Here is a 72,089-nt window from a genome sequence, read left to right as displayed (position 1 = left end):
CTAACTCCGTACAGCCAGCACCTGTAGTCAGGATGGAATCCATGACTCTGGCGCTGTGAGGCAGCAACTCTACCCGCTGTGCACTGTCACACAGCACAGAAACAGGCCCTTCGGCCCAACTCGTCCTTGCCGACCAAGATGCTCCATCTAAGATAATCACATCTGTCTGCATCTGGCCCACATCCCTCTGAACTCTTGCTGATCTGTGTAGCTGTGCAAATGTCTTTTAAAGACTGTTGTAGTTCAGTTCAGATTGGTTTAGTTTATTAATGCCACGTGTACCAAGGTACCGTGAAAGGCTTTTCTTTGCGTGCTATCCTGTTCTTTTTTTAAATTTATTTTTATTAGAAGTACGGTAAATTACAATCCTACACAACACATATATCTTAATACATTTTTTGTACCGCTTCATTTGTTTTGAGCTTTAAGAAAAAGGTAGAAGTAAGGAAAGTAAAGAAAGTGCGCGAGAGTCGTGAAGTGCAAGAGTGTTGGGAAAAGAAAGCCCCTTAGGAAAGAAGTTAGAGAAGGAAGTAAAGTGAGAAAATAGACCCTAGAAAAGAAAGAAAGAGAAAATAGAAACAATCGCTCTATTATAACATTAAACTCCGCAGAAAGGGGACTACCAACCAAGTCTGTTTTTGTTGTTTTACCTCCCGTTACCAGGTCCTGATACCACTTATTTATATATTTGTTTTTTTTTTAATTACTATTGCACCTCATACTTGTAATAGGTCCAGAAACATAGACCACGTCTTTTGGAATTGGTCTGCTTTACCTGCTAGGAGGAAGCGTGCTATCCTGTTCAAGATCAGCTTCTTCCCAGCAACCATCAGGCTCTTGAACACCGCACACCAACCTCAACCTTGAACTTCTACGGACTGCCTGAGGTCAGAGTTCACAAATTATAGGAGCAGAATTAGGCCATTTGGCCCATCAAGTCTACTTTCCGCCATTCAATCATGGCTAATCTCTGCCTCCTAATCCCATTTTCCTGCCTTCTCCTCAAAACTCTTGACCCGTTCTAATCAAGAATTTGTCTATCTCTGCTTAAAAATATATCCACTGATGGCTTCCACAGCCCTCTATGGCAATGAGTTCCACAGATTAACTACCCTCTAACTAAAGAAGTTCCTCCTCATTTCCTTTCTAAAAGAGCGCCCTTTAATTCTGAGGCTATGACCTCTGGTCCTAGACTCTCCCACCAGTGGAAACATCCTTTTCCACATCCACTCCATTTATGCCTTTCATTATTCTGTAAGTTTCAATGAGGTCCCCCCTCAACCTTCTAAACTCCAGCGAGTACAGGCCCAGTGCCGTCAAACACTCATCATATGATAACCCACTCATTCCTGGAATCATTCTTGTAAACATGAGTGATACAGCATGGAAACAGGCCCTTCAGCCCAACCTGCCAATGCCGACCAATGTGCCCATCTACACTAGTCCCACCCACGTTTAGCCCATACCCATCTAAACATTTCCTATATATGTACCTGTCCAAATGTCATTTAAATGTTGTTCTTGGTTCTGCCGCATCACCCTGCTGCAGCAGCTCGTTCCATCCACCCACCAATCTCCGTGGTTGCACTATAGACTTTGGAGGTTTATTTGCATGAGTACCGAGATTATTATTATATTAAATTTCTGCTTATTATTTATATTATCTCGGACTATTGTGTTTATGCGCCTGTTGCAAGTAAGAATTCCATTGTCGGTACATAGGACAATTAAACACTATCTCTCCCTCATGGCAGCTGAGAGTGTTTGCTGCATAAACTCTACAAAGGGCGGCATGGTGGTGCAGCGGTAGAGTTGCTGCCTCACAGCGCCAGAGACCCGGGTTCGATCCCGACTACGGGTGCTGTCTGTACGCAGTTTGTACGTTCTCCCCGTGACCTGCGTGGGTTTTCTCCTGGTGCTCTGGTTTCCATCCACACTCAAAAGTCATGCAGGTTTGTAGGTTAATCGGGTTTGGTAAAATTATAAATTGTTCCCTGTGTGTGTAGGATAGTGTTTGTGTGTGGGGTGATGGCTGTTCGGTGGGCTGAAGGGCCTGTTTCTGCGCTGTATCTCTAAACTAAACTAAAGGCTGTGTGAGGCTGCAATGATCACAGACATCAACCTCGCTGAAGCAGCGGCTGGTTCAGTCCGCCATCCCTTTCCACAGCTCCCTCCTGTACTCCTCGCCCTGCATGTTCATCCAGTTTCCCAGGGGTGTAACTGTCTGCCTCAGTCACAACCTGTTATTCAGCATTGCGTCACTCTCTCGCTAGTGATCTCAACACAACAACATCCGAACAATCCTGTGCTCAATTAGCTCAGAGCAAAGAGGCATGTGAATGTGTGGCCATGCTTAGTGCATGTTGCATCTGTACCTGTAAGTGTGTACACGTGTGTGCATGTACTCGTGTAGATGATGTGTATTCACAGAGTGTGTGTGTGTATGTGTACTTGTGTTTGGTTCTCTGTGTATTTTTGTGTGTGGAGCACTGTGTGTCTTTTTGTCCATGTGTGTGTGTCCGTGTGTGTGTGCGTGCGTGTGTGTGTGTAGCATTCTGTGATGTGTGTGGGTCAGCACAGTGACGCAGCGTTGCTGTCTTACAACACCAGAGGCCCGGGTTCGATCCTGACTACGGGTGCTGTCTGTACAGAGTTTGCACGTTCTCCCTGTGAGCGCGTGGGTTTTCTCTGGGAGCTCCGGTTCCCCCCACACTCCAAAGATGTGCAGGTTTCTAGGTTAATCAGCTTCTGTAAATTGCCCCCTAGTTTGTAGGATGAACTAGTGTGAACGGGTGATTGAAGGTCGGGCACAGACTTTCCATGCTGTATCTCTGAACTAAACATGGTGTTGGTGTGTATGTGTGTGTGAGTGTGAGGCATTGTGTGTATGTGTGTATGTGAGAGTTTTTATTTGTGGGTGAGTGTGTGCTAACCAGTTGTCACATAACCAATTGTCACGGAAGATCATAGAATTATTTTTTACAGAAGGTGGCCATTCAGCCCATCACGTGTCCTCCCCGTGACCGCGTGGGTTTCCCCCGGGTGCTCCGGTTTCCTCCCACATCCCAAAGACTTGCGGGGTGGGTGGGTGGGTAAATGGGCGAGTAGATAGAATCTGGGGCGAGTTGATGGGAGAGAGAGATGGGGTCAGTGACAATGGCTGGTTGGTCATAGAGAGATGCAGCGTGGAAACATGCCCTTCAGCCCAACTTGCCCACACTCGGTGGGCTAATTTCCTGCAGTTTTGGACAAAGTTACCATAACTGATAGGATGCTGTCTGCGCCGGTGAATAAGAGTCGTTGCGACGCGTTGACTTTCCATCCGTGGAAGGATTGGTGTTATTGTGCTTTCGTGGCCATAGCATTAATACGGTTGGACCACCCTGGCCACCCTCTCATCTCGCTGCTACCATCGGGAAGAAGGTACAGGAGCCTGAAAACCGTGACCTCCAGGTTCAAGAACTGCTTCTTCCCAACAACCACCAGGCTCTTGAACCACCCTGGACAACCCGAACCGTGATCTTAGAACATAGAATTGCAGAGCAGGAGATCCAGATCCTTCGGCCCATAATGTCTGTGCTGAACATGATGCCATCGAGCCTTCTATAGACCGACCGTGTTGAACTATGGTTTGCATTATTATGGCCATTATTTATGGTATTATTGATTATTTTATCTGTGTTGCGTTAACGGGCCTGTTGAGCTGCAACAAGTAAGATTGTCATTATTCCGTTGCTAGTACTTAGCATAATTCTGTGATTATTGAGGAAGGAGTGCCAGGTTGGTGTGGGACGAGTGGTTCATTTATATTAAACCGCTGGGCAAATACCTTGTGTAGGAAGGAACTGCAGATACAGGTTTAAACCGATGATAGGCGGGAGTAAACGCAAGAGTAGTTCGGCGGGATAGGCAGCATCTCTGGAGCAAAGGAATAGGTGACATCTCGTGTCGAGACCCTTCTTCAGACCCATTCCTTCTCTCCAGGGATGCTGCCTGTCCCGCTGAGTTACTCCAGCATTTTGTGCCTATCTTGGTTTAAATAAGCACCTGCAGTTCCTTCCTGCACACTCTTGATTGTCGACTGGACATGTGGATAGCCACCTTGTCACGGAGATTGTCCCAAATGACACCCTCTAACCCTCCACCCCTGCCCGCCACCTTGCCCAGACTGTGTCGGCACTCACCACAATCTAGGCTCGTTAATTCTACAATTATGGGGTCTGGCCCACTCCTGCCGTGGAGAGTAAAGAAGCTGCCGTTTGTCCCGTGTCGCTATAGCAACGTTTCATTGTAAATCGGGTTTGACTGAAGCTGGAAATCCAGGCTACTTCTCACCGGCAACAATAGTCAGCAGCCTGGCTATTGGCTGTCACTGATTACCAGAGGAGGTGGAGTCGGTTAGCAAAGGACAAGTCAGGGCAAAGTGAGGAGCATCGACTTGAAGTTAGACAAAAATGCTGGAGAAACACAGCGGGTGAGGCAGAATCTATGGAGCGAAAGAATACGTGACGTTTCGGGTCGAGACCCTTCTTCAGACAACAACTTGAAATGTGTTTATAGTTGCTGTCTGTGATTCGGAGTGTGCAGCCTGAGATTAGTTTTAGTTTTAGGTAGACAAAAATGCTGGAGAAATTCAGCGGGTAAGGCAGCATCTATGGAGCGAAGGAAATAGGCAACGTTTCGGGTCGAAACCAATTCTTTTAGTTTAGTTTAGTTTAGAGATACAGCGCGAAAACAGGCCCTTCGGCCCATCCAAGGCCGCACTGACCCACGATTCCCCGCACATTAACACTATCCCACACTGGGGACATTTTTTACATTTATACCAAGTCAATTAACCTATTATAAACCTGTACATCTTGGGAGTATGGTAGAAAATGGATCTTGGAGAATATCCACGCAGTCACGGGGAGAATGTACAAACTCTGTACAGACAAGCACCCCTAGCCAGAATCGATCCTGGGTCTCTGGCGCGGTAAGCAGGTCTACCACGGCCCAAACCTACATCACAATTGTAAAAGACATAAAGTCCTGGAGTAACCCAACCTTAGACACAGAATAGAATAGAATGCCTTTTATTGTCATTCAAACAACTTGGTTTGAACAAAATTGCATTTTCTACAGATTTTACATTACAAAAAAACCCAAAGACTCACACTTAACACAGTTTACATAAACATCCATCACAGTGAGTCTCCAACACCTCCTCACTGTGATGGAAGGCAAATAGGAGCAGAATTAGGCCATTCAGCGCATCGAGCCTGCACCTCCATTCAATAATGGGTGATCAATACTCCCACCCTATTCTCCTTCCTCTTCCCCTTCATCTGTGACTTCCGTCTGTGCCCTTAATGTTTATGATTTAGTTTTATTAGTTTAGTTTAGTTCAGTTTATTATTGCCACGTGTTCTGAGGTACAGTGGAAAGCTTTTTTGTTGCGTGCTATCCAGTCAGCGGGAAGACAATACATGATTTAGCAATGTTACAAAATTTTGAGATTTAAAAAATCAAGTCTTTAATTTATCCCATCAGATAAAGCATAAAAAGATGTTTAATTTGACACCTAAACGTTATTCCCTTTATCATGTAAGTCCAGTATAGTCCAATTAAAGATAGTCCAAGGGTCTCCAATGAGGTAGATGGGAGGTCAGGACCGCTCTCTAGTTGGTGAGAGTCTGTGCCTCTTGCCCGCTGGGAGAGGGGAGAAGAGGGAGTGACCGGGGTGAGACTGGTCCTTGGTTATGCTGCTGGCCTTGCCGAAGCAGCTTGAGGTATAGAAGTGACCAAAGATCCTAGCTGTGGAAAAGGTAAGGTGGACTTTACAAAAAAAGAAATAGAATCTGAACTGGATGCCGGAACTGAGACAAATCAGTGCTTCAGTGCTTCTACGCAGCGGCGGTGGAAAGCATCTTGTCCGGGAACATTACCATCTGTTTTGGGAATTGCTCTGCCAAGGACAAGAAGGCTCTGCAGAGAGTAGTGCATTTGGCCGAACGCACTATGGGAACTTCACTTGCCCCCCTGCAGGAACTATACATCAGGAGGTGTAATTCCAGAGCCAACAATGTCATGAGAGACCCCTTCCACCCCTGCAACGGTCAGGCAAACGCCTCCGTTGCCATGCGGTGAGAACGGAGAGGTTGAGAAGGAGTTTCTTCCCAGAGGCCATTCGGACTGTAAACGCCTATCTCACCAGGGACTAACTCTACTGAACGTTTTTCCTTCCATTATTTATTATGTAAAAGAATATGTGTGTTATGATTGTGTTTATAGTTTGTTTGGTTGTTTGTCTTTTTGCACAAAAGTCCGCGAGCATTGCCACTTTCATTTCACTGCACATCTTGTATGTGTATGTGACAAATAAACTTGACTTGACTTGAAATGAAATGTGAGACAAATGAAATTGAGGACAAGTTAGCAGCGGGCTTTGATGACTGTAATATCCATCTTGATTGATATTGAACTGTGACTCCTCCAAAACGGTGAGCAATCTGGAAGTTGAGTTAGTTGGCCGAGCAGCATAAAATATAAATGGTATCAATGGAAGGTTGGTTTGTGTGATGGTCTGGGCTGCGTTCACAATTCTCTGTAATTTCTTGTGGTCTCGGATGGAGCTGTTCCCAAACCATGTTGTGATGCATCCCGATAAAATGTTTTTTAAGGCGCATCTGTATGGACCTTTGTATCTGCTCTGCCATTCGATGGAGGCTGATCTAGTTTTCCCTCTCAACCCCCTGACCTTCGACACCATCCATCCACGGCGCCCTAAATGATTGAGTTTTATTGCAGGCAAAAGTTGAAATTATGGCCAAATGTCAAGTTGATGTAACTGGCCGATTATCTTAGAGTAGATGGTTCCTGAGGCCAGCAGCATCATACCCATAGGACAGTGGGTGGTGGGTGTATGTAATGAGCTGCGGAGCAGGTAGTTGAGGCTGGGACTATCCCAATGTTTAAGAAGCAGTTAGACAGGTACATGGATCGGATAGGTTGGAGGGATATGGGCCAAACGCTGGCAGGTGGGACTAGTGTAGCTGGGACATGTTGGTCGGTGTGGGCAAGTTGGGCCAAAGGGCCTGTTTCCACACTGTATCCTTCCGTAACACAGATGGGCAGTGGGTAAGGAGGGGGAGAGGCAATAGGGGTCGGGTCTATGGGGAAGGGGCTTGTCTATGGGAAAGGAGCGGGGCTGTGGGACAAGTGGGGGGGGGGGGGGGGGGGGGGGGTTGAGGAGTCCATAAGGTCATAAGTGTTGTTGGAAGTTACTGCATATGCTGGTTTAAACCAAAGATAGACACGAATTGGTGGAGTAACTCAGCAGGTCAAGCCGCATCTCTGAAAAGAAGGAATAGGTGACGTTCGAGTCAAAGCCCCTCTTCAGATGAGATCATGTGATAGAAGCAGAATTAGTCCATTCAGCCCATCATGTCTACTGCACCATTTGATCAGGGCTGATCTATCTTTCCCTCACAACCCTATTCTCCTGCCTTCTCCCCGTAACCCCTGACCAAGCAGAAAATAATAGAAACAAGGAACTGCAGATGTTGGCTTACACAAAAGGACACAGTGCTGGAGTAACTCAGCGGGTCAGGCAGCATCTCTGGAGAACATGGACATGAAGGGTCTTGACCTGAAACACCACCTATCCATGTTCTCCTGAGATGCTGCCCGACCCGCTGAGTTACTACAGCACTTGGGCCCTTCCAGTAGAAAATAGCCCTGGTTTTCTTTCAGTTATTTTTGCCACTTCTAATGGATGTTTTATTTGATTTGAAATACATTTAGTATTTTCCCTAATTCTAAAAAGAAGCAAGTGTTTCATAAGACCATATGTGTAGGAAAGAACTGCAGATGCTGATTTACACCAAAAATAGTCGGTGGACATTTTTAAGGTAGAGATAGACAAATTCTTGATTAGAACGGGTGTCAAGGGTTATAAGTAGAGGGCAGGAAATGGAATTAGGAGGCAGAGATTAGCCACAGAGGAACGGCGGGGTGGACTCGATGGGCTGAATGGCCTAATTCTACTCCTATCACGTGACACAAAATGCTGGAGTAACTCAGCGGGTCAGGCAGCATCTGTGGAGAACATGGATAGGTGACGTTTCACAGAGTGCTGGAGTAACTCAGCGGGTCAGGCAGCATCTGTGGAGAACATGGATAGGTGACGTTTCACAGAGTGCTGGAGTAACTCAGCGGGTCAGGCAGCATCTCTGGAGAACATGGATAGGTGATGTTTCACAGAGTGTTGGAGTAACTCAGCGGGTCAGGCAGCATCTGTGGAGAACATGGATAGGTGATGTTTCACAGAGTGTTGGAGTAACTCAGCAGGTCAGGCAGCATCTGTGGAGAACATGGATAGGTGACGTTTTGGGTCGCGACAATTCTTCAGACTAGTTTTTCCTTGACTAGTAAGAATAAGGGGTAAGCCATTTAGAACGGAGATGAGGGCAAACCTTTTCACCCAGAGTTGTGAATCCGTGGAATTCTCTGCATCAGAGGGCAGTGGAGGCCAAAGATCTTATAGCGAAGCTATAAGATCTTTGGTGGAGGCCAATTCTCTGGATGCTTTCAAGGGAGAGCTAGATAGGGCTCTTAAAGATCGCGGAGTCAGGGGATATGGGGAGAAGGCAGGAACGGGGTACTGATTGGGGATGATCAGCCATGATCACATTGAATGGCGGTGCTGGCTCGAAGGGCCGAATGGTCTACTCCTACACCTATTGTCTATTGACTGGTCTGATGCAGGGTCTGGATCCAAATCGTCACCTATCCATGTTAGATATGTGAAAAGAAAGAGATTAGTTAAAACAAATGTAGGTCCCTTGCAGTCAGAAACAGGTGAGTTGATCATGGGGAACAAGGATATGGCGGACCAATTGAATAACTACTTTGGTTCCGTCTTCACTAAGGAAAACATAAATAATTTGCCGGAAATAGCAGGGGACCGCGGGTCAAAGGAGTTGGAGGAATTGAGTGAAATCCAGGTTAGCCGGGAAGTGGTGTTGGGTAAATTGAATGGATTAAAGGCCGATAAATCCCCAGGGCCAGATAGGCTGCATCCCAGAGTACTTAAGGAAGTAGCTCCAGAAATAGTGGATGCATTAGTAATAATCTTTCAAAACTCTTTAGATTCTGGAGTAGTTCCTGAAGATTGGCGGGTAGCAAACGTAACCCCACTTTTTAAGAAGGGAGGGAGAGAGAAAATGGGGAATTACAGACCAGTTAGCCTAACATCGGTAGTGGGGAAACTGCTAGAGTCAGTTATTAAAGATGGGATAGCAGCACATTTGGAAAGTGGTGAAATCATTGGACAAAGTCAGCATGGATTTACGAAAGGTAAATCATGTCTGACGAATCTTATAGAATTTTTCGAGGATGTAACTAGTAGCGTGGATAGGGGAGAACCAGTGGATGTGGTGTATCTGGACTTCCAGAAGGCTTTCGACAAGGTCCCACATAAGAGATTAGTATACAAACTTAAAGCACAAGGCATTGGGGGTTCAGTATTGATGTGGATAGAGAACTGGCTGGCAAACAGGAAGCAAAGAGTAGGAGTAAACGGGTCCTTTTCACAATGGCAGGCAGTGACTAGAGGGGTACTGCAAGGCTCAGTGCTGGGACCCCAGCTATTTACAATATATATTAATGATCTGGATGAGGGAATTGAAGGCAATATCTCCAAGTTTGCGGATTACACTAAGCTGGGGGGCAGTGTTAGCTGTGAGGAGGATGCTAGGAGACTGCAAGGTGACTTGGATAGGCTGGGTGAGTGGGCAAATGTTTGGCAGATGTGGTATAATGTGGATAAATGTGAGGTTATCCATTTTGGTGACAAAAACGGGAAAGCAGACTATTATCTAAATGGTGGCCGATTGGGAAAGGGGGAGATGCAGCGAGACCTGGGTGTCATGGTACACCAGTCATTGAAGGTAGGCATGCAGGTGCAGCAGGCAGTAAAGAAAGCGAATGGTATGTTAGCTTTCATTGCAAAAGGATTTGAGTATAGGAGCAGGGAGGTTCTACTGCAGTTGTACAGGGTCTTGGTGAGACCACACCTGGAGTATTGCGTACAGTTTTTGGTCTCCAAATCTGAGGAAGGACATTATTGCCATAGAGGGAGTGCAGAGACGGTTCACCAGACTGATTCCTGGGATGTCAGGACTGTCTTATGAAGAAAGACTGGATAGACTTGGTTTATACTCTCTAGAATTTAGAAGATTGAGAGGGGATCTTATAGAAACTTACAAAATTCTTAAGGGGTTGGACAGGCTAGATGCAGGAAGATTGTTCCCGATGTTAGGGAAGTCCAAGACAAGGGGTCACAGCTTAAGGATAAGGGGGAAATCCTTTAAAACCGAGATGAGGAGAACTTTTTTCACACAGAGAGTGGTGAATCTCTGGAACTCTCTGCCACAGAGGGTAGTTGAGGCCAGTTCATTGACTATATTTAAGAGGGAGTTAGTAGGTATGTTACAAAACCTACCTGAATCGTCATTAGGAATCTGCCCTCAGCCATGTCGGCGATTTTGGCGCTGTTTGGAGGGGGCGGGTTTTAAACGCGATTTTTACTAGGCTGTACTAATCGCACATGTTCAGCCTAGTAAATCATTAACGAAAAATCGCTGCAAGACCCGGTCGCAAAAGGTATTATTAGTTTTATAGGCCTCGATAATATAGTTCTAATAGTTTTAAAATTACTCTCTGATTCCTCAACATCTTGCAGCCCCAGGGTTTTATAAAGCAAACAATTAAAGGTATGTACCTTATTTTTACATTAAATGGGGCATATATATAACCCTATATATCAAGTTATCTATAGCGAGTGGTTCATTTTGGGCTTTTTATATCCCGCAGTATTTTTCTCGGCATTTGAGGGCACTAATCCAGCGCTATGTCAACGTTCTAAACCAGCGCGTTCCACATGAACCCACTAGAAAGCCGATTTAAATGGGCATTTATTTACAGCAATTGAACACTAAATTCCTTCCATTTGGCCTATAAATTAATGTAAATTAGATATAAAAATCATGTTATATTGTGAATTATTTGTGAATAATCTTTGGACACTTAGGCTATTTAAAAATGTTAATCTTTCCTTAAGAAATGGGCGTTTGACTATCCAAGATCACAGCTTTTTTGTAATGTCCATTGAAAATCAATAGGGAACAAGATGCTAATTTCCGAGTATGAAAATGGTCATAACTTTTTTAATACTTGAGATATGAAAGTGAATTTGGTGTCAAATTAAACTTATTGTTATGCTTTATCTGATGGGATAAATTGCAGACTTGATTTTTTAAATCTCAAAATTTTGTAACATTGCTAGAGTTAGATGTGGCCCTTGTGGCTAAGGGGATCAGGGGGTATGGAGAGAAGGCAGGTACAGGATACTGAGTTGGATGATCAGCCATGATCATATTGAATGGCGGTGCAGGCTCGAAGGGCCGAATGGCCTACTCCTGCACCTAATTTCTATGTTTCTCCAGGGATGCTGCCCGACCCGCTGAGTCTCTCTCTGTCTCTCTGTGAGTGAGTTTATTTTGCACTAGACCACGAGTAGGCCCTGGCTTTGCCGGTTGCCATGGCAACCCCGGGGCGGCCGTGTGGGGGGACGAGAACGACGACCGGGGACGCGGGGAGAGCGATGGAGCGGCGATGATGCCCCGGCGATGATGCTCCCCCCCCCCTCCTTCCAACCCCCGTCCCCGGGCAGTCGAGCGGCGGAGGAGGATCTCTGACCTGAGCAGCAGAGGCCCGTTGGCGGGCAGCGGCCGCCATTAACAACCCCGGGCGGGCAGCGGCCGGTTGCCATGGAGAGCGGGGGCGGGGAGCGCGCTCCCGAGCGGGCGCGAGGACGGGGACGGGGACGCGCGCCACCGGCTGAGGGAAGTTGAACTGGCGGCGGCGTCTCTCCCCCCCTCACCCCACACACATCCACGGACACATCCACGGACACAATCCACGGACACATCCACGGACACATCCACGGACACATCCACGGACACATCCACGGACAGCGGCCGCCCGGCGCCGAGGGGAGGTGAGTGGTGGCCGGGCACGGGGTGGTGAGGGGGGAGTGAGTGAGTGAGTGTGGGGGGTTGGACAGACTAGATGCAGGAAGATTGTTCCCGATGTTGAGGAAGTCCAGAACTAGGGGTCACAGTTTAAGGATAAGGGGGAAATCTTTTAAAACCGAGATGAGGAAAACATTATTTTTCCCACACAGAGAGTGGTGAATCTGTGGAATTCTCTGCCACAGAGGGTAGTTGAGGCCAGTTCATTGGCTATATTTAAGAGGGAGTTAGATGTGGCCCTTGTGGCTAAGGGATCAGGGGGTATGGAGAGAAGGCAGGTACGGGATACTGAGTTGGATGATCAGCCATGATCATAGTGAATGGCGAATGGTGCAGGCTCGAAGGGCCGAATGGCCTACTCCTGCACCTATTTTCTATGTTTCTATGTCTATGGGAGAGAGTGAGTGAGGGGGGGGGGGGGGGTTGGTTGGTGATGTGTGGGTAGGAAGTGAGGGGAGCAATGAGTGTGGGCAATGAGGGGGGAGTGTGGGCAGTGAAGGGGAGAGGCAGTGGGCAAGAGGGAGTTTGGGCAGTGGGTGGGTATTGAGGCAGGTAGTGTGGGCAGTGGGAGGGGAATGTGGGTGAAGGAGGGGAGTGTAGGGGGTGTGGGCAAGTGGGGAGGGGGAGTGTAGGCAAGAGGGAGTGGGGGGAGGGTGAGGGGGGAGTGAGTGATGCGGAAGTGTGGGGAGTGGGCAAGAGGGAGTGTGGGCAAGAGGGGGGTGAGGGGGGAGGGGGGGAGTGAGTGATGCGGAAGTGTGGGGAGTGGGCAAGAGGGAGTGTGGGCAGTAGGGGCGGGGTGCGGTGGGTACTGAGGGGGCAGTGAGGGTGAGGGGGGGAGTGTGGGCAGTAAGGGGGGATGGGGGAGTGGGCAGAGCGCAGACAGTCCCCATTATAATAACCTTTGCCCCCTCCTTCACCCAAACGCACTCATTGTTCTGCATTTGGAAATATATAATTGCTGGTATTAACTTGATATTTTTAAGTTATCAATCCCCACCCCCTATGTTGTTCCCATTGCCAACGGTATTGCCACCTTCACAGCAAGCCTCTCAGTCCCACAAACCTCTCCCTCCCTGTTACCTAATTCCTTTTGGCGGAGCCACAACAGTCCAGCACAGGAACAGGCCCTTCGGCCCATAAGGTCTGTGCCAGGTTAAACTAATCTCTGCCTGTACGTGATCCATATCACTCCATTCCCTGCATACCCACGTTCCTATCTAAAAGCCTCTACAACACCACTATCGTATCTGCTTTCACCATCACCCCTGGCAGCGTGATCCAGACAACCACCAACATCTGTGTAAAAAAATCTTGCCCGGCACATCTTCTTCAAACTTTGCCCCCTCACCTTAAAGCTGTGCCTTCAAGTCTTTAGCGTTTCCACCCTGGGGGGGGGTTCTGACTGTCTTAACTAGTCATGCCTTTCATAATTTTAAATATTTCTATCAAGTCTCCCCTGAACCTTGGGTGATGTTTTGGGTCTTTTCCCCGTCCCCCACAATCAGTCAATAGACAATAGGTGCACGAGTAGGCCATTCCTCCCTTCGAGCCAGCACTGCCATTCAATGTGATCATGGCTGATCATCCCCAATCAGTACTCCGTTCCTGCCTTCTCCCCATATCCCCAGTCTGAAGAAGGGTCTCATCTTGAAACATCACCTATCAGTTTTCTTCCGAGATTCTGCCTGACCCGCTGAGTTACTCCAGCACTTTTTTGTAAGTTAGCATCTGCAGTTCCCTGTGGTGGCAAGTTAATATGTTAACTGTGGGATTTTGCTAAGCACAAATTGGCAGCTGCTTTATCAACACTATTTTTCAATAGTGCTTGAAAAATGCTTCTTTGACTGAAAAATATCTTGTGATTCTCTGAATGTTTAAGAAGGAACTGCAGATGCTGGGAAAATCGAAGGTAGACAAAAATGCTGGAGAAACTCAGCGGGTGAGGCAGCATCTATGGAGCGACCCAAAACGTCACCTATTCCTTCGCTTCATAGATGCTGCCTCACCCGCTGAGTTTCTCCAGCATTTTTGTCTACCTTGTGATTCTCTGAAAGTGATTTGTAAGGTGTTAAAGGAATGCAGGCTTTTATTTGAATGTGGGAATCGGGACCATCTTACCTTGAGAATACCATGCATGAAAATTGCCTGTCTTTATGGGGAAGCTGGATTATTGCTTCAGGAAGAAACAAGACAGATATATTGCGACAGTTAAAGACGATGACTCGGCAATCATCTCAATGATGTTTAGAGATGGGCAATAAATGTTGGCCTTGCCCGTTGCACCCGAATCCTGTAAATGATTGCTGTAAAAAATAGCGATGGGATGAGATTGATGTGGATCATAAACACGAGACTGGCTGTAATGAATGAAGCAATTTCTATGCTGCAAAACTCGTGGAGACTATTGAGTTACAGAGAATGCCTACATTGGGTGCCAATCTTGCTACTAGAAGCAATCACTGATTCAGCGAGGTTATTAAAATCCAATCTAATTATTTATTTTTGCACAAAGCTGTTTTGTGAATAGAATCTTCTTCCGAGATTCTGCCTGACCCGCTGAGTTACTCCAGCACTTTTTTGTAAATTAGCATCTGCAGTTCCCTGTGATGGCAAGTTAATATGTTAACTGTGGGATTTTGCTAAGCACAAATTGGCAGCTGCTTTATCAACACTATTTTTCAATAGTGCTTGAAAAATGCTTCTTTGACTGAAAAATATCTTGTGATTCTCTGAATGTTTAAGAAGGAACTGCAGATGCTGGGAAAATCGAAGGTAGACAAAAATGCTGGAGAAACTCAGCGGGTGAGGCAGCATCTATGGAGTGACCCAAAACGTCACCTATTCCTTCGCTTCATAGATGCTGCCTCACCCGCTGAGTTTCTCCAGCATTTTTGTCTACCTTGTGATTCTCTGAAAGTGATTTGTAAGGTGTTAAAGGAATGCAGGCTTTTAATTGAATGTGGGAATCGGGACCATCTTACCTTGAGAATAGCATGCATGAAAATTGCCTGTCTTTATGGGGAAGCTGGATTATTGCTTCAGGAAGAAACGAGACAGATATATTGCGACAGTTAAAGACGATGGCTCGGCAATCATCTCAATGATGTTTAGAGATGGGCAATAAATGTTAGCCTTGCCCGTTGCACCCGAATCCTGTAAATGGTTGCTGTAAAAAATAGCGATGGGATGAGATTGATGTGGATCATAAACACGAGACTGGCTGTAATGAATGAAGCAATTTCTATGCTGCAAAACTCGTGGAGACTATTGAGTTACAGAGAATGCCTACATTGGGTGCCAATCTTGCTACTAGAAGCAATCACTGATTCAGCGAGGTTATTAAAATCCAATCTAATTATTTATTTTTGCACAAAGCTGTGTTGTGAATAGAATCTGGCTTGTGCAATTAAAAAATATATATCAGTGCAGTGTGCTGCAGCTTAATTAAGTTCACATTAACCCGCTTTTAACTGCACACTCTTCTGTAGGCACTGCAGAGGATTTCAAAAATGTAAGTTCTGCTACCTAAATGCTTGCTTGTCCCAAGTCCCGGTCGTTGCTTGGGATCAGCCAGAGGAAGGGCACTGACTGGAAATGCCGTCTGTCTATTCCCTTCTCATACGCTGCCTGACCCACTGAGCCCCTCCAGCACTTTGTGGTTTAGATTTATTATTGTCACGAGGTACAGAGGTGAAAAGCTTTGTTTTGCCTGCCAAACAAACAGATTAGATATACCATACATTGATATGATTTGTTCAAACTCAAGTACAATAGGGCAGAGGGGAAGATACAGAGTGCAGAATAAAGTTCTCGGTACTGTAGCTCATCGGTTCCAGAGATAAAGTCCAATGTCAATAGGTAATAGGTGCAGGAGTAGGCCATTCGGCCCTTCGAGCCTGCACCGCCATTCAATGTGACCATGGCTGATCATCCCCAATCTGTACCCCATTCCTGCCTTCTCCCCATATCCCCTGACTCCGCTATTTTTAAGAGCCCTATCTATCTCTCTCTTGAAAGCATCCAGAGAACCTGCCTCCACCACCCTCTGAGGCAGAGAATTCCACAGACTTAGTGGGGTAGAGGAGAATCGAATAGTATTCTAGCTTATGGTACTGGTCTATATCTCTACCCAACCCTGGAAAGAACCAGAAACACGGGTGCTGCCTGACCCACTGGGTAACTCCAGCACTTTGTATTTTGCCTAATCAATGTTTCCTGAGCTACACCAATTCAGGATTGACAATCCTCTTTTTCTTATTAAAAATAAATAAATTCTCAAACTTGTTTTCCCTTTCCTCCATGGTCTCACACCCCCTGAACCATTATCACTGCCTCTAGCCCACAACTCTTTATGAGATCTCAGCACTCCTGGCCTCTTGAACATCTCTGAAATTAATTGCAGTGCTATTTGCAGCTGTCCTTACAGTTGTTGCGGCCTGGACTCGGGACTTCCATCCTTAACCCTATTATAGATCTGAAGAAGGGTCTCGTCCCAGAAAATCACGGATTCCTTCTCTCCAGAGATGCTGCCTGTCCCACTGAGTAACTCCAGCACATTGTGTCTATCTTCCGTGTAAACGGCATCTGCAGTTCCTTCTTACACTTAACCCTATTATGTTATTTTCCAACAATCCAGTAAGCTGGCCACCTCGTGTTTGCAGCATTTTAGTTTGCAGTTCACCTCGGCCAAGCTTTTAACTGGCTGTTCTAATCCTTTAATGTGATCAGACTTTTGTCTTGAAGTGTTATAGCCCTGTCCCACGGTACGAGTTCATTCCAAGAGCTCTCCCGAGTTTAAAAAAAATCAAACTCGTGGTAAGCACGGAGAATGAACGTAGCGGGTACGTCGGAGCTCGTGGACGTCTCTTAGCGCTTACGGCAGGTACTCGGGAAGACTCGCTAATGGCAGGTAAGCACGGGAAGCCTCGTGAAGATTTTTCTACATGATGAAAAATGTACACGAGAGCCCCGAGTACCGATGAGTGGCCATTATCGTAAATCTCCGTGTTCGAATCTGGGCAAACTCAGGAGAACTCTTGGAACCCCCCCCCATCCACATTAACGGGATGGAGGTGGAACGTGTTTCTAGCTTCAGGTTCCTGGGAGTCAACATCTCCCATGACCTCTCTTGGACCCACAATACCTCTACTCTGATCAAGAAGGCTCATCAGCGTCTCTTCTTCCTGAGGAGACTGAAGAAGGTCCATCTGTCTCCTCAGATCCTGGTGAACATCTACCGCTGCACCATCGAGAGCATCCTTACCAACTGCATCACAGTATGGTATGGCAACTGCTCTGTCTCCGACCGGAAGGCACTGCAGAGGGTGGTGAAAATTGCCCAACGCATCACCGGTTCCACGCTCCCCTCCATTGAGTCTGTCCAAAGCAAGCGCTGTCTGCGGAGGGCGCTCAGCATCGCCAAGGACTGCTCTCACCCCAACCATGGACTGTTTACCCTCCTACCATCCGGGAGGCGCTATAGGTCTCTCCGTTGCTGAACCAGCAGGTCGAGGAACAGCTTCTTTCCGGCGGCTGTCACTCTACTAAACAACGTACCTCGGTGACTGCCAATCCCCCCCCCCCCGACACTTATTATTTATTTTTTATTCAAATCGTTTGCTATGTCGCTCTTCAAGGGAGATGCTAAATGCATTTCGTTGTCTCTGTACTGTACACTGACAATGACAATTAAAATTGAATCTGAATATGAATCTGAATCTGAACTCGTACCGTGGGACAGGGCTTTTATTTTGCAATATAAATGGATGTTGCCGTGGATCAGACTCGCAACACTTAATTGTAGAAATAAAGAACTGCAGACGCTGGTTTACAAAAGAAAGCATCGAGTGCTGGAGTCGCAGCATCTCAGGAGAAATTAATAGGAGAAGGGTCGCAACCTGAAACATTGCCTACGCATGTTCTCCAGAGATGTTGCCTGACCCACTGAGTTACTCTAGCACTCAGTGTCTTCAGGAGTTAATTGATTCTCTTTACTTCTGGTAGATGGGGACCTGATTCCAGACTTGATTTCTACATTGTCAAGAAGATGGATTATTCCCCAGTGCCGACCCCCGCCCCTTTTGCAGAGATTGTGATTTTTGTCTGTTTACTGTCTGCTGATGAATTGGTTTGAGCAGAGAGCGGCATTGAATACTGCACAATAATCTCTGTATTATGTTGGCTCTAATTGTGAAGGGTGCCCATGTCTCTCTGAGAGAGGTGGGGGGTGGGGGGAGGGATTTTGTGAACAATGCAGCCAAAGTCAATAGGCTAGTTTAACAGCTGAAAGACGTGCTGTCTGGCTGAAATTAAATGTTTTAATTTTGGAATGGAGCTGGGGATTTGGCTACTAACCTGCAAAGACGAGGCACTAAATCTTCCAATTGGAAAGGCAGCAGCTTTAAAAGAAGTTGGTTTCTGGTTGTCTTTGAAAAGTTTATCAGTGTTTTGCTATTTGTTTATGGAGGGTTTTTGGTTTCCCGTGGAGATGCCTATCCTTGTGCAGTCTCTTGGTTCTTGTTCTTGGTTTCTTGGTCCTCCAAAATATTCCAAATAGAATTTATACTGGAGGTGGGAATCCACAGGACATCAGCTTTCTGTACACAGCTGATCCAATACACCAGTGTCTGTTGAATGGCCTAAGCACTGGTTTACTGCGCTGCCTCTGTCTGCCTAGGAATATGAATCCTTTTCTATACTCGTTGGTATCTTTTGATCACCTGTGATTCTAACTGACGTTGACGTTTAGGGTGGCACGGTGGTGCAGCAGGTAGAGTTGCTGCCTCACAGCACCAGAGACCCGGGTTCGATCCTGACTACGGATGCTGTCTGTACGGAGTTTGTCCGTTCTCCCCGTGACCTGCGTGGGTTTTCTCTGGGTGCTCCAGTTTCCTCACACACTCCAAAGATTTACAGGTCTGTAGGCTAATTTGCTTGGTATAATTGTAAATTGACCCTAGTGTGTGTAGGATAGTGTTGGTGTTCGGGGATTGTTGGTCGGTGCAGACTCGGTGGGCCGAAGGGCCTGTTTCCGCGTTGTGTCTCTCAACTAAAGTAAAGTAAAGAAGTTGGAACAAAATGACACGAGTAATGCCAATATTCTCAGTGTATATTTGCAGAACGTGAGGGAGAAAGTTGCTTTTAAATATCACTTTTTAACTGGAATTCTGTTCTTGTTATATGCTGAATCATCAGTTGCAGTAGACTTAGATGTTGCTGAGGCAATGGTGTTGAGCAGCCAAAAGCTGGGGGATTTGCTGTGGAGTCAGTCAATCTGCTGACTTTGACAGTCTATGTACTACTGCTGTAATCCGGTTAAATTTAAAAGCACAAATGCAATTTCTACTTAAAATTGCAATCGCAATACTTGTGATGCACAAAACGAACGGTTGGAGGAATTCAGTGGGACAACATTTGTGCCGTTGACTGTTCACTCCCTCCACAGATGCTGACTGACCCGCTAAGTTCCTCCATCACTTTGAGTTTTGCTCCAGATTATAGCATATACGGTCTGTTGTGTCTCCGTGATATTTCTGATGTTTGTAGGAAGGAACTGCAGATGCAGGTTTAAACCGAAGATAGACACAAAAAGCCCAAATAACTCAGTGGGCCAGGCAGCTTCTCTGGAGAAAAGGAATAGGTGACTTTTCAGGTCAAGTCCCTTTTCAGACGGCGGCATAGAGAGATATTTGTTTGTACCTTTTGGCAGAGGCATGGTTCAAAGTGATGTTTTAGTTAAGGTGAATTATGCAATTAAAAGGGGAGTCCATAACCTGCCGATGTATTCCTCCTTGTCCATAGACCTGCAATCCTATTCAGCATTGATTTACCTAGCTCAGAAATTGGTCACTAGGTGAGAAATACTTCCTGTAAAACCAATATTGTGGTTTTTGTGGAAGGTATGCGTGTTACTATTACAATCTTTTAAAAAGTTAAAACCAGTTTTTCACATGTTGATTCATCATGACTTTCTTTAGATTTTTTAAACACTTTTGAAATGTTTAATATTTGAGCTCTACCTTTTTGATATCGTTTTTTAGAAATTTGCTCTCAGCAAAATGGTTAAAATATTAATTTAGAAAGCGTGCATTTTACTTACTGGCTTTCGTTCTGTGAGAGTTATTGACTGTGTTTGGGTGTAAAACCTACCTAGTGAGTTTGATACCGATTGCCATTGCTCCTTTTGTGCCAGTGCTTGTACACAAGTGGGGGAGTTGTTGCGGAGGAGATCCATGTCACGGAGGTTGCCAGGTCTTGTGGTCACTAGCGAATGTACTGATGGGTCAGTTACACTCTCAACTCCTGTTCCAGTCTGTCCTCTCCACTGACAGTCCAGGAGCAGACAGCTCAACCCCGTTGGTGCCTAATGCCCCTGTCCCACTTAGGAAACCTGAACGGAAACCTCAGGAGACGTTGTGCCCCACCCAAGGTTTCCGTGCGGTTCCCAGAGGTAATGTGTCAGTCTCCCTACCTGCTTCCACTACCTGCAACCTCCGGCAACCACCTGCAGCCTCCGGGAACCGCACGGAAACCTTGGGTGGGGCACAAAGTCTCCAGAGGTTTCCGTTCAGGTTTCCTAAGTGGGACAGGGGCATTCGACACAAAATGCTAGAGTAACTCAGCGGGACAGGCAGCATCTCTGGATAGAAGGAATGGGAGACACTTCAGGTCGAGATCCTTCTTCAGACTGAACAAGGGTCTTGCTTATATCCAGTGAACGATCATTGCTTTGTTGACCAGAACATTCTGGCCAAAACACAAAGTACTGGAGGAACTCGGCGGCTCAGGCCTCATCTGCGGAGGGAGATGGACTCGGAATGTTTCAGGTTGGGAATACCACATCAGGATTCTTCAGAGGATCATGACTTGAAACATTTTCTACCCATTCCTTCCACAGTTACTGTCTGACTCGCAGAGTTTCTCCAGCACTTTGTTTATTGCTCAGATTTGCAGCAGCTGCAGTATCTTACATCCCCACAACATTCAGACCATTGTTCTTCTTTTATGGATGAGTATCTCAGCTGTTGAAACGATGCAGTGAATAGATAGCTCTCTCGCTCTCTCTCGGATGGCCGAAGGCAATCAGCCCCTTAAACCATTAACAAACTAAATACAGAATGATCTTATTTGTTCCTCAAAGCTTTTGATGTGCCATTTGATGCCTCTCCGTAATAATCAAGTGAGCTAAGTCAAATGTTTCAACCAAACCAGTATCCAAAGCATTTTGGAAATGAGAATTCCAGATTTGCAATACCCTTTCAGTGTGAAAAATGTTTGTAGCTGATTGCTCTTCTGAACTGGTTAGCTCTACGTATATAACATGGTCTCGTGGCTCTGTGTTCTTCTATCAGAGAAAATAGTTTCTGCCCCAAGCTTATGAGATCTACCAATTTAGTTTACATTGCTCCTCTGTCTTCTGTGAAACTGGCACTGCTTCTTTTGATGGGAGTATCGAGCCTGAGGGGCATATCATAAATCTACAGCTGGGTGGGGGGAAGGCTGTCTGAAGAAGGGTCTCAACCCGAAACGTCACCTATTCCTTCGCTCCTAACCCGCTGAGTTTCTCCAGCATTTTTGTCTACCTTCTTATAAATCTAAAGCTAGCTCATTTGGAAGACCAAGATGATATGGAACATAGAACTGTCCAGTGCAGCACAGGAATAGGCTCTTTGGTCCACAATGTAGGTGCCAAACTTGACTGTACATGATCCTTACCCCTCCATTCCCTACATATCCATGTGTTTATCTATAAGTCTTAGGGTTTGCGACTTCAGTAACTTGCAGTATTAATTCCTTCTTTATTGATGCAAGTTGATATAAATGGTAAAAACGTAAAGCCTCTATGTGCCCCTATGTGGAAGCATGGTTTGTACATTACACTATTCAGGGAAGTATGTAATATCAGGAATGTGGGGAGAAGATAGAAGGGGGGGGGGGGGGGGGGAGAAGAGGGGGGAGAAGAGGGGAATAGCTGGATTAATCCTGCAGACAGCCAGTGTGAATATGTTGCATGAATGACCATCTGTGCTATACCATTCTGTCATCTTCAGTTGCACCATGACCACTTATTCTTGTTGCAGTAATCATTACTCTACTTGTTGGGGTTGTGTGCAATCTCCAGGGCCTGTTGCACGTTACATTACATGGCGCAGTGTCGTTCTTGATCTTTCCTTGTGTCCAATCTAAAATTATCCCATCACATTCTTCATTGTTAGAAAGCTTGCTCCTGTGTTTACACATGCAAAATGAATGAGCCCTCTTTACTGCACCTTAGCAGGCCCTGGAGATAACCTAACTAATGGTGTCTTGTACTCTGCCATCAATACTTGTTACGCTTGTTTAAATCATTACATTGACAAAATGAAAGTGGTGTGCTTCACACATTTTAGGTTAATTAGCTTAACAAGTCGGGAGGCTTGCGTGAGAGTTATTGACATGTTGAGTTAATGGAGAGTAGAATGGGTCGGCAAAAAGCCCAACGTGCTGCTTAGAAGTGGCCAAAGATTTCAGCTGGTAGACAAAAATGCTGGAGAAACTCAGCGGGTGAGGCAGCATCTATGCAGCGAAGGAAATAGGCAACGGTTCGGGTCGGGTGAAGAAGGGTCTCGAACCGAAATGTTACCTATTTCCTTCGCTCCATAGATGTTGCCCTACACGCTGAGTTTCTCCAGCATTTAGGTCTACCTTCGATTTTCCAGCATCTGCAGTTCCTTCTTAAAGATTTCACCTGTGCACATGCAGGTAGAAATCCCCAAATCCGACATGCAGAATCCTGACCACTGGTCTATGGATCCTTGCTTTTATTCAAACATTGTATGCCTGTTGCATTTGATATCTTTGAGGTTGTATCTCTCCTGCTACTATGCCTTAATTCATAGAATAAGTTGTTGTAACTCATTGGAGATCTAGGTGGATAGGTCAGGTTTGGAGGGATATGGACGATAGGTCAGGTTTGGAAGGATATGGACCAAACGCGTGCAGGTGTGACTAGTGTAGATGGGACATTGTTGGCCGGTGTGGGAACGTTGAGCCGAAGGGCCTGTTTCCACACTGTATCACTCTGTGAATCCATCCGTTCAGTAGCACAACAGGCTTTATTTAGGCCAAACCAACAGCACAAAGCTGCTGTATCTTTTTTTTAAACATAACACCATGTGATGGGATTTGAAGGCTCACATGGTAATCAACAGCTAGCTGGAAAGTCGCAGCTTGCTCTCTCTCCCCTTAGGTACGTGAATCATACACTTGATAACTCCTGGTTACACTGTCTGGCAAACAATTCTGGTTAACCTGTAATCCTTGATTGACTTCACTGTCTTTTAACTGACAGTGGGTATTCATTATAATTTCACCACAGATTGAAGTTTGGCTCTGATCTATTTTTATTTTTTCATTCAATCTTTAGTGTAAAATCTACGATCTGGCACCTTTTTAATCATGTATAGGAAGATAGACACAAAATGCTGGAGTAACTTAGCGGGCAGGCAGCGTCTCTGGAGAGAAGGTATGGGTGACGTTTCAGGTCGAGTCCTTCCTTCAGACTGAAGAAGGGTCTCGACCTGAAACATCATCTTTTTAATCATCCCTATCGTGCAGTGAAATATAATGTGGGAAAATGTGAGCTCATCCACTTTGGTAGAAGAGAAATGGAAAGGTGAATTAGATTTTTAACTGGACAGGTGACGTCTGTGGTTGGGACCCTTTGTCAGACTTGTTGTCCTTGCCAATTTAATTTTGTACTTTAACTTTGCAATTGACAACGTGCCCAAGGATTTCCTGCACTTTATTGCACATGAATGGTATTGCCAGTTACTGAGGTTTATGCCATGTGAATGCTGAGAGTCATGAATTCATTACGTGGGGATAATTATAGTCCATCGCATGATCTCATGGGTAGGATATATTGTGGAATCTTGAGTAATTTAATTGGATTGAGGATCAAATGATTCCTCTTGGGCAAGTTGTATAAGAAATATTTTTAATGTTAGTGAACTTAATGCAGACAATTGACTTGAACAGTTCAGGACGTGGTGTAATATTAACCGCTGGGAAGTGGAGGAATCGGGAGCATTCCAGGGGATGGAATTAAGATCAATGACCTCACTGCGCCAGAGACCCGGGTTCGATCCCGACTACGGGTGCTCTCTGTACGGGGTTAGTACGTTCTGCCTATGACCGGGTGGGTTTTCTCTAAGATCTTTGGTTTCCTCCCACACTCCAAAGACGTACAGGTTTGTAGGTTAATCGGCCTCTGTTAATTACCCCTGGTGTGCTGGGAGTGGATGCAAAAGTGGGATAACATAGAACATGTGTCAATGGGTGATCGATGGTTGGCGTGGAAGCTGTGGGCTGAAGGGCCTGTTTCCTGGCTGCATCTCTATTTGAATTTTTTAAAATTCAATCTTTAGTGTCTAGTCTACAATCTGTCACCTTTTTGTTTATCATCCCTACTGTGCAGCCAGCACATAATATATTCTAATATAATAACATGTCCCAAGGCGTTTGCGGTAAGTGAAGGTGGGTTTAGAATTAGAAGACGTGGGAAAAGCAACCGACGGAGGAACCCATGAGAAACGATGCAGGAGATGGAGGGATTTAGGGAGCATCTTGCAGTGTTTAACGTCTTCACTGGCTTGACACATATAGAGAAAATGGTTAAAGTTAAGGTCGCTCAAAAGGTCAGAACTCTAGGAACACAAGATCTCAGTGCTTTGAGGAGCAGGAGGAAAGAGGTCCATTATGGATTTAAAACGTCACAGCACTGCTTATCCGGGAGTTAATGTGAGCTAGCGAGCATTACAGTGATGGGGGGGATGAGACTTGACGTGCAAGTTAGGACACAGACAAACAGAGCTTACCGCAATAACCTAGCTGACCTCCCGGTGGCTCAGCACTTCAACTCCCCCTCCCACTCCGCCTCTGACCTCTCTGTCCTGGGTCTCCTCCATGGCCACAGCGAGCAGCACCGGAAATTGGAGGAACAGCACCTCATATTCCGTTTGGGGAGTCTGCACCCCGGGGGCATGAACATCGACTTCTCCCAATTCTGTTAGCCCTTGCTGTCTCCTCCCCTTCCTCAGCTCCCCTGCTGTCTCCTCCCACCCTCCAGCCTTCCGGCTACTCCTCCTTTTCCCTTTCTTGTCCCCACCCACCCCCACCCCTGATCAGTCTGAAGAAGGGTTTCGGCCCGAAACGTTGCCTATTTCCTTCGCTCCATAGATGCTGCTGCACCCGCTGAGTTTCTCCAGCTTTTCTGTGTAACCTTCGATTCTCCAGCATCTGCAGTTCCCTCTTTAACAGAGCTTACAGAAAGCCTTGTCATGTCCAATAGGTCAACATTCCTCTGAAAACAAATAGGGATATTAATTTTCAATTGACGATTCCATCCTGGTGACTCAAGGGAGAAAAAAATCCTACCTTACTAGTCATGTGAATCAAAGGTGAATAACTTCAAAGTCGTGCTAGCATGTAGTAGCACCAGAGAGGCAGCCCCGGGGCACAAAGGTGGGCGGGGAGGAGAGGGGCGTTGGTTGCTGGTTGACCAAGGAAGGCGATGGCTGGAGGCAGCATCAGCCTGGAGCTTGCTTGCCTGGATAACAACTGGAGCATGGACTGGACTTGGAAAATGGTACCAAAACATGACGCCTCTTGCATGCGGGCTCAGTAGACTATTTCTGTACAATGGGGGATGGCTTGGCAACAATCAACTGCGTTGTTTGTAAGAAAAGAATTTCACCGTACATTTGCACTTTGCCCTAAAGCACCATTGTTTAGTTTAATTTAGCGATACTGCTTGGAAACAGGCCCTTCGGCCCAACAGGTCCATGCTGACCCACGATTCCCACACATTAATGCAATCCTACACTCACTAGGGCCAATTTACATTTATACCAAGCCAATTAACCTAAACCAGAGCACTAGGAGGAAACCCACACAGTCACAGTAAGAACATGCAAACTCCACACTGACAGCACCCGACGTGAGGATCAAACCCAGGTGCGTGGCACTGTAAAACAGCGGCTCTATCTGCTGTGCTGTCCATGAAGTAATTTCACCCTTGCAGAATTCACAAGTCACAGCCCAAGTACATGGAATAAACATAATACCCTGTTTGTAAAATTTAACACAATAAATACCGTCTATAAAATATATATGGAATAGAATTCACTCTCTCAGAATTTGTCAGGTAAAAGAGTAAACAATGCAAAATGTACTTCTTTTCAATGTGTTCCTTGATGCATGTACAGTTGTAACAGAAATTCAAAGATGCAGTGTGGCTGATAATTAATTTGCAATTTCTTAAGGGAGCCTCCAGTCTCAGCTGTGTGTCAGTGGGTGGCTCTTTTACCTTGGCATCACAAGGTTTCATGTTCCCGAGACTTGACCACAAGCTGCTGCAGGACTGGGGGAGTGAATAAATGATAAACTGAGCTTGTATACGCTGTCCCCTAGACGGTGGAAGTACAAGATGCCGTGGGATTATATTTTTGTGGAGCGTGGAGCTCTCATTGCCAATATGAATTCTTGGATTCGCATCACTGAAATGATCTGGCCATTATCACACAGTTTGTGGGGGCAGGCTGCAAAATAGTTGTAGCCTATCTTTTCATTGTGTCTCTTGTGTAGAACGTCCCAAGAGAATACACAAGTTGTTTTTTTTAAACGGGTTTCCCTGTATTACTGAGTGTTCTGTTTGCCAACTTTCACTATAATACCATTGACTTTTTGGGGAAAATATGAGCTCAATTTATGAGGGTTTTTTTCCCCCACTATAAGGATCAAAGCCTGCTGACAGAATAAAGGGGCAATTGAAATTCTAGTCCAGCAGAGCCCATTATTTTGTTGACAGCTGTGTCAATACAGACGGCAATCTACTCGAGGTACAGCTGCCTAGGTGAGTGAGGCTGGGGAAGAGGGTGGGCAAAACTGATGGGGGAAGAGGCCATGGAGTGGAGAAAGATTGAGGGGGGGGGGGGGCAGCCTGGTGAAGGTGGCATGGTCTACAAGGGAATGTTCTGGGGGGGGGGGGGGGGGGGGGGGGGGGGTTCTTCTAGAGATGCTGCCTGTCCTGCTGAGTTACTCCAGCATTTTGTGTCTATCTTAGGTTTCTCTTGAATGTTTGCTGTGCCCTGAGAAGATATGCTATGTATGCCAAGAGTCAAGAGTGTTTTATTGTCGTTTGCCCTGAAACAGAACAATCAAATTCTTACTTGCAGCAGCACAACAGATATGTAAACATAGTACTCTGTAAACACCAAAGGTAGATAAAAATGCTGGAGAAAGTTAGCGAGTGAGGCAGCATCTATGGAGCGATGGAATAGGTGACGTTTCGGGTCGAGACCCTCGGGTCTCGACCCGGAACGTCACCTATTCCTTCGCTCCATAGATGCTGCTTCACCCGCTAAGTTTCTCCAGCATATTTATCTACCTTCGATTTTTCCAGCATCTGCAGTTCCTTCTTAAACACTCTGTAAAAGCCATGCGTTTTTATGCTTTTAATTAGTTTAATCTTTCATTGTTGTGAAACTATATGCTATTATTTACAGTGCAAAAATTGACCATATCGGCGGATTTTAATGGGTCCGCTTTGCTGGATGCCATGGTAAGCGCTTACCTGCACTTCACCACGTGTACTCCAGTTGGCGTTGCGTGGCAACAGTACGGGTCACGGGTCGTGACCTCAACTACCATGCAACCTCCCTATAACCTCTTTTGTAAATTGAAGGATCCTTGTACTTCCTCTGATCGTTAGTCAAAGTCTCTGCAGGTGACAATTACACAACGTGATGGTTCTTCACACGTTCATAAGTGATAGGAGCAGAATTAGGCCGTTCAGCCCATCAAGTCTTTGCCATTCAATCATGGCTGATCTATCACTCCCTCTCAAGCCCATTCTCCTGCCTTCTCCTCATAACCTCGGACAGCCGTACTAATCAAGAATCCTTCTCTGCCTTAAATATATCCACTGACTTGGCCTCCAGGGCCGTCTGTGGCAATGAATTCCACAGATTCGCCACTCTCTGACTAAAGATATTCCTCCTCATCTTCTTCCCAAAGGAATGTCCTTTTATTCTGACACTGTGACTGGACCTAGACATTCCCACAAGTGGAAACACCAGCCCCATACCCACTCTATCCAGAATTGATGCATTTCTTCTGCCTCTTAAGTTTGGTGCTGGAGTTTTGTTCTACTTTAGTCACGGGAGCATGTTGGGACACTGAAAGGTTTATGAAAGTGATACAAATAATTACAAATTTAATAATTCAGTACATTACAATTTTTGTGTAGTACCATTTTGTGTCCCATCTGTACGCATATTTCAAAAAAGTAAAGAATGTAATTGTAAACTTGTTCCATTCATGGGAATGTTATGGAGGTGACATTATCCTGTATCTGTAACAACAGTTTCCAGTTTAAGAGGTTGTTGTTCAGATGACATTCATATCCAAACTTCATTCTCATGGGTGTTGGGAATGAAAACCCTTTGCTTTGTGTAGCCGCTCCTATCTGCAAAAAATGACACAAAGTGCTGGAGTAACTTAGCGGGGCAGATGGCATCTGTGGAGAACATGGATAGGTGACGTTTCACAGAGTGCTGGAGTAACTCAGCGGGTCAGGCAGCATCTGTGGAGAACATAGATAGGTGACGTTTCACAGAGTGCTGGAGTAACTCAGCGGGTCAGGCAGCATCTGTGGAGAACATGGATAGGTGACGTTTCACAGAGTGCTGGAGTAACTCAGCGGGTCAGGCAGCATCTGTGGAGAACATGGCTAGGTGACGTTTCACAGAGTGCTGGAGTAACTCAGCGGGTCAGGCAGCATCTGTGGAGAACATGGATAGGTGATGTTTCGGATCAGGACCCTTCTTCCTCAGATGCTGCCTGGCCCACTGAATTACTCCAGCATGGTGTCTTTTTTTTGTAAACCAGTATCTGCAGTTCCTTGTGTCTCTCCCATCTGCGCATTCTTTGCAAGCATGCAGTACCCATACAAACAGAGCAGAGGCTGTTAATTAAGAAAGCTATCATTTGAATTTGTTAGCAAAAGGTTGCAGAGATGGCAGAGTTTGACCACTCTAATGTTCAGCCCGATCGGTCAGTTTGAAGAATGGGAACAATTCCTGTGTGTCTGCTCCTTACCCATGTGTGACTGGCAAATATTTGGTTTCATTCTATCTTGTTGTATCATCTTCTTTACTATCCTTGGGGAATGTGCGGTGCTTTTTTATACGCTGTTGACCTTGGATTAAAGGAATAGTCACCAATTTGTAGTTCTAATTGCCTTTTAATCTTATTTCACAAAGATGTCTCCATCTGTTCTAATGTTAATGATGCAGGTTAACTCCATGGCAACTCTTTTAGCTTGTTTGCATTTATTCAACATTTTCTGTGACATCCAAATGTATAAAAAAAGACCCCATTAAAATCCCTTTGAAAGGGGAATAGTGAGTGCCTGGCTGTACTCTGGGGGAAAGCTGGTTAGAAGAATGGTACTAATTGGATGGGCTTTTCAGAAACCTGGCGCAGGCTGTAAGGTTCTATAATTGTGATATTTTCATGTTGTTACCTAACAAAATTCTGGTATTTTATCATTGCCTTTGTACTCCCATCATTTAATTTACGTGTAGAAAAATCAACAGAAAATCTTCTACTTAGCAAGTGCAAAACAAAGGTCCTGTGAATTATTGACCCAGAATGAAATTTAAGCTGTGATGATCCGAATTGAAATACTATAATGTGCATCTGTGTTGATTAACCGCGTGTGAAATTGGATATGGTCTGAGACATAACGAGGAAATGAAAGCAGTAATAATTTATATAATTGAAATAAAAGTTGTTTTTTACAAACATTGCCTACTTCAGGCTTCACGCCTTACTTATGTTTACATGTGTTAATCAATCTGCATCTTTTAAATCGTCTAACTTTCATTAAATATAAACTGTTAAAATGTATTTTGCATTTTCAAAATGTATTTTGAAATGTTCTTAAGATTTGGATGTTTTTTTGTTTTTTTTTTTGTTTATTTTATTAGAAGTTAATACAGTACAAAACAGTACAGTGGAACCTAATTTTAGGTGCCAACTATGTAATACTGTAATCCATTCTATGTACAACCTCTAGTTTTATGTTATGAGAAAGAAGTAAGCAAGACAAGAAAAAGAAAACAATAGAAAGAGGAAAAAGTGGAAAAATAGATGGTAGAGAGTAGAAAAACGTGAAGTGTGTATATAAAAAAATAAAAAAGGAAGAGAGAAAGTGGAAAGTAGAAATAGAAGAGAAGGCCCCTTAAAAGAGACTTTTTCAAATCTGTATTCGGAGATGTAGATCTATCCGCGTCATGAAATGAAATCAGCAATCTTTACGGTACTGCTGCATCACAAGATTCCAAAAAGTCGATGAAAGGAGACCAACTCCTTAAGAATTGGTCATATTTATCTATTAGTCGGAGTCTCATTTCTTCAAGGCGTGCTATGTTTTTTTAAATAACAAGATGTAACAGATGTTTAAGAAGGGAAACTGCAGATGCTGGAAAATCGAAGGTAGACAAAAATGCTGGAGAAACTCAGCGGGTGAGACAGCATCTATGGAGCGAAGGAAATAGGCGACGTTTCGGGTCTCGAAACGAGACCCGAAACGTTGCCTATTCCTTCGCTCCATAGATGCTGTCTCACCCGCTGAGTTTCTCCAGCATTTTTGTCTACCAAGATGTTAAAGATTGTCATCTGAAAATGTGTTCCTTTCCTCATCAATCCCCAAATAAAAGCTGCTAGTTTCCTGGAAAGTTATCAGTTCTAGATGCACCACACGAGGCACTGATTCAACATAGTCCACGCACTCACATGCTGAACTTTAAGTTTAGCATCAAAATCCAATGTGCTGGAGAAACTCCATGGGTCAGGCAGCATCTGCGGAGGGAAAGGATAGATCACGTTTGGGACGGAATAGTGTGACAAATAGGTGTGCAGCAGGTGGCGAGGAGGGGTTTAAGTTTAGCATCCTTCTAATGCAGAGATTAATTTAAACAGAAAGGCTTTAGTGCTTTTCCTGGATTAGGGGGAAATTTACACATTTGTTCAAAATTTATTTATTTATTAAAAAAAAAATTAAAAATAGACTTTATTCAAGTAATAAACATATACAATACATGAACTGTGCAAAAAAATCATCCGACATTTTCGGAGGCTATACAAACATTCAATACTATTTACACACATTGCTCAAGTTTCATCAATTTCTCCCCCACCCTTCCCACTGCCGTGGAATCCCTCCCCTTATTTTGACCACATGCTAGAAAGATAAGTGGGATAGTGATTCTGCGTTTCAAGGCTTGGATTTTGTGTGCGTTTGTCCAGCTTCTGGAAGCTGTTGGAACGGGCTGGGGGTGTCAGCAGTTGTCCTCTTGCATTGATAATCCAGCCCACTGTGCTGAGGATTACTAAAGCAAATAGGCAGAAATGTAAGCTGGGTTAAAGGACTTATACATGAGTAGCATCATTCAACAGTGTGCAGTTATTGCAGTTGGACTCTTGACGTAAACCATCATTTGGATAACAATTTAACAGTTAGTGTCTTATTTTTCTTTCTTTCTTTCTCCCCTTCCCCCCCCCCCCCTTGATTTTAAATCCATACAATTGCAAATTAGTGCAGTTTTAAAAATGCGTTGAAGCTGGGGTTTTTTTTGCAATGAATTTATCATGGATTCCTATCATAACACACAGTGCTGGAGTAACCCAGCGGGCCAGGAATGGTAAAAACAATGTTTTAGGTTGGCTTAACATGAAATGTAATCTACCCATTCCCTTCATAGATGCTGCCTGACCCGCTGAGTTACTCCAGCACTTTGTGTTTTACTGGAGGTTCCAGCGTCTGCAGTTTCTTGTCACTCCAGGTTCAACGACTGCGGAGGTAAACTGCATCTTATTGCTGAATTTGAATTGATTTGGTTAATTGCAGTCAGAATGAGTGTGGAATGTTCTTGTTTGAACTTGCTTGAAGAAACTTTGGCGTCTACTTCTGTAGCAAAATGATCATTTGGATAAACTAAATTATTTTAACCAAATGCAAATACATGCCAAATCCACCCAGTTGGGAGAAACGTTAAGAAAAAATGAAGATAGTAAGAATATAATAAATGTAGAGAAAATACAAATAAAATCTGTACAAGAGAGTTTGGAGCTTACATCCTATCTTTGGATGTAATGTCCTCACTTATATTGGCCTTTGCAATGATTGCAAGATACTGTAGTACAAATCAGTTAGTTAGAAAACGGTGTTCCGATTGAAGTAATTTAGTGTTTTCCCAGTGGAGGGAGAGGCTGAATAGCAGTGGTTCACGGCAGCTGTGCAATAAGTGAAGTGCCTAATTGAAATTGATAATGTTTTAATAAAATCATGGCCCATAGTGCATAAATGAGGCAAATCTCTGGCATCTGATGGCATCTCCCAAAGGCACTCAAACTGGGGAGGGGCAAATGTCACACTTGACTCTAAATCCAAACAAGGCCAATTTTCTGATGCCACTTTATTTAAGTATGTAACAAAGAACCCAAATAATTGAGATTCTAGCAACTTCCCCATAATTGATGTAACCTTAATACATAAATATATGTAACTTAATAAAACCGCTGAGCTGCAGTAACTCAGTGAGTCAGGCAGGATCTCTGGAGGGGTGATAGGTGAAGAGTTCCAACCCGAAATGTCAAATAGTCTGAAGAAGGGTCCCGACTTGAAATATGACCTAGCTTTATCCTCCAGAGATGCTGCCTGACCCGCTGAGTTACTCCAGCACTCTGTGAAACGTCACCTAGCCATGTTCTCCACAGATGCTGCCAGACCCGCTGAGTTACTCCAGCACTCTGTGAAACGTCACCTAGCCATGTTCTCCACAGATGCTGCCTGACCCGCTGAGTGACTCCAGCACTCTGTGAAACGTCACCTATCCATGTTCTCCACAGATGCTGCCTGACCCACTCAGTTATGGTGCAGCAGCATCTATGGAGGTAAGGAAATAGACAACGTTTCGGGCCGAAATGCTTCTGGAAATAGGCAACGTTTTGGGCGTCACCTATCCATGTTCTCCACAGATGCTGCCTGACCCGCTGAGTTACCCCAGCACTCTGTGGAACATATGTGCTTTTTTTGTAAATGGTCATCAGCAGTTTCTTGTCTACTAACAGATATTTTGAAGTATTCACTTGCATGGTGAGAATTGTCCACGTGATAATCCTCAGATTCTGCACAGAAATGATTATTCACTTGAACTGTTGTGGCAGGAACCTTGCGGCTTGGAGCAGTATTTGATTGGGAGGTAGGATTTAGGCTAAACTCTTCATTCTCTGGTTAGTGTCGATGTAATAACCATAAATACATCAACCTGATGCCTTCATGTTCTACCATGTACATCAAGACGTGGATGAAGCAGAGTTCCACGGCTGAGTTTGAAGACAATGATTTACTTTACTAAATGTGGATGTGGAAGAAGGTAGACCAACAAAACAGACACGTGTCTGGAGATGTGCAGAAATTTGAGGTGTAGATTTGTAATCATACAGATTCAAGTTGTTAATTGGAGAGCTGTGCAGATGCAGAGGGCTCTGGGTTTGCATGTACTGTACACAAGTCATTAAATGGGGCGCCAGCTGGAAAGAAAATCAGAGAATATTGTAAGCAGTAATTAAAGGGGAGGAGTGAGAATTGGAAACGGCATCATCTTGGGCTAGAGGACTGGCAAACGAGAAGCTAAACACACTGCCAAAACAAACAGTGGGGCCAGGGCGAGAAAGAATGCTTTCAAACTGTTAATGGCCATAGAAACGTGAAGCAATGATATTCTCACAACTGTAGCCACAATAGACTGTAATGTATTCTAAGAAAAGTAAGGAGATTCCTGTTGTGCAGCTTTTTATAAAGGACCTAGTTGCCTGCCAGAGTCTTCTCTGACAGACATTACCGTTAGATTAAAAAAAATTAAGTCCTACTTCCATTAGTGGCTGTATCAGTTGGTGTAACTATTGGAACACAGAGCATTACAGCAGAGGACCAGGCACTGGCCCACGATACTGGTTTAAATGTGTATGCTCTATATCCCTTGATTCCCTGACTGTTCATGTATCAGTCTAAATGTATGTTAAATAAGGCGGCACGGTGGAGCAGCAGTGGAGTTGCTGCCTTAAGGTCCTGTCCCACTTTCACAACCTAATTCACAACCTTTTTTACTCGTGGACGTTTTTCACCATTGATGATAGCTGTAGGTAGCCGAGTACCTACGACTAGCATCACGACCTGCTACGATCTACCTATGACCTCCTAAGACCTCGTGACGACCATGCTGCGAGTATGAGTCAAGGGTAAACTCGGCAGAGGTCGTGAATTAGGTCGTGAAAGTGGGACTGGTCTTTTACAGCACCGGAGACCAGGGTTCGATCCTGACTATGGGTGCTCTCTGCAGGGCATTAGTACGTTCTCCCTGTGACCACATGGGTTTTCTCCGGCTTTCTCACACATTTCAAACCATGCAGGTTAATTGGTTAATAGTCCCTGGTGTGTAGGGTGGAACTAGTGTACGGGGATCGTTGGTTAGCATGGACTCAGTGGGCTGAAGGGCCTGTTTCCATTGTGTATTTCTAAACTAAACTAAACTAAATATTGCTATTGCCATCGTGCCTGGCAGTGTGTTCCAACCACATGCTATTCTATGTATGTTTGTAAATAAAAACTTACCTGTAAACCTCCTTTTAATTTTCCCCCCTCACCTTAAAGCTATACCCATATTACATCCAAGGTCTCTAACTCTGCTTAATAATTAACTAAACAAATTTGGTGGTCTATCATTAAAAACTATTGTTGCCCATGTATAGACATTATACTAGAAAACCTGGACTTTTTACCTTTTGGAAGGTCTATCAGCAGCAAAAAAGGAGAGAAGCTGGCAGGTGAGGCAGAATCTGTGGAGAGAAATGGACAGATGATGTTTCGAGTTGAGACCATTTCTCTAGGCAAGGGGTAGAGGGAAAGTAGCCAATATAGATTCCGGCATTTTCAGTTCCTTGTGCCTCTATATGGATGGCATGTTTACAGTTGCAATATTTTTGATGTCTTTGTGTGTCCCTTAATTGCAGTCTTGTCTCATCTATTTACTGAAATGAGAGGTCAAATTGGTAATTCTCTCAGAATATCCTGTTGATGGAAAGCAAGTTTGAGAATGCAATTTCAGAACAATTACCAAATTGTAGAGATAAACTGCAATGTTTTGAATTACTGCCAATCATTGTAGCTTCCAAAGACAGGGAATTTATTGAACTTTGATTTACTTTCTTACATTTTATAAACCGTGTGCCTTTTTCAAAGTAGGACCTTTGTGCCATCTCCACCAAGATACAGTTGGAGACCAGTTTTGTTCTTGGCATAGTAGCAGAGATTGTAGAAACATAGAGACATAGACAATGGGTGCAGGAGTAGACTATTCGGCCCTTCGAGCCAGCACCGCCATTCATTATGATCATGGCTGATCTTCTCAAATCAGTACCGCGTTCCAGCATTTTCCCCATTTCCCATGATTCCGTTAGCCCTAAGCGCTAACTCCCTCTTGAAAGCATCCAGTGAATCGACCTCCACTGCCTTTGTGGCAGAGAATTCCACAGATTCACAACTCTCTGGGTGAAAAAGAGTTTCCTCATCTCAGTCCTAAATGGCCTACCCCTTATTCTTAAACTGTGACCCCTGGTTCTGGACTCTCCCAACATCGGGAACAATTTTCTCCAGGTGCTCCTATTTCCTCCCACATCTGAAAGACATGCAGGTATGTAAGTTAATTGGCCTTTTAAAAACAAATACCCCTAATGTGTAGGGAGTGGATGCGAAAGTAGGATAACATAAAACTCGTGTGAATGGATGATTGATGGTCGACATGTTTCCCTGTTTCCATGCAAAACACATAATCAGTAGTCCCCGGAAAAGAGGATTTGTTTCTGCTGATTACAGTTGCTAACTTCATAGCAACAAGTGCCTACTTTGTGTAAAATGAAGCATTGATCTAAATATTCCAGGAAACACAATCATCCTGGCAGAATCTCTGCATGTGGTCATACTGAAGTAAATAAGTGTTACAGCTGATGTCCGAGTTTGATTGAGTAGGTATGTTAGATTTAGGAACCAAGGTGGATGAATCGAGTTGGGATGCGGATCAGACTTGAGGGGGAGGAATAGCTTAAAAGGATAGAAAGTGCTGCAGTAACTCAGCGGGTCAGGCAGCATCTGTGGAGAACATGGATAGGTGACGTTTCACTGAGTGTTGGAGTAACTCAGCGGGTCAGGCAGCATCTGTGGAGAACATGGATAGGTGACGTTTCACAGAGTGCTGGAGTAACTCAGCGGGTCAGGCAGCATCTGTGGAGAACATGGATAGGTGACGTTTCACAGAGTGCTGGATTAGCTCAGCGGGTCAGGCAGCATCTGTGGAGAACATGGATAGGTGGCGTTTCACAGAGTGCTGGAGTAGCTCAGCGGGTCAGGCAGCATCTGTGGTGAACATGGATAGGTGACGTTTCACAGAGTGCTGGAGTAACTCAGCGGGTCAGGCAGCATCTGTGGTGAACATGGATAGGTGACGTTTCACAGAGTGCTGGAGTAACTCAGCGGGTTAGGCAGCACCTGTGGAGAACATGGATAGGTGACGTTTCACAGAGTGCTGGAGTAACTCAGCGGGTGCAGCAGCATCTATGGAGCTAAGGAAATAGGTAACGTTTCGGGTCGAAACCCTTCCGGGTTTCGGCCCGAAACGTTGCCTATTTCCAGAAGGGTTTTGGCCTGAAATGTTGCCTATTTCTTTCGAGGTGGGAGTGAGGAGAGGCAGGGCAATGTGTGGCAGGTAACAGGTGGACACAGATGAAGGAGTTTTTTGATGGGCAGATGGTTGAACAGCTTACTCTTGTTCCTGGACATTCTTTGTCAAATTTCTTTGACAATTATAAACTTCAGATGCAGAAAATCTGAAATAAAACACTGCGGAAACACTTAGCAAGTCGGGCAGCATCTTTGGAGAGAAACATTACTATATTTTCTTTCTATAGAGACACTAAAAGCCTTGCCAAGTCGCACTATTACTCATGCAAACAATTGAGGCTTTTTATGTGTAGAATGGAACTGCAGATACTGGTTTAAACCGAAGATAGACACAAAAAGCTGGAGTAATTCAGCGGGACAGGCAGCATGCCTGGAGAGGAGGAATGGGACCTTCGACCCAAAACATCACCTATTTCCTTCTCTCCAGAGATGTTGCTTGCCCCGCTGAGTTACTCCAGCTTTTTGTGTCCATTGAGTCTTCTTATGTCCTGCAGAGTAAGTTGATAAGATGAGCTTCCAGAATTCCTAAAACAAATTCTGGCCTCTGTGTTTCTGAAATCTACTTAAGTACACGTAACATCAACAAAATCTAGATTTCAAACCCAAGGATAAAGGAATTGTAATTTCCACCGTTCCTTCAAGATGTAGGATTCCAAAGTTACTGCTGGATTTGCTTTTAATTTTCCTCATTGTTTTACTCAATCTGCTTCACGACTGGCCTTGAGTGATTCAGTGTGGAAACAGGCCCTTCGGCCCAACGCCCACAATGTCCCAGCTACACGAGTCCCACTTGCCTGTGCTTGGTCCATATATCTCCAAACCTGTCCTATCCATGTACCTGTCTAACTGTTTCTTAAACTGTTTCTTAAACCCTGCCTCAACTACCTCTGCTGGCAGCTTGTTCCAAACGCCCACCACCCCTTGTGTGAAAAAGTTACCCCTCGGAGATGAGGAAAACCTTTTTCACACAGAGGGCTGTGAATCTGTGGAATTCTCTGCCTCAGAAGGCGGTGGAGGTCAATTCTCTGGATGCGTTCAAGAGAGAGTTAGATAGTGCTCTTAAAGATAGCGGAGTCAGGGGTTATAGGGAAAAGGCTGGAACGGGGTACTGATTGTGGATGAACAGCCTTGATCACAGTGACTGGCAGCTGTCTCGAAGGGCCTAATGGCCTACTGCACCTATTGTCTATTCCTATTAAATCTTTTCCCCTTCATCTTGAACTTATGTCCTCTGGTCCTCGATTCCCCTACTCTGGGCAAGAGACTGTGCATCTACCCGATCTATTCCTCTCATGATTTTGTACACCTCTCTAAGAGCGCTCCTCATCCTCCTGCGCTCCATGGAATAGAGACCCAGCCTACTCAACCTCTCCCTGTAGCTCACACCCTCTAGTCCTGGCAACATCCTTGTAAATCTTTTCTGAATCCTTTCAAGTTTGACAATATCTTTGCTACAACATGGTGCCCAGAACTGAACACAAAATTCTTCAGGGATGAAAATCTTCCATCCTTATCCAGTTAGTGCTGTGCATCCAGCCACATTATTGTGGTTGACGTTAACTCTCCCTCAGTCCAAGGACAACTGGAGAACACAGCATTGCCCTTGTGCATCATGCGGACAAAACATTTTAAATTTAAAAAACATGCTCCCTCATTTCTTTAGATGTAATCCTAAAGAGAATCCAAACATAAGTCCAGGGCTCCTTAAAATAGTTCCTCCTTCAAGCTTATTGGTGCTTATGTTTTAATTTGCACTTGTGACCTCCGCTTCAACCAAATCCAAGCTAATTAATATTTGTGGCAGCATCATCCTGTGGCTTAGGAGGATATCATTTTCTCCATTGTGACTAAAATGGAGCCACTCATTTATTTTTATTTATTCTTATTTCCATTCTCTGGTCCACAGATGACGTATTCACCTTCTTTAATTTGCTATTGCAGAATGAGGTGGCCAGATCTATCCATTCCTTTGAGACATATGATATATTGGCCAATTAATGAGCCTGTCCCACTGTACGAGTTTCTCCCGAGTTTGCCCTGATTCGAACTCGGAGAATTACGGTAATGGCAACTCGTAGGTACTTGGGGCTCTTGTGGACATTTTTCAACACGTTGAAAAATCTTCACGAGTCTTCACGAGCTTACCGCGTTTCCCCGAGTACCTGCCGTTAGCGATACAAGCTGCTAAGAGATGTCCCGAGCTCCGACGTACCCGCTACGTACATTCTACGTACTTACCACGAGTTTGATTTTTGTTAAAACTCGGGAGAGCTCTTGGACGAACTCGTGCAGTGGAACAGGCCCTTAAGGCTCAATAACTGGCATGAACTCATTGGGCTAAGGGACCCGTTTCCATGCTGTATCTTTCAGGAGTGAAAATCTCGCCCACATTGGCCAACAATGTCCCAGCTACCCAAGTAGGACTAGGGTAGGTGGGACATTGTTGGCCGGTGTGGGCGAGTTGGGCCGACAGATGGCACAATGGGCTAAGTGTTCGGCTGGCGACCGGAAGGTAGCCGGTTCGAATCCCGCTTGGAGTGCATACTGTCGTTGTGTCCTTGGGGCAAGACACTTCACCCACCTTTGCCTGTGTGTAATGTAATGTAATTATGTGAAGCACTTTGGGGTCAATGCAAGTTGACTGAAAATGTTCTATATAAATAAGATTATTAATGCATTTCGTTGTCTCTGTACTGTACACTGACAATGACAATGACAATTAAAATTGAATCTGAATCTGAATCTGAAGGGCCTGATTACACACTGTATTACTCTATGACTGACTCGAATCAACTCTGTTCAATTCAATACTGCACACACCATTTTTCTGAAGTAGGAACAAGTCCTGGAACAATGGCCAGTTGGCTCTTCAAGGCAGACAGTTAAGGCAACAAAGATTGTGTATCTTTGGAACAAGTGACGTTGTTGCTTAAGATAGACATAAAAAGCTGGAATAACTCAGCAGGTCAGACAACATCTATGGAGAAAAGAAATAGGTGGCCCTTCTTGCTTATTTGGTTCTAATTCCCTTCATCTTGATTTTGTGTTCCATGGACAAGGCGAGGTTGAAAATTAAATTGTGTAGAAGATGGACACAAAATGCAGGAGTAACTCAGCGGGACAGGCAGCATCTCTGCAGAGAACTTTGTCTACACAGATGCTGCCTGACCCGCTGTGTTACTCCAGCATTTTGTGTCCATCTTTGGTGTAAACCAGGATCTGCAGTTCCTTCCTACACATTAAATTGTGCAGGATGTATTCAACATCCTGTCCACTGTACATCTTTATTCTGACATGCGTACCTAGCAGACTATGATTCCTGGCTTTACCTATCAATTAATTCAATGTCAACTCCCCACTATATAAAAACTCACCCACTAAATGTCTTCAGAAGTCAGTGACTCTAAGCCTTGCATGCTGATGTAATCTGCTGTTTTAGAGAATGTTAATTTTCAGTGTTGCTGTCTATTTTTAGGTGTTGCGTGCATTGGGACACTTGCATCAGTCAGTTGTACGTGTGGCAGCTGCACTGGTGTTGCTGTTTAATCTGTCTGCGTGTTGGCTATGGGAGATTGGAGAGTGGAAATCATGCCTGTTCCAGAACCGACACCAGGTACGTCCGTACTAACTCTCCCCATGTTGGTTATTAAAATGGCACAAAGCAATATGGTGATATAGCTTGACTAATTCAATTGCTAGATTGCTGCTGTTGATTTGTAACGGGCTGAGGGCGGACATACAATCTGGGTATTTCTGATCTTTGATGAAGTGAAATGTGCTGCATAAAAGACAGCTATATGTCTCCCCCATGAGGACTGCGGTTTAAAGCGGTACTTTGTTACGAATCTTTATCCAGCATCTTTTACAATTAAATCATTCAAACGTCTTGGTGAGTAAATGGATGTGAATTTAAAGATGATGCACGTGTTGTTTCGCTCTCCTTCCAGCACATGCTCTGTCCTCTTCAGGGAAATGATGTGTGCAGTATTGAATTAGAAACATAGAAACATAGAAATTAGGTGCAGGAGTAGGCCATTCGGCCCTTCGATCCTGCACCGCCATTCAATATGATCATGGCTGATCATCCAACTCAGCATCCCGTACCTGCCTTCTCTCCATACCCCCTGATCCCCTTAGCCACAAGGGCCACATCTAACTCCCTCTTAAATATAGCCAATGAACTGGCCTCAACTACCCTCTGTGGCAGAGAGTTCCAGAGATTCACCACTCTCTGTGAACAGAGTTGATTGAAAGACACAGATTGGAGCCGGGTCTTTCAGCCCCTATGAGTTCACGTTCACACCAACCATTGATCACACCAGTTGTATGTTGTCCTTCTTTCCCACCCACTCCCTTTACACTCGGGCCAATTTACAGACGACAATAAACATACAAACCTGGAAGTCCTTGGGATGTGGGAGGGAACTCACGCAGTCGCAGGGAGAACGTGCAAACTCCACATGCTCAGCACCCAAGGTCAGGATTAAGCCTGGGTGTGTGATGCTGAGGGCAGCAGCTCTGCCGGTGATGCCACCGCAGTGTTTCCGATCACTCTGGTAGAATGGCCTTTCCTGGAATGGCACAGTAATCTAGTTACCATCGTGATGGTGATTCTCTAACATAGTGAACTAGTAACCAGAAGCAGGGATATTGATCTGCAGATGACTGTTTGGACAGCATCACTTCTTTGGGTAATTTAAATTCAAGTAAATAAATAACTTTAGAATGAAAATGTTGTGTGTCACTAAATTAAGCCCATCTGGTCCAGCAATATTCTTGTGACAAAGGCAATCTCTTGTTCTGACTCAATGAAGCCTACACAAGGCTCAATGCCCACTGTTCCTGAAAGGACTGAGTTTGTAATTACTGATGGGCGATAAATGTTGTCTTTGTCCATGACGCCCACATTCTGTGAATGAATTGAATAAAATGGACCAATTCATAATAGATGTAATCGGTGCAGAAGCTGGTGGTAAATGTTTATAGATACAGCATGGAAACAGGTACATCAGCCCACTGAGTCCACCACCACCATCAACCACATCTTCTATGTTTGCCCACTTTCCCATCCACTCCCCCACACACACTCGTGGCAATTTACTGCAGGCATTTAACCTGCAAACCCGCACGTCTTTTAGATATGAGAGGAATCAGACTCCACATAGACAGTAAACATAGAAACATAGAAAATAGGTGCAGGAGTAGGCCATTCGGCCCTTCGAGCCTGCACCGCCATTCAATATGATCATGGCTGCTCATCCAACTCGGTATCCTGTACCTGCCCTCTCTCCATACCCCCTGATCCCCTATGTGGCCCTTGTGGCTAAAGGGATCAGGGGGTATGGAGAGAAGGCAGGAACAGGATACTGAGTTGGATGATCAGCCATGATCATATTGAATGGCGCTGCAGGCTCAAAGGGCCGCATGGCCTACTCCTGCACCTATTTTCTATGTTTTCTATGTTTCTATCCCTATAGCCACAAGGGCCACATCTAACTCCCTCTTAAATATAGCCAATGAACTGGCCTCAACTACCTTCTGTGGCAGAGAATTCCAGAGATTCACCACTCTCTGTGTGAAAAATGTTTTTCTCATCTCAGTCCTAAAAGATTTCCCCCTTATCCGTAAAGTGTGAGCCCTTGTTCTGGACTTCCCCAACTTCGGGAACAATCTTCCTGTCCAACCCCTTAAGAATTTTGTAAGTTTCTATGAGATCCCCCTTCAATCTTCCAAATTCTAACGAGTACAAGCCTTTGAGTCTATCAAGTCTTTCTTCATATGAAAGTCCTGATATCCCAGGAATCAGTCTGGTGAACCTTCTCTGTACTCCCTCTATGGCAGGAATGTCTTTCCTCAGATTAGGAGACCAAAACTGTACGCAATACTCCAGGTGTGGTCTCACCAAGACCCTGTACAACTGCAGTAGAACCTCCCTGCTCCTATACTCAAATCCTTTTGCTATGAATGCTAACATACCATTCGCTTTCTTCATTGCCTGCTGCACCTGCATGCCTACTTTCAATGACTGGTGTACCATGACACCCAGGTCTTGTTGCATCTCCCCTTTTCCTAATTGGCCACCATTCAGATAATAGTCTACTTTCCTGTTTTTGCCACCAAAGTGGACAACCTCACATTTATCCACATTATACTGCATCTGCCATGCATTTGCCCACTCACCCAGCCTACCCAAGTCACCTTGCAGCCTCCTAGTATCCTCCACACAGCTAACACTGCCCCCCAGCTTCGTGTCATCCGCAAACTTGGAGATGTTGCATTCAATTCCCTCGTCCAAATCATTAATAGATATTGTAAATAGCTGGGGTCCCAGCACTGAGCCTTGCGGTACCCCACTAGTCACTGCCTGCCATTGTGAAAAGGGCCCGTTTACTCCTACTCTTTGCTTCCTGTTTGCCAGCCAGTTCTCTATCCACATTTATACTGAACCCCCAATACCGTGTGCTTTAAGTTTGTATACTAATCTCTTATGTGGGACCTTGTCGAAAGCCTTCTGAAAGTCCAGATATAACACATCCACTGGTTCTCCATTATCCACTGTACTAGTTACATCCTCGAAAAATTCTATAAGATTCGTCAGACATGATTTACCTTTCATGAATCCATGCTGACTTTGTCCAATGATTTCACCACTTTCCAAATGGCATTCCCTCTCATTCATGCCCAGAAATTCCACTGGGCTTGATGGAATTTCCCAGTTCCATCAAGCCCTGGCCGGAATGATGGAACTCCGGCAACAATACAACAGTCTCAGCGGCTTGGAGTTTCGAAACGGCCGCTTGCTACCGGAGGCAGCAGCTCCCAAAGTCCACAGGCCGCGTCGGTCGAAGCTCCAACACTGGCGATCTCGGTGAAAGATCCCAGGCCCCGCAGTGTTTAAAGTCAGCTCCGCGATGGTACCTCAGTGCTGCACCGCCGCTGAAGCTGCAGCTCGAAGCTCTGGTCGGTCTCCGGCAGGAAAGGCCGCGCCAATCCAGGTGGTAGGCCGCGAGGAGGGGGCGAAGATGCGGCTCAGAGGATGGACACTTCCTCGCCCAGGTAGGGACTGGAGAAAACGGATTCCTCCTCCCCCGCCCCCCCGCCCCCCCAATCCCCCACATACAAAAGACTAAAAGGCCTCCAGAACAAAACTATTAACAAACTAAAAATAAATATTTTAAAAAGGGTGAAGAACGAACAGCTGCAGGTGCTACCACTTTCATAGTAGCAGTTTGTAAGAAGCTGTGCAGGGAATATGGAGAGAGATGGATCACGTGCAGGCAGAGATGACTTTAACCTGGCATGATGTTTGACACAGACATTGTGGGCTGAAGGGCCTGTTCCTGTGCTCTACCTTCTATGAATCTTCTTGTTTTCCAAATGGTCAACAGTGGATTTTTGAAACTTTTAATGTATTGTGAATTCTGGGCTCAAAAATATTTTTTCCCTTTTGCCAATGCACTTGATAAATAATGTAACCTGTACGTAAGTAACCTCTTGAGAAGGAATAGTAATATTTATTTATATAGCACTTTTAAACAAAATCACTTTGAACCAAAGTGCTTTACAGAGATTGATTAAACTAATTGAATAGATTAAATGTCAATAAATCCATATAAAATAAAAAAGAAAAAGAAAAAAGACACAGAACAGTACACTATAGAAATCAACAAGAAACGTCCCCCCACAGCAGAATTCACTGTAAGGGAAGGCACTAAAAATACCCAGTTCTCCCCCTCATAGTCCACCCGAGGTCGGGGTCTATATGTGGCCTCCTCAGCCAACTCGATGTTTTCAGGCCCTGAAGCTGGATCATCGGCGTCGGGTGAACATTGTTCAGTGGCTTGGACTGAAGCGGCCGCTTCCTCCCCGAAGACTGCAATGTCCAAAGTTCTCAGGCCGCGCAGATGCTGCAGATGCTGGAAAAACAGAAGGTGGACAAAAATGCTGGAGAAACTCAGCGGGTGAGGCAGCATCTATGGAGACCCTTGGTCTCGACCCGAAACGTCACCCATTCATTTGCTCCATAGATGCTGCCTCACCCGCTGAGTTTCTCCAGCATTTTTGTCTACCCAAGTAACTTCTTGAAATCTACTTTTCAAGTTCAAGTTCAAGTTTATCGTCATGTGTCTCTGATAGGACAATGACATTCTTGCTTTGCTTCAGCACACAGAATATAATAAACATTGACTACAAAACACATGAATAAATAAACTGATAAAGTGCAAAATGACAGATAATGGGTTATTAATGTTCAAAGTTTTGTCTGAGCCAGGTTTAATAGCCTGATGGCTGTGGGGAAGTAGCTATTCCTGAACCTGGTTGTTGCAGTCTTCAGGCTCCTGTACCTTCTACCTGAAGGTAGCAGGGAGATGAGTGTGTGGCCAGGATGGTGTGGGTCTTTGATGATACTGCCAGCCTTTTTGAGGCAGCGACTTCGATAAATCCCCTTGATGGAAGGAAGGTCAGAGCCGATGATGGACTGGGCAGTGTTTACTACTTTTTGTAGTATTTTCCTCTCCAGGGCGCTCAAATTGCCGAACCAAGCCATGATCCAACCGGTCATCATGCTCTCTACTGTGCACCTGTAGAAGTTAGAGAGAGTTCTCCTTGACAAACCGACTCTCCGTAATCTTCTCAGGAAGTAGAGGCGCTGATGTGCTTTCTTGATAATTATTGCATCAGTGTTCTCGAACCAGGAAAGATCTTCAGAGATGTGCACGCTCAGGAATTTGAAGCTCTTGACCCTTTCAACCATTGACCCGTTGATATAAACGGGACTGTAGGTCCCCATCCTACTCCTTCCAAAGTCCACAATCAGTTCCTTGGTTTTGCTGGTGCTGAGGGCCAGGTTATTGTGCTGGCACCATATGGACAGTTGCTCAATCTCTCTCAAAGTGGACGTAGACTAACATAACTTTATCAACTGTCATGTGATTCTAGTTGATTAAGCAGCCTCTTACAATTTGAGGTATTGGTGGTGGTTAAGTCCTGAAATATTATGAATACTTTGTAAATATTGAAAGGTATTTTAGACAAGATTAATGCTTCAAAATGCGTGTGTGGTTGTACTGATTTGAATTGTTTGATTCTGCTTTTCCAACAGATAGCAAGGAATTTATTTATCACTGCACATCCAGATCAAGAATGTCTCCCTGCAACAGCTTTGTTGAATCACTGTCTCTAAACACCAGTCATAATTTGAGTTTGTTTTGCACGAATGAGAATGTACAAGAATGCATCGCTTACCTCAACCAGGCACGTTGTTGTCAGATTCCTCTCTTGCACTTGGTTGAGAAAATGATGAAGTCATGGTGTCATAGTGTTATACAGCACAGGAACGAGACCCTTCAGCCCATCTCGTTGATGATAGAAACATAGAAACATAGAAAATAGATGCAGGAGTAGGCCATTCGGCCCTTCGAGCCTGCACCGCCATTCAATATGATCATGGCTGATCATCCAACTCAGTATCCTGTACCTGCCTTCTCTCCATACCCCCTGATCCCTTTAGCCGCAAGGGCCACATCTAACTCCCTCTTAAATATAGCCAATGAACTGGCCTCAACTACCTTCTGTGGCAGAGAGATCCAGAGACTCACCACTCTCTGTGTGAAAAATGTTTTTCTCATCTCGGTCCTAAAGTATTTTCCCTTTATCCTTAAACTGTGACCCCTTGTCCTGGACTTCCCCAATATCAGGAACAAACTTCCTGCATCTAGCCTGTCCAACCCCCTAAGAATTTTGTACGTTTCTATAAGATCCCCCTCAATCTTCTAAATTCTAGCGAGTACAAGCCGAGTCTATCCAGTCTTTCTTCATATGAAAGTCCTGACATCCCAGGAATCAGTCTGGTGAACCTTCTCTGTACTCCCTCAAAAGCAAGAATGTCTTTCCTCAGATTTGGAGACCAAAACTGTACACAATACTCCAGGTGTGGTCTCACCAAGACCCTGTACAACTGCAGTAGGACCTCCCTGCTCCTATACTCAAATCCTTTTGCTATGAAAGCTAACATACCATTTGCTTTCTTCACTGCCTGCTGCACCTGCATGCCTACTTTCAATGACTGGTGTACCATGACACCCAGGTCTCGTTGCATCTCCCCTTTTCATAATCGGCCACCATTCAGATAATAGTCTACTTTCCTGTTTTTGTCACCAAAGTGGATAACCTCACATTTATCCACATTATACTGCATCTGCCATGCATTTGCCCACTCACCCAGCCTATCCAAGTCACCCTGCAGCCTCCTAGCATCCTCCACACAGCTAACACTGCCCCCCATGATCACCAAGTTGCTTGGCCAATCCAGCCTCACTTGCCTACTCCTGGCCCATGTACCTACAGTACAAACCTTACCTATCCCAGTATGTGTCTGAGCGTGTCTAGATACAATAGACAATTGGTGCAGGAGTAGGCCATTCGGCCCTACGAGCCAGCACCGCCATTCAATGTGATCATGGCTGATCATCCCCAATCAGTACCCCGTTCCTGCCTTCTCCCCATGTCCCCTGACTCTGCTATTTTTAAGAGCTCTATCTAACTCTCTCTTGAAAGCATCCAGAGAATTCCACAGATTCACAACTCTCTGGGTGAAAAAGGTTTTCCTCATCTCAGTTCTAAATGGCCTACCCCTTATTAATAAACTGCGGCCCCTGATTCTGCACTCCCCCAACATTGGGAACATGTTTCCTGCCTCTAGTGTGTCAAATCCCTTAATAATCTTATATGTTTCAATACGATTCCCTCTCATCCTTCTAAACTCCAGCTTCACCCAACACCTTCGCTCAGTTCACATTAACCTACCTGATCTCCCAGTGGCTCAGCACTTCAACTCCCACTCCCATTCCGAATCTGACCTCTCTGTCCTGGGCCTCCATGGCCAGAGTGAGGACTCCTGTAAATTGGAGGAGCAGCACCTCATATTTCACTTAGGCAGTTTACACCCCAGTGGTATGAATATTGATTCTCTAATTTCAGGAGGTCCCTGCTTTCTCCCTCCCCTTCTCAGCTCTCCCTCACCCCACTGTCTCCGCCTCTGCCTTTCTTCTTCCCGCCACCCTCCCCACCCTCACATCAGTCTGAAGAAGAGTCTCGACCCGAAACGTTGCCTCTTTCCTTCACTCCATAGATGCTTCCTCACCTGCTGAGTTTCTCCAGCATTTTTTGTCTACCTTCTAAATTCCAGAGTATACAAGCCCAGCCTCTACATTCTATCAACATATGACAGTCCTGCCATCCTGGGAATTAATCTTGTAAACCTACGCTTCACTCCCTCAAAAGCAAGAATGTTCTTCCTCAAATTTGGAGAGCAAAACTGCACACAGTACTCCAGGTGTGGTCTCACTAGGGCCCTGTACAACTGTAGAAGGACCTCTTTGCTCCTATACTCAACTCCTCTTGTTATGAAGGCCAACATGCCATTCGCTTTCTTCGCTTTCTTCACTTTCTTCACATACGGTAGACAGTCAGAACCTTTCACCTAGTGTGGAAATGTCAAGGACTGAAGGGCTTATTTAAGGTGAGAGGGGCAAAGTTAAAGGAGAGGTGGGGCAGGTATATTGTTTTCCACAGAGTGGGTGGGTGCCTGAAATACGCTGCCAGGGGTGGGGGTGGAGGCAGATGCGAGAGTGATGTTTGAGGCCTTTAGCCTTGTCTACAGAGCGGATTTTCTCCAGTGTTTTTTCTTTACTCTCTGTATAAGGGAGTATGTTGCAGGAAATATTTCCTGGGCATTTGAGACCTGTGGGATGGTTTGCTAGGCTGGCAAAATACAAAAAGCAAAGTTGGAAACTCTGCAACCACAGATGCTTTCATAGTTTGGAGGGAATGTTTTCTGCAGTTATTTGTTTGCGGGCAGATGGGACTAGCTGAGATGGGGAATGGGGAAGATGGGCTGAAGGGCCTGTGGTTTGACTGAGCGACTGTATGACAGAGGATGCCAGTTGCTCTGCAGCAGCTGGTAAATCCACACTCATCCATCCCGGCAGATTCCCCATACACTAGGGATGTCCCTACGGTGGGCATTTGTAACCCAGGGAGGAGTTGTGTTTGTCCTTCAGCTTTACTGCAGTTGCACCTTTAGTATCAGTCGTTGCATAGAAACAGAGAAAATAGGTGCAGGAGGAGGCCATTCGGCCCTTCGAGCCAGCACCGCCATTTATTGTGATCATGGCTGATCGTCCCGTATCAATAGCCCGTGCCTGCCTTCTCCCCATATCCCTTGATTCCACTAGCCCCTAGAGCTCCATCTAACTCTCTCTTAAATCCATCCAGTGATTTGGCCTCCATTGCCCTCTGTGGCAGGGAATTCCATAAATTCACAACATCCTGTAGTCTTACCTGCAGCGCATTTAATAGACTGATTTGTTCAGTTTCCATGTTTACTTACTTGGTTGACATTTCTTTGAGGTTTGTGGCCTTAACATGCTCATTGTTCGCTGCGTTAGGAACTCGCCACCTTGGGATTCCCCTCGTTTTACACGGAGGACTCGCGGCAGGAGCTGAACCTGGTGGTCATTTTGAACGGCACGTATGAGCTCCTCCAACTTCATCGCAAAAGTCTCCGCACTCTGGAGGACATGGAGACGCAACACCTGAGGTCCAGCAGTGACATGGACCACCTGTACCACAGCCAGGTCAAACTAAAGGTAAACAGATGGGGAGGGACTTCTTTAGCCAGAGGGTGGTGAACCTGTGGATTGCCTCTGACTGCTGTGGGGGCCAAGTCAGTGGGTATATTTGTGGACAACTTGTTCTATTTGATTGTGCAGGCGGGGTTGATTGCATTCGTCGAAACAGGGCGGACTACGTGAAGGTTGCAATCTCCCACCCCATATTCTTGGTTCTGGGTGTTCAAGGTTATGGGGAGAAGGCAGGTGAATGGGGTTGAGTGGGAAGTCTAGCCCCACCTGCCCATGTTTGACCCCAATCCCTCGAAAGCTGTCCTGTGTCCATTTTGTGTCTTATCTTCGATGTAAACTAGCTTTTCCTTCCCCCCCATGAACGATGGTGATTGTTGTCATGCCTTTTAACCTGATTCAATCTGTTTAGGATCAACTGGAGTCTTCCCGGAGAGAGGTTGTGTCATGTCAGGAGAAGGACAGGCAGCTGCAGTTGAAGAACAGAGCTTTACATAGTTTACTGAAGAACGAAAAGGAAGAGGTATTTGTGCAAGAGATGTTTGTTACTAAATAAAACTCAATGCCTTTCTCAATTCACTTTTTTCTCTGAAGGACTCAAAGTGCTGGAGTACTTTGTTTCTGTGTGACCTCCATAATATAACATGTTAAAATCCCAGTGTTTCATGACACGATATAAACTTGATGTAAAATGTTACTTTTAAGTAACATCTTTATAGCATCCAGAATCCTTTTGCAATTTGAGGAATCTTCTGGAATCAGTGTATGATGTTGGTGTCAGATTGGTTGTGTGCCAACTTAGAAACATAGAAATTAGGTGCAGGAGTAGGCCATTCGGCCCTTCGAGACTGATCATCCAACTCATGGCTGATCATCCAACTCAGTATCCCGTACCTGCCTTCTCTCCATACCCTCTGATCCCTTTAGCCACAAGGGCCACATCTAACTCCTTCTTAAATATAGCCAATGAACTGGCCTCGACTACCCTCTGCGGCAGAGAGTTCCAGAGATTCACCACTCTCTGTGTGAAAAACTAAAGGGCAGCACAGTGGCGCAGGCTCGGGTTTGATCCTGGGTACTGCCAGTGTATAGCTTCCACCTGTGACTGTGTGGGTTTTCTCCAGGTGCTCCAGTTTCTCCCCACGTGCCAAAGACGTGCAGGCTTGTTCGTCAATTGGTCCTCGTGTGTGGAGAGTGGATGCGATAGTGCGAACTGTACTAGTGTGAATGGGTGATGGATGGTCGGCATGGACTCAGTGGCTGAAGGACCTGTTTCTGTGTTTGGTTTGGTTTAGAGATACAGCGTGGAAACGGGCCCTTCGGCCCACTAAGTCAGTGCCGACCCACAATCGACCCGACACGGTTCTTCCCTACACAATTTGCAGAAGTCGATTAACCTGCAAAACTTCACGTATTCTGGATGTGGGAGGAAACTGGAGCACTCGGAGGAAACCCACGGAGCCACAGGGAAAACATACAAACTCCGTACAAACCCGGGTCTCTGGCATGCTGTAAGGCCGCTACACCACTGCTGCGCCATCCCCGTGTACTTCAATCTGAAACAATGCAATGGCAAGAATTCAGGGCCTTGATTAAGCTGGAGCTTGTGGCAAGATGTGGGCTCACATTCCAGTCTGCCGCTTGCCGAGCTACATGCCACAGTTTGATCTCACGACTACTCCTTGTGGGCTTGTCCAGCTTTCCACTTGTGCTGTGAACTGCTTGTTCTGTACTGATTCTTTATCTCGATAGAATTCTTAACAATTTTCTTTGTTTCTCATTGCCGTTGCAAGTTACTACTCGTGAGTTTTGTTTCTCTTCAGATACAAAAATTACAAAGTATAATAGCAAGTCGAGCAACCCAGTACAATCATGACTTGAAGAGAAAGGAGCGGGAATATAATAAACTGAAAGAGCGCTTGCACCAGCTGGTCATGGACAAGAAAGATAAGAAGCTGTGTAAGTAATGCTGCAAACATGTAAAAAATCGTCAGAGGAATAGATGCGCAGAGTCTCTTGCCCAGAGTAGGGCAATCGAGGACCACACCACACAGGTTCAAGGTGAAGGGGAAAAGATTTAAAAATAATCCCAGGGGTAACTTTTCCTAATTTTCTAACTTTTACTCATGCCAAAAAATCGAAAGTCTTTCAAATCAGTCCACAGTTTATAATTTAGTTAGTGTTTTGTGTCGAAGAGCTGTTCGTAAACTGGAGGTCACGGTGAAATGTAACAATGTTGAGCTAGTGTTCACTATTTAGTTTAAGCTGATATCCATAGGGATCATAATCATACTTTACTAGCCAAGTCTGTTTTGCAACATGCGAGGAATTTGATTTGCCCTACAGCCATACCAATAAAACGCCACAAAACACACACAATACATTTGAAGTGTTGTATTCATGTTGTTGTTGTCACCAATATACATCTGATGCAATTTATCTTTCTGGCTTTTACTGCCCCCTTCTGGTATGTCAGCAGTAATACAGCAGGGGTTGAGTTTGACTTGTTCAGGCTCGGATATCGTGGCAGTAAAACCAATTGCTGTTTGTCAACACAACTCTGGAACTTCCAACAAATGTGTAGGAAGGAACTGCAGATGCTGGTTTAAACTGAAGATGGACACAAAAAGCTGGAGTCACTCAGCGGGACGGGGCGACATCACCCGTTCCTTCTCTCCAGAGATGCTGCCTGTCCCGCTGAGTTACTTCAGCTTTTTGTGTGAGCTCTGGAACTTCCACCCGTGCCCAGTCTAAAGTGGAGACCTGTCAGTGATGGAGTGTTTGTTCACAGGCTGCACTGTTGTGCATTACAGAGGGGATGTGGAGGGGTGCAGTTGTACACCCCTGGTGCGTGGATTGTGGGGAGAGGCTGGACAAGCTTGGATTGGTTTCTCTGGAGCGTCTGACATTGAGAATGGAAGTTTATAACGTTGAGAGACGTGGATAGGGTGGACAGTCAGAACCCTTATACCAGGGTGGAAATGTTAGCTTCAAGTACAGGGGATGGGGGGAGGAGGAGGAGTTTAAAGGAGATGTGCAGGGGCAAGACACAGTGGGTGGTGCCTGCAACATGCTGCCAGGTGTGATGTTGGAGGCAGATATGATAGTGTCGTTTAAGAGGCTTATAGATAGGCACATGGATTACATGTAGGCCGAAGGTCCTGTTCCTGTGCTGTACAGCTGTGCTCTCCATGCCAGACCATGTGCTCGACACTCAGCCTTGTGTTATTCAGCCTGAGCCCCAGTAATGATGGAACTACCCTGGTGTGGAGTGTAGACCTGTCCTTCATGTTTGGGGCGGGTGGAGAGAGTTCCTGTTGAATTCTGTGTGTTGCCTCACCGCTTCAGCAAATTTAGGTTAGGTTCCTGGTCATTTTTGTCGCATGTACGGAGGTAAATGACAAGCTTTATTTTGCATGCTCTCCAAACAGACCAGCTATACTATTACAGAAATACAATCAAATCAAACTCGGAGTGATTGTGTCAGATGGCACTGCAATAGAAACATAGAAATTAGGTGCAGGAGTAGGCCATTCGGCCCTTCGAGCCTGCACCACCATTCAATATGATCATGGCTGATCATCCAACTCAGTATCCCGTACCTGACTTCTCTCCATACCCTCTGATCCCCTTAGCCACAAGGGCCACATCTAACTCCCTCTTAAATATAGCCAATGAAATGGCCTCGACTACCCTCTGTGGCAGAGAGTTCCAGAGATTCACCACTCTCTGTGTGAAAAAAAGTTCTTCTCATCTCGGTTTTAAAGGATTTCCCCCTTATCCTTAAGCTGTGACCCCTTGTCCTGGACTTCCCCAACATCGGGAGCAATCTTCCTGCATCTAGCCTGTCCAACCCCTTAAGAGATCCTTCTCTGAGAAGAGCTCGAGCTCAACCCCTCTTATAGTCTTTACAAATTATTCATTATTTATTCACATAATCGGTATTGGTTGTTTGTGGCCATGTGTAGTGAGATATGGTGAACAACTTTGTGTGTTATCCAGTCAACACATAGAGTAACACAGTGTGGAATCAGGCCCTTCGGCCCAACCTGCCCATGCCGACCAACATGCCCCATCTACACTTGGCCCATCTGCCTGCATGTGACCCATATCCCTATCCATGTACCTGTCCAAATGTTTTGTAAATGTTGTGATAGTACCTGCTATGGATGGAACCATAAACCCGGTATGTATAAGGTAAATGTACTTTCCTTTACACTATGATCTCATGAGAGGATTGGGTTGATGCACTGAGTCTCTTGCCCAGAGTAGGGGAATTGAGGGCCAAAAGTCAGAGGTTTGTGAAGGGGAAAAGATTTAATAGGAATCTGAGGGGTAACTTTTTCACACAGAGGGTGGCAGAGGAGGTAGTTGTGGCTGGGACTATTGCAATGTTAGACAGGTTCATGGATAGGACATGTTTGGAGGGATATGGACCCAACGCTGGCAGGTGGGACTAGTGTAACTGGGGCATGTTGGCCAGTGTGGGCAAGTTGGGCCAAAGGGCCTGTTTCCACGCTGTATCACTCTATGATCTGCCTGCATTTGACCCGTATCCCTCTAAACCTATCCTATCCATGCACCTGTCCAAATGTTTTATTAACGTTATGCTAGTACCTGCTGTAGATAGATCCATGAACCAGACATGAGCATGGTATGTGTTGTTTACATCAGGTCACTTTGTCCATGCATTAGGTATTGACATCCTTAATTACGTGGGGCGGTCGGATGGGCGGCGGAGTGCTTGGCGCACCAGCAAAACGGAAGCCAGGTATGGTCTCGTTCAACGAGGATCTTTCACTTCTCTTTTGACCCGGGAAACACATTGTCATAATCTCCCTCTTCAAATTCACAGTGTGATAGATATAGACAATAGACAATAGGTGCAGGAGTTGGCCATTCGGCCCTTCGAGCCAGCACCGTTCGCCATTCAATGTGATCATGGCTGATCATCCCCAATCAGTACCCCGTTCCTGCCTTCTCCCCATATCCCCTGACTCCACTATCTTTAAGAGCCCTATCCAGCTCTCTCTTGAAAGCATCCAGAGAACCGGCCTCCACCGCCCTCTGAGGCAGAGAATTCCACAGACTCACAACTCTCTGTGAGAAAAGGTGTTTCCTCGTCTCCGTTCTAAATGGCTTACTCCTTATCCTGGACTGTCTTCTCCATCCTCATTTCTCACCCCAAACCTGCAGGAATGAAGGGGAAATGTACAAAGCCCTCATCAATAACTACGAGAGGCATCACAAAGAGCTGATGGTGGAAAATATCGAACTGAAACAAGTCCTCCAGCAGATGAAGAGAGAGATGATGTCCGTACTGAACCGTAGAAAGCAACGGTCAAAAGAGCCGTTGGAAGATAGCAGTGGTCTGGTGAGTCTGGCAGTGAGTGGTATGCAGTTGTTGTTGATGTGTTATTCTCAAATCATCACACTTTTACTCCCCTTGTTCTACCATTGCTTCGTAATACTGGTGCACCAACAACCCAATCATTTGCTGTACTCGTGTAACTTTAATCCCACACGTGTCATTTATAATTGTTGCTAGGCCTCCACCGCCCTCTGAGGCAGAGAATTCCACAGACTCACAAATCTATGTATGAAAAAGTGTTTCCTCGTCTCTGTTCTAATGCCATACCCCTTATTCTTAAACTGTGGCCCCTGGTTCTGGACTTCCCCAACATCAGGAACATGTTTCCTGCCTCTAGCGTAACCAAACCCTTAATAATCTTATATGTTCCAATAAGATCCCTTCTCATCCTTTTAAACTCCAGAGTGTACAAGCCCAGCCGCTCCATTCTCTCAGCATATGATAGTCCCGGGAATTAACCTTGTGAACCTACGCTGCACTCCCTCAATAGCAGGAATGTCCTGCCTCAAATGTTCTCTGAGATGTTGGAGGTGATGAGGCTGGGGACAGTCACAAACTGGCAGACATAGGATAACATTGGTGCAGGAGTAAGCGTCGAGCCTGCAGAGTGGGGACACTCAGTATCCCACAAGCTTCTTATACCCCATCCCCCTGGCAAGGGAAATGGCTCACTAGACAAGTTCCAGAGATTCACCACTCTCTGTGTGAAAAAAGTTCTTCTCATCTCGGTTTTAAAGGATTTCCCCTTTATCCTTAAGCTGTGACCCCTTGTCCTGGACTTCCCTAACATCGGGAACAATCTTCCTTAATGTCCAACCCCTTAAGGACAAGAGAGTTTAATACACTGAGAGGAGAGGTTTAATGGTGGGTGCCTTTTATAGTCAGAGGGAGTGGGTGGTGGCAGAGTCAGGCAGTGGGATGGCAACAGATACAACAGTGTGTTTCTGAGGCTTTTAGAAAGGCACATGACTGCGGAGGGATAGGTCAGGTCAGGCAGAGGAGATATGGTGGGCTGTACTGGTTTATGTTCTATGCTTATTGGAGGTTGCCATTATCGATGTCACCGTGACAAACAAGATATTTTTCTGTGAAGCTGTGTGTGTCGACATTCTAAATTCTTTCTGGCATCCGAGAGGCGGTTTTGATTGGGTTGTGATTTGACAAGGTTGGGTCGGACAATGAGGAGGATTCCCGTGAGTCAAATAAAGTAAACGGCTTGGAGCTGTCGTGCGAGGAGGTGCGGGAACAACTAACCAACAGCATCCGGCAACAGTGGAGAATGCTGAAGAGCCACGTGGAGAAGCTCGACTCACAAGGTGAGTCTAGTTCTGGACCGCTTCCTGTTTCAAACACCACTTGGGAATGGCCACAGGAGTCCCTCAGCCTTGGGGAAACGTACCAATAATAACAGATTCTAAAGCAACAGTTCACAGAATTGAAAAGGGGGAGGGGGGAGAGAACCAAAATGCAAGTAAGGTGCAAATTGTGCTAAGATGCTTGAGGTAGATACATGCTGGAGTAACTCAGCGGGTCAGGCAGCATCTGTGGGGAACATGGATAGGTGACGTTTCACAGAGTGCTGGAGTAACTCAGCGGATCAGGCAGCATCTGTGGAGAACATGGATAGGTGACGTTTCACAGAGTGCTGGAGTAACTCAGCGGGTCAGGCAGCATCTGTGGAGAACATGGATAGCTGACGTTTCACAGAGTGCTGGAGTAACTCAGCGGGTCAGGCAGCATCTGTGGAGAACATGGATAGGTGACGTTTCACAGAATGCTGGAGTAACTCAGCGGATCAGGCAGCATCTGTGGAGAACATGGATAGGTGACGTTTCACAGAGTGCTGGAGTAACTCAGCGGGTGCAGCAGCATCTATGGAGCTAAGGAAATAGGTAACGTTTCGGGTCGAAACCCTTCCGGGTTTCGGCCCGAAACGTTGCCTATTTCCAGAAGGGTTTCGGCCCGAAACGTTGCCTATTTCCTTCGCTCCATAGATGTTGCTGCACCATAACTCAGCGGGTCAGGCAGCATCTGTGCAGAACATGGGTAGGTGACGTTTCACAGAGTGCTGGAGTAACTCAGCGGGTCAGGCAGCATGTGTGGAGGGAGTTGAGGGGCGATGTTTTGGGTGGGGGCCCATGGTCTGGGTCCCTGGGCGGTGTGAAGGGAGGGGGTGTGAGGCTGGTTGTGTGGGACGTTGGGGTAGCCGGCAATCCGGGGCAGTGTTGATGAGCTGAGCTTCCCGGTTGCAGCAGCCTTGACGTCGGGCTTCCTGGACAGCGAGGAGATCAGCAGGGACGATCATGAGCAGGAAGTGGAGAGGATGAAGATGGAAATCCGGCAGTGTCGAGATGTGATCAAGGGGCAGCAGCAGCTGTTGCAGGTATGCTGGTGTTGTCACACGTACACTGAAACTTACCCACTACTGACAGACCTGGACAGAGTGGATGTGGAGAGGAGTCTGTGGTCCTAGACTCTCCCACTTCTCTGGGTGGGAGAGTCTAGGACCACAGGCCACAGCCTCAGAATTAAAGAACGTACCTTTAAAAAGGAGATGAGGAGGAATCAGAGGGTGGTGAATCTGTGGATTTCTTTGCCACAGACGGCGGTGGAGGCCAAGTCAATGGGCATTTTTAACCATATAACCATATAACCATATAACAATTACAGCACGGAAACAGGCCATCTCGGCCCTACAAGTCCGTGCCGAACAAATTTTGTTCCCCTTAGTCCCACCTGCCTGCACTCGTACCATAACCCTCCATTCCCTTCTCATCCATATGCCTATCCAATTTATTTTTAAATGATACCAATGAACCTGCCTCCACCACTTCCACTGGGAGCTCATTCCACACCGCCACCACTCTCTGCGTAAAGAAGTTCCCCCTCATGTTACCCCTAAACTTCTGTCCCTTAATTCTGAAGTCATGTCCTCTTGTTTGAATCTTCCCTATTCTCAAAGGGAAAAGCTTGTCCACATCAACTCTGTCTATCCCTCTATATCTTTTATGGCGGAGATTGACAGATTCTTGATCACTGCGGGTGTCAGGGGTTATGGGGAGAAGGCTGGGGTTGACAGGGAAAGATAGATCAGCCGTGATTGAATGGCGTAGTAGACTTGATGGGCCGAATGGCCTAAATCTGCTCCTAGAAGTGATGAACATATGAACTAAGCCTTCACTGCAAATGGCATTGCAATTTGTAGTAAGGAAAGCTGTCAGCTATCTAACTCCATGGTATGAACAGTTTTAACAATCCCTCCTCCCCCTCCCCTGTGCCCCACCTGCACTTCCAGCCTTTCCTCCCCTCCCCCTCCCTCCACCGACATTCCTTCCTCTGGCTTCACAATTTGTATTTCATCAAACCTTTTGTCTCGCACCTTCTCTCTTTTCACCTCTGACCTTTGTCCAACGTATTACCCCCCAACCTGTGTTCACCTATCACCTGCCGTACATAGAACTGCCTCCCCCCCCTCTTCCAGCATTCCTACCCCTCCCCCACCTCCAACAGTCAGTCTAAAGAAGGGTCCCAAACCAAAACGCCACCGTTCCATGTTCTCCTGGGTTGCTGTCTGACCGGCTGAGTTCATCCAGCACTTAACGTCTTTTTTTGTAAACCAGCATCTGCAGTTCCTTATTCTTACAATCTTTATTTTTCTGCTTCTCAATTTCCAAAGTAATTTTCAAACTGTTCTCTAGTTTCTGATCGAAATTGCAGTATAACGAACTATAATGGCCCTTGTAATGTAATATAGTATTCCTAATTCATCAATTGTGTTAGAGCCAATTATGGAAACTTGTTGCAGCAGAAACTACCTGTGATTTAGTTTATTGTTAGATAGCTGACAGCTTTCCACCGAGGTACAGTGAAAAGCTTTTGTTGCTTGCTAACCAGTCATCAGAAAGACAATACATGATTACATTTGCAGTGTATAGATGTATGATAAGGGAATAATGTGTAGAAAGGAACTGCAGATGCTGGTTGAAACCGAAGATAGACACAAAATGCTGGAGTAACTCAGCGGGACAGGCAGCATCTCTGGATCGAAGGAATGGGTGACGTTTCAGGCCAAGACCCTTCTTCAGACTCGAGAAGGGTCTGGACCCTAACTGTCACCCATTCCTTGTCTCCAGAGATACTGCCTGAGTTACTCCAGCATTTTGTGCCTGTGGTAAGGGAATAACGTTTAGTGCAAGGTAAAGCCAGCAAGGTCCGGTCAAGGATAGTCCGATGGTCACCAAAGAGGTCGGTAGTAGTTCAGGACCGCTCTCTGGTTGTGGTTGGATGATTTTGAGTTGTCCTAGGATTATTTTGATCTTTTCTACAAAAAAGTGTTGAGGTGTCAAATGTTGCTTCCACAACGGACCAGGGGTGAGCTTTTGACGATTCATTTTCCAAATGTGCACGTTATTCTTGCCTCTGTTTGCAAAGCAACAGCTTAGTACGCAGTGTGACGATGAAACTGCCGTACTACTGCGGGACTGCTACTTACTGGAAGAGAAGGAACGACTGAAAGAAGAGTGGACCTTGTTTAATGACCAGAAGATAAACTTTGAGAGGGAAAGAAGACACTTTACCGAAGCAGCTATTCGGCTGGGCCACGAGGTAGACATTTTACTGCCTTTATACTCTTTGTGTCGAATGCAATTAGTCAAGTCAAGAGGGTTTATTGTCATGTGTCCCAGATAGGACAATGACATTCTTGCTTGCTGCAGCACAACAGAATTATGTAAGCAAAAATACAGAACAGTTCAGTTCAATTCAATATACACATAAATATGTAGATAAAATGCAACATGGACCATGTACAACGAAATTTAAAATGTTACAGCTCAGAGTCTGTTTGTTGGCGAGTTTAATAACCTGATGGCTGTGGGAAGAAGCTGTTCCTAAACCTGGATGTAACAGATTTCAGGCTCCTGTACCTTCTGCCTGAAGGTAGCGGAGAGATGAGTGTGTGGCCAGGATGGTGTGGGTCCTTGATGATGTTGGCTGCCTTTTTGAGGCAGCGACTGCGATAGATCCCTTCGATGGTGGGGAGGTCAGAGGTGATGATGGACTGGGCAGTGATCACAACTTTCTGCATCATTTTCTGCTCCTGGACGTTCAATTTGCCGAACCAAGTCACGATGCAACCGGTCAGCATGCTCTCTACTGTGCACCTGTAGAAGTTTGAGAGAGTCCTCTTTGACATACCGACTCTCTGTAGTCATCTCAGGAAGTAGAGAGCGCTGATGTGCCTTCTTTATAACTGCATCAGTGTGCTGGGACCAGGAAAGATCTTCGGAAATGTGCACGCCCAGCAATTTGAAGTTCTTGACCCTTTCCACCATCGTCCCGCTGATATAAACGGGATTGTGGGTCCCTATCCTACCCCTTCCAAAGTCCACAATCAGCCCAGTGGGGACACAGGTAATTTCAGATGCAGGGGCTTTGAGCAAAACATAAAGTGCTGGAGGAACTCAGGAGGATGTGGGTGATCTTATAGAGGTGTATAAAATCATGAGAGGAGATCGGGTGGATGCACAGAGTCTCTTGCCCAGAGTAGGGCAATCAAGGACCAGAGGACACGGGTTCAAGGTGAAGGGAAAAAGATTTAATTGGAATCTGAGGGGTACCTTTTCCACCCAGAGGGTGGTGGGTGTATGGAACGAGCTGCCAGAGGAGGTAGTTGAGGCTGGGACTATCCCAACATTAAAGAAACAGTTAGACAGGTACATGGATGGGACGGGTTTGGAGGAATATGGACCAAACATGGACAGATGGGACTAGTGTAGCTGGGACATTGTTGGCCAGTGTGGACGAGTTGGCCCAAGGGCCTGTTTCCACACTGTATCATTCTTTAACTCGGCGGGTCAGGCAGCACATGTGGAGGGAATTGTCAGATGGTATTTCTGGTTGGGACACTTCAGACTGGCAGGCGGTGTTTCAGGTTGGGATTCTCCTGAAGGCGCCAGACTTGGGAATTAACCCAGTTATCGTACAGAGAAACTTCACAAGATTGGTGTAAAAATGTTACATGATGCAATATTATATTTCTTCCCACTTACGTGGGAACATGAAAACATAGAAACATAGAAAATAAGTGCAGGAGTAGGCCATTCGGTCCTTCGAGCCTGTACCGCCATTCAACATGATCATGGCTGATCATCCAACTCAGTATCCCGTACCTGCCTTCTCTCCATACCCCCTGATCCCTTTAGCCACAAGGGCCACATCTAACTCCCTCTTAAATATAGCCAATGAACTGGCCTCAACTAGATTCTGTGGCAGAGAATTCCAGAGATTCACCACTCTCTGTGTGAAAAATGTTTTTCTCGTCTTGTTCCTAAAAGATTTCCCCTTTATCCTTAAACTGTGACCCCTTGTTCTGGTCTTCCCCAACATCGGGAACAATCTTCCTGCATCTAGCCTGTCCAACCGCAAAAGGTTAAACATAAATTTCTTCTTTCCAAATCCTTCTATATAAAAGATGGTAAATGGTAGTGCTGCTCACTTTATTGTGAGGCCCAATACAGGGGACACTTTATTACCGAGGTACAGTGAAAAGCTTATTTGTTGCATGCTATCCAGTCAGCAGAAAGACAATATATCAAGTTGTCCACAGTGTACAGATACAGGATAAAGAGAATATGGCTTTGTGCAAGATACATTCCAGTAAGGTCCGATTAAAGATAGTCCGAGAGTCTACAGTGATATAGACGGCTCAGGGCCGCTCTCTAGTTGGTGAGAGGACGGTTCAGTTGCCTGATAACAGCCGGGAAGAAACTGTCCCTGAATCTGGAGGTGTGCGTTCGTTTTCACACTTCTGTACCTCTTGCCCGATGGGAGAGGGGAGAAGAGGGAGTGACCGGGGTGAGACTGGTCGTTGATGATGCTGCTGGCCTTGCCGAGGCAGCGTGAGGTGTAGATGGAGGCGATGGATGGGAGGCGAGGTGATGGGAGAAGAGGGAGTGACTGGGGTGAGACTGGTCCTTGCCGAGGCAGCGTGAGGTGTAGATGGAGTCGGTGCCGATAGACAGGGAAATGCCATTTGTGACGTTTTGCGTTTCTGTCTGCAGAGGCAGGTTTTTGAAGAAGATCGAGCCACGTGGCTGAAGCAGCAGTTCTTGAACATGACCCCGTTTGGGGAGAGCAAAAGGCCAAAAATAATGAATCCACAAAGTGCCTTGTCTATTGGTAAGTTTTATAACGCAAGAGATGTTAAACAATTGATGGACAACTATGATTGTGTTCATTCCTCTTTATTACTGGTCTTTGTCACAAAAAGCTGGAGTAACGCAGTGCCTCAGGCAGTATCTCTGGAGAAAAGGAATAGGTGACCTTTCAGGTAGAGGTCCTTCTTCAGACTGGGAGTCAGGGGAAAGGGTTTGTTTCCCTGTCTCCTGACACTCCGTCTGAAGTAGGGTACAGACCCAAAACATAACCTATTCCTTCTCTCCAGAGTTGCTGCCTGACCCGCTGCGTTACTCCAGCTTTTTGTGTCTATATTTGGTTTATTACTGGTCTTGTTATCTTCATTGTTCTCCTATTGGGCTGTCGAGAGATAGGTTTTTTTATCCCCCTCATTCCCGTCCAGTCTGATTGCCTTGTGCTAGTTCTCCACAGTTTACAGCTACATGCTTGGGGACCATTTCAGTCCATGTTCAAAGCCCTTAGCATAAAGGGCCTGTCCCACGAGCATGCGACACCATGCGGCAAGCGCGACCTAACGTGGTCGCTTGAGCCGTACGGCCTCGCGGGGCCGGTCCCACTTCGATCGCCGGAGCCGTATGGAATTGTGCGGAGCTGGTCTCGACATCGAAAAACTGACAGTGTTCAAAAATTCCGCGCGGCAACGGCCTGCAGGCCCTCAGCCACCTCGACGCCGTACGTCACGTGCGAACTTCCCGCAGACTTCGCTCGAACTTCATGTCACTCACTCGACCTCCGCGCGGCCCCCGCTTCTGGTTTGGTCGCGCTTGCCGCATGGAGTCGCAAGCTCGTTGGACAGGCCCTTAACAATACGGTACGATCGCGGCGTTTAAGAGTATAGTGGTTTACTGGACTCGGGGTATTAGTTACAGGGATAACAAGGAAGGAGGAGGTCTGTGTGAACTGTATTGCCTTCCACCACAGTGAAGGATGCTGTGGTGGATGTCTGTGTTGAATGATGCCTGGACTTGGGGTATTAGCTGCAGGGAGAGGCTGGACAAAGTTGAATATTATTTCCTCTGGGATGTTGGAAGTATGCAAAATTCCCAGAGGCGTAGAGAGAGTAAACGGTCAGAACCGTTGCCCCAGGATGGAAAAATCAAATGCAAGATGGCAGAGCTTCAAGGCGAGAGGGGGAACATTCAATGTTTTTACCCAGTGAATGCCTGGAAGTTTGCAGCTTTTGGATAGAAGCTTGGATTTGCAGGGAATGGAGGATATGGATCACGTGCAGGCAGAGGAGATTAACAGGTTGGGCACAGACTTTGTGGGCCGAAGGGCCTGTTCCTGGGCTGTAGGGGTCCTTGTTCATTACAGATAGCATTTAACCTTGGATGCTGTTTTACAGTGCCCAACGTTCTACATCCTGCCAACAGTCAATGTTTAGTTTATAGATCCAGCTTCGAAACAGACTCTACAGCCCACCGCGTGCGTGCTGACCAGCGATCCCCGCACCCTAACACTATCCTATACACACTGGGGACAATTTACAATTATAGCAAGCTAATTGACCTCCAAACCTGTACGTCATTGGTGTGTGGGAGGATACCGGAGGTCCCGGAGAAAACCCACGCAGGTCACAGGGAGAACGTACAAACTCTGTACAGACAGCACCCGTAGTCAGGATCAAACCCGGGTCTCTGGCGCTATATGGTAGCAACTCTAGCACTGCACCACCGTGGCAGAATGATGTCTTGGCAAATAGTACAACTCTGTTTCTTCATTAAGCATGAACATGCTGCCCAACTTTATTTTTCCTTTTAACTGCAGTTTCACCTTTCAGGATATATCTTGCATGTGCTTGATTACAACAATATCTTCAATATTTTCCAGGTGCGGAGCAGGAGAAGTACAAGATCCAGCCACAGCCAAATAAACCCGCTTATCTCCGACCTAATAGTACACCCGAACCTTCCAAAAATACCAAATTCCCACCAATAAAGAGTTCCACCGAACCGGCTGCAACAGAGTGTCTGACTGCTGGCTCTAGGTAGGTAGTAACACTGCAAGTTTTCACCTGTGTGTCTTTAATGCTGCTGGTGGTAGCACTGCGTGAGGTTTAGGAACTTACCTGGTTGTTGTGGGAAGAGTGGTTAATTTGTTTTACACCGCAAGGAAAATACCTTGTGCAGGAAGGAACTGCAGATACTGGTTTGATCCCAAGATAGACACAAAAAGCTGGAGTAACTCAGGTCAGACAGCATCTCTGGAGGCAAGGAATAGGTGATGTTTCGTATCGCGACCCTTCTATCCCACAGATGTTGCCTGACCCACTGAGTTACTCCAGCACTCTGTGAAACGTCACCTATCCATGTTCTCCACAGATGCTGCCTGACCCACTGAGTTACTCCAGCACTCTGTGAAACGTCACCTATCCATGTTCTCCACAGATGCTGCCTGACCCACTGAGTTAATCCAGCACCATGTGAAACGTCACCTATCCATGTTCTCCACAGATGCTGCCTACCCCGCTGAGTTACTCCAGCACTCTGCGAAACGTCACCTATCCATGTTCTCCAGAGATGCTGCCTGACCCGCTGAGTTACTCCAGCACTCTGTGAAACGTCACCTATCCATGTTCTCCTCAGATGCTGCCTGACCCGCTGAGTTACTCCAGCACTCTGTGAAACGTCACCTATCCATGTTCTCCACAGATGCTGCCTGACCCGCTGAGTTACTCCAACGCTCTGTCTTATGAATCTGATCATTTTGTCCCCTAAATTGAATTCAAATTGACATTTAATGATTTTTGTGAATTGAATTCAGTGACATTTACAGATTTTGTGAATTGATTTCAGACGTACTGATTTTGTGAATTGAATTCAGTGACATTTACTGATTTTGTGAAGAATTCAGTGCGATTTACTGATTTTGTGTTGATTTCAGTGACATTTACTGATTTTATGAATTGACTTCAGACATTTACTGATTTTGTGAATTGATTTCAGTGACATTTACTGATTTTGTGAATTGAATTCAGATTGACATTTAATGATTTTGAAAATTGGATTCCGAGTGATATTTAATGATTTTGTGAATTGAATTCAGAGTGACATTTTGATTTTGTTTGTTTTATTTTCAGCTCGAGACATGTACCAAAAAGAGGAAGTTCGTTGGGGAGTTCGGAGATGAACAGAAACAGCAATGGAATCTCACATGCAAAGTGTAGGAGCACCTTGAAGCCAGGCCTGGATCTCTCACATTTTAATGGCTCCATGTCTTGGAAACATTCGCAGGACGAAGGCGACTCGGACGAAAGTTCTCTGCAATCTGCAAGTGAACTGGGCTTCAATTGATCGGTGGGGATGGCACAAACTAGTTCCCCGGACTGTGTAATGCGACACAGAGGCCTCGGCATAACGCACTTGCATTCAAGCCCATCGTACTGACATTTGACGTCACTTCAGCCAGCACTTTGTATGTTGAGTGGAAACTATCCAGATTGTAACTGTGAAGTCCAGACGACTTTTTTTTTTGGCTTTCCAATGGTGCACTAGGGTTTATTACAAATTGGGTCTGAATTATCTCATTTTAAATGCATCTGTTTTTGATGATTTCTCTTGCTGATTTTACATAGATTAATTTTTTTAATTTAAAAAGAAAAAAGATTTTTTGCTTTTGATTTGTTGATGTAAGTAATGTGAGCCACTACAGAAGCTGGGATGATTTTATTTAATGTACTTGTGGTGTGAATGAATCGAGCACACATCAGACCACTCCAAGCAACGGTTCTACCGGGTCCTTGTTCTGACAGAGGTTTAATCAGGAGGTTTTTAAAATTATATTATATATTTAGTTAGGTTCTGCTCTAAATGTAACACATTAATTTTTAGTCCTTGATACATGGGACAATAATAAATGTGTTTGCAGGAGGTGCACCTTAAGTTAATTCAAGGTTTTGTGTTGTTCTTCAGTCCCTGCTGTAAAGACTTGTTCATTGCCGGTTCAGTGTGTTTTGAGAAGTTAATGCCTTATGAACCAAAGGAAGAATCGTAAAATCTTACAGACTCCTTCACCTGAAACGTCACGTGGTTTCCAGAGGGCTAGTATGGACATTGTGGGCCGAATGGATTCTTGGGCTGGCGGCTCAGTCATTCAAGCCTCTTGTGCTGGCAGCTCATTCACTCACGGCTTGTGGGCTCGCAGTTGACTCACAGCTAATCCTTGAAATTCCATTTCAAGCAGGGTGCAAGGCCACCAAATTCAAGTGTAGTTGCATACCACTTCAAGCAGGGTGCATGGCCACTAAAGACAGCGAGTCGTGACCTCTCCCTCCCCCATCTTGCAGAGACTGAGCCACGCCCACACATCTGGGTTTTATAGTCCCTCCCCCCTCCCACCCGAAACGTCACCTATTCCATGTTCTCCACAGATGCTGCCTGACCCGCTGAGGACAAAATCCTCTTGTCCTGCACAGCGGAGGGGGACTCTGAGTAAGATGGCCAAAAATCACAGCCGTAAGTGGCAGCGTTTTTCCTAAAATCAATATACAGTGCAACAGGAAGTGGTCAAGATGAGACTTTTAGTAATATATAGATAGATATAAGATTGTGTGCCTTGCAAGATATAGAGGTTGGGTTATACAAGGTTTAAACAGACCATCATGCATTGGCTTCCCTGAGTTATCCACACCATGACATAAGACAAATGTGTTGACCCTTGTCTACTGCTATCTCTATTTTATTTGTTTGTGTTTGTGTTTCATGATCTGCCTCTTGCAATGTGTGCCTCTGCTGGTTGTCTGGGAGATTCACAGGCGGTTACAGTGAGCTGTGAACACCTTCTCTCTACGGCCTGTAAAACCTACAGTTAAATCAGTATTCCCCAAATAACCAGACATACACATCCACTGGCCGTGTGTGTGTGTGTCTCTGTCTGTGTGTGTGTGTGTGTGTGTGTGTGTGTGTGTGTGTGTCTCTGTCTGTTTGTGTGTGTGTCTGTGTTCTGTCTCTCTCTGTCTGTGTGTGTGTGTGTCTGTGTGTCTGTGTGTGTGGGTGTGTGTGTGTGTGTGTGTGTCTGTGTGTGTGTGTGTGTGTGTGTGCTGCTGTGTGTGTGTGTGTGTGTGTGTGTGTCTCTGTCTGTCTGTGTGTGTGTGTGTCTGTGTGCGTGTGTGTGTGTGTGTCTGTGTGTGCGTGTGTGTGTGCGTGTGTGTGTGTATGTGTGTGTGTGTGTGTGTGTGTGTGTCTCTGTGCGTGTGTGTGTCTCTGTGCGTGTGTGTGTGTGTGTGGGTGGGTGTGTGTGTGGGTGTGTGTGTCTGTGTGTGTGTGTGTGTGTGTGTGTGTGTCTGTGTGTGTCCTGTGTGCGTGTGTGTGTGTCTCTGTCTGTGTGTGTGTGTGTGTGTCTGTGCGTGTGTGTGTGTGTGTGTCTGTGTGCGTGTGTGTCTCTGTCTGTGTGTGGGTTTGTGTGCGTGTGCATGCTGGTACATGGATAGTAAAGGTTTAACACAGGCAGGTGGGACTAGTGTGGATGGGGCATGTTGGTTGGCATGTGCAACCACACCTCCAGGACTGCAGCGGTTTAAGAAGGCAGCTTCAGTTTAGTTTAGGGTTACAGCATGGAAACAGACCCTTCGGCCCACCGAGTCTGACCAGCGATCACTCGTACACTAGTTCTATCCCACACACTAGGGACAATTTTACCAAGGCCAGTTATCCCACAAAGCTGTACGAATTTGACATGTGGGAGGAAACTCGAGCACCTGGAGAAAACCCACGAGGTCCCAGGCAGAAGGTGTAAACCACAGACAGCACCTGAGCTCAGGATGGAACTCGTGTCTCTGGAGAGGCAAGGCATCAACTCTACTGTTTTGCCACCACTGAATCCCCAGGGCAATTAGGTTTGTGCTAAAGGGCCTGTCTCACTGTACAAGCTATTTCAAGAGTTCTCCTGAGTTTCCCCTGATTCGAACCTGGAGAATTGCGGTAATAGCCGCTCATAGGTACTCGGGGCTCTCGTGGACATTTTTCAACATTGAAAAGTCTTCATGAGCTTACCGCGTTTCCCCGAGTACCTGCCGTTAGCGTTACGAGCCACTAAGAGACGTCCTGAGCTCCGACGTACCTGCTACGTACATTCTACGTGCTTACCAAGAGTTTGATTTATTTTTTTTTTAAACTCAGGAGAGCTCTTGAATTACCTCGAACAGTGGGACCGGCCCTTCACTCTGCAAAACCCACATCCCAGGAATAAATAATAGATCTGTTAGGCAGAGTGCACTTCAGTTCTGGGCACCATGTTATAGGAAAGATAGTCAAGCTTGAAAGGGTTCAGAGAAGATTTATGAGGATGTTGCCAGGACTAGAGGGTGTGAGGTATAGGGAGAGGTTGAGTAGGCTGGGTCTCTATTCCTTGGAGCGCAGGAGGATGAGGGGTGATGTTATAGAGGTGTACAAAATCATGAGAGGAATAGATCGGGTAGTCTCTTGCCCAGAGTCGGGGAATCGTGCACCAGAGGACATAGGTTCAAGGTGAAGGGGAAAAGATTGAATAGGAATCCGAGGGGTAACTTTTTCACACATGGGTGTGTGGAACAAGCTGCCAGAGGAGGTAGTTGGGGCTGAGACTATCCCATCGTTTAAGAAACAGTTAGACAGGTACATGGATAGGACAGGTTTGGGGGATATGGACCAAACACAGGCAGGTGGGACTGGTGTAGCTGAGATATTGTTGGCCGGTGTGGGTAAGTTGGGCCGAGGGCCTGTTTCCACACTGTATCACTGTGACTCTATAACTCAGCGGGTCAGGCAGCATCTGTGGAGGAAATGGACAGATGATGTTTGGACCCTTGGTCAGAGTGATGACACTTCAGTTTGGACCCTTCTTCAGACAGAGCAGTCACTTCTTCACCTCTGCCTCCACATTTAGTGACCTCGTGACTCACACACGATCACCGTGACAGATGAAGGCAAGTCTGCCGCACTTCACCACTCTATCTACTTGTGATGCTGCTTCCCATCAGCTATGAATGGGGCAAAACCAATCACACAAAGATAAGACACAAAAAGCTGGAGTAACTCAGCGGGACAGGCAGCATCTCTGGAGAGAAAGAATGGGTGATGCTTCGGCTCAGCGTCACCAAATGCTTCTCTTCGGAGATGATGCCTGTCCCGCTGAGTTACTCCAGTATTTTGTGCCAATCGAGGGGTTTAAACCAGCATCTGCAGTTCCTTCCCACACAATACCAATCACACAATGGCCTTTGCACAGCTCTGGCCAGCTCACATTTGCCCAGTCAGAGCTGGTTCAATAAAACTGGAGCCAAAGTATAAATCCAAGCTTGGCTGAACTCTCTGTCCAGTCCATGTTGACCTCAGCAACTCAATCAGTGTGTGTGAACATTTGACCTACATTATTCTATTGCAATGAGAGTTTCTTAATTAAACGATGACAGAACTGAGGTGGTTGTTTTGGAGCTAAAGAGGAACGATCTATTAAAAGTCAGTGGTCAGCAGTGGTCGGCAATGTTAAAAACCACGAACAAATCCAGAACTCTTGGTGGAGTCATGGACTCAGGCCTGAATTAACAGCCACTCTAAGACAATTACTAAGTCAGCCTGAAGAATATATCAAGGGTTAAAGGACTTGTGGTTCAGCGGGATTTGTAAAAACTTGTCCATGCATTTATCTTTTTCTCACAGAGCGTTGTGAGTGTGGAATTCTCTGCCCTCAGAGGGCGGTGGAGGCAGGTTCTCTGGATACTTTCAAGAGAGAGCTAGATAGGGCTCTTAAAAATAGCGGAGTCGGGGGATGTGGGGAGAAGGCAGGAACGGGGTACTGATTGGGGATGATCAGCCGTGATCACATTGAATGGCGGTGCTGGCTCGAAGGGCCGAATGGCCTACTCCTGCACCTGTTGTCTATTATCTTCAGTAGACTTGACGACTGTAATGTCTTGTGTTCAAGAAGGAACTGCAGATGCTGGAAAATCGAAGGTACACAAAATTGCTGGGGAAACTCAGCGGGTGCAGCAGCATCTATGGAGCGAAGGAAATAGGCGACGTTTCGGGCCGAAACCCTTCTTCAGACTGTAATGTCTTCACAGGTCTCCCTAAAAAATCGATTAGACAACTGCAGCTGATTCAGAACGCTGCTGCTTGAGTCCTCTCTAAGACCAAGAAAGTGAAAGTCCGTCCAGTTTTGAGGCGTTTACACTGGCTTCCAGTCTGTCAAAGAATTGATTTCAAAATATTGCTGTTGGTTTACACAGCACTGAATGGTCTAGAGTCCAAAATACATTGGTGATCTTCTACTACTTTATGAACCATCCTGACGTCTGAGGTCATCTGGGACACGTCTGCTCTCTGTCCCCAGAGTCAGAAATAACTAAACTTGGAGAAGCAGCGTTTAGTTTTTATGCACCACATATATGAAACAAACGCAGGTCTGCTCCAACCCTCAGTTCGTTTAAATTGGGATGAAGACTGTTCTGTTTGACGCTGATTCTAATTACTTTTAATTTGAATTGAATTAAATAATTATTCATTTCTAACACTGCACTGTAATTTTTATTCTTGTATTTTATACGTGTCATTGTATTTTAGCTTGCTTTTATTTTACTGTTCTTTTTAATGACTGTTTTTAATTGCGTTTGATGGCTTTTTAATGGTTTGTGTAAAGCATTTGAATTGCTGTTGCTGAAATGTGCCGTATAATAAACTTGCTTGCTTGCTTCCCTACAAAACCAGTCAGGCAACAGAAGCACGAGGTGTAGTGGTGCTGAATCCCCCTCTTCCTAGATGGCTGGATTAAATAAACAGCAAAGATAGACACAAAATGCTGGAGTAACTCAGCGGGACAGGCAGCAGCAGCAGCAGCAGCAGCAGCAGCATCCCCTTTGATCTGTGTTTTCACACCTTACCCTTCCATATCTCTGTGTATCCCTCTTCCCTGACTCTCTGTCTGAAGAAGGGTCTCGACTCAAAACGTCACCCATTTCTTCTCTCCAGAGATGCTGCCTGACCCGCTGAGTTACTCCAGCACTTTGTGTCTACGGTGTAAACCAGCATCTGCAGTTCCTTCCTGAGCACCAAGAAACAGCAACATGCACGACTAAAGTAACGAATAAGGAGTCCTCCACCAAGGATCACAACCTTGCCCACCTGCACACCTTGCCCACCTACACACCTTGCCCACCTACACACCTTGCCCACCTGCACACCTTGCCCACTTACACACCTTGCCCACCTACACACCTTGCCCACCTGCACACCTTGCCCACTTACACACCTTGCCCACTTACACACCTTCCCCACCTACACACCTTGCCCACCTACACACCTTGCCCACCTACACACCTTGCCCACCTACACACCTTGCCCACCTACACACCTTGCCCACCTGCACACCTTGCCCACTTACACACCTTGCCCACCTACACACCTTGCCCACCTACACACCTTGCCCACCTACACACCTTGCCCACCTACACACCTTGCCCACCTACACACCTTGCCCACCTACACACCTTGCCCACCTACACACCTTGCCCACCTGCACACCTTGCCCACCTACACACCTTGCCCACCTGCCCACCCGCACACCTTGCCCACCTGCACACCTTGCCCACCCGCACACCTTGCCCCCCTGCACACCTTGCCCACCCGCACACCTTGCCCACCTACACACCTTGCCCCCTGCACACCGGCACACCTTGCCCACCCGCACACCTTGCCCACCCGCACACCTTGCCCACCTGCACACCTTGCCCACCTGCAGACCTTGCCCACCTGCACACCTTGCCCACCTGCACACCTTGCCCACCTACACACCTTGCCCACCTACACACCTTGCCCACCCACACACCTTGCCCACCCGCACACCTTGCCCACCTGCACACCTTGCCCACCTGCACACCTTCCCCACCTGCACACCTTGCCCACCTGCACACCTTGCCCACCCGCACACCTTGCCCACCTGCACACCTTGCCCGCCTGCACCCCCTGCCCACCTGGACACCCTGCCCACCT

The 72,089-nt window shown here is 45.8% G+C and overlaps 1 protein-coding gene across 3 annotated transcripts; it reads left to right on the top strand.

Annotated features, from left to right (window-relative positions):
• Positions 1-11,944: 11,944 nt before the first annotated feature.
• On the top strand, positions 11,945-66,013 carry LOC129693509 (afadin- and alpha-actinin-binding protein A-like). 3 transcript variants are annotated; one of them, XM_055630320.1, is made up of 14 exons: positions 11,945-12,043; positions 40,394-40,531; positions 46,022-46,173; positions 49,368-49,568; positions 49,972-50,082; positions 51,383-51,518; positions 54,255-54,330; positions 54,756-54,933; positions 56,096-56,246; positions 57,186-57,313; positions 59,362-59,535; positions 61,992-62,109; positions 63,958-64,114; positions 65,207-66,013. In XM_055630320.1, the coding sequence occupies exons 2-14, from the start codon at positions 40,483-40,485 to the stop codon at positions 65,418-65,420; spliced, it is 1,845 nt and encodes a 614-aa protein (XP_055486295.1). In that variant the 5' UTR covers positions 11,945-12,043; positions 40,394-40,482; the 3' UTR covers positions 65,421-66,013. The 3 variants fall into 3 exon arrangements, with proteins under 3 accessions (XP_055486295.1, XP_055486296.1, XP_055486294.1); XM_055630321.1 differs by having other exon boundaries at positions 57,183-57,313; positions 59,368-59,535; XM_055630319.1 differs by having other exon boundaries at positions 57,183-57,313.
• The last annotated feature ends 6,076 nt before the right edge of the window (positions 66,014-72,089 follow it).

The sequence above is a fragment of the Leucoraja erinacea genome, unplaced genomic scaffold (genome assembly GCF_028641065.1).
Source record: "Leucoraja erinacea ecotype New England unplaced genomic scaffold, Leri_hhj_1 Leri_317S, whole genome shotgun sequence".
Taxonomy (NCBI): Eukaryota; Metazoa; Chordata; class Chondrichthyes; order Rajiformes; family Rajidae; genus Leucoraja; species Leucoraja erinaceus.
Note: the sequence above shows the minus strand (reverse complement) of the source record. Positions and strands in the feature narration are given on the sequence as shown.

Coding starts and splice junctions, on each gene's coding strand:
- LOC129693509 (XM_055630319.1), top strand. CDS start 40,483: ATGGGAGATTGGAGAGTGGAAATCATGCCTGTTCCAGAACCGACACCA. Junction 40,532..46,021: donor TGTTCCAGAACCGACACCAG/GTACGTCCGTAC, acceptor CTTTTCCAACAG/ATAGCAAGGAATTTATTTAT. Junction 50,083..51,382: donor TGAAGAACGAAAAGGAAGAG/GTATTTGTGCAA, acceptor GTTTCTCTTCAG/ATACAAAAATTACAAAGTAT.